The sequence below is a fragment of the Canis lupus genome, chromosome 17, assembly GCF_003254725.2.
Source record: "Canis lupus dingo isolate Sandy chromosome 17, ASM325472v2, whole genome shotgun sequence".
NCBI lineage: Eukaryota > Metazoa > Chordata > Mammalia > Carnivora > Canidae > Canis > Canis lupus.
Genome location: NC_064259.1, coordinates 34353287 through 34414234, shown reverse-complemented (window position 1 = coordinate 34414234; position 60948 = coordinate 34353287). Strand labels below are relative to the sequence as shown.

Here is a 60948-nt window from a genome sequence, read left to right as displayed (position 1 = left end):
CCCCAAGCAGGGGTCATGGCCCCTCGTTGGAATGCTTCCTAGCTGCCAGTCTCTGTCCTTGCGACATCTATGGACATTGGCCGCAGTGGGCAGGCTTCCTGCCCCAAGTGTTTCTGCGACCCCACAGAACTTTGACCGAAGGACTTGCTAGATTGGGTTGGGAGGCTTCTTTAGCTCCCACCCACCACCTCTACTTCTGTGTGGGTCTGGGTAGAAGTTGGAAAATGTCCATGACCTAGTTCAAGTCCAAGTCAGAAGCATTTTGCTCACCCCACTCAGCCCCAGGGCCCTACCGACGAGCAAGGAGAAACTTTCCAAGCCTAGTTTTGCCCCCTGAGGCACAGGCAGCAGTGACTCCCGGGCGGGGGGGCGGGGGGGTCCTGCCTCAGCCCTTGTGGGCGAAGAACCTACTACAGCTGGTACCTAGGTCTCTAAGTCCGGGGATGCGGAAAGCGCACTACAACTCCCAGAAGCCCCCGGGCTCAGGGGGCGGCCTCCGCCCCGCGCGGAAGGATCGGACCCACCAACCCGGGCCCGGAGCGGGGCGGGGGCGGGGGCGGGGGCGGGGCGGGGCGGGGCCCGGGCGGGGCGGGGCGGGGCGGGGCTGCGGGGAGGCGGCAGGCTCGCGGCGCCGCGGGCCAGTTGCGCGGAGAGCGCGGGGTCGGACAGCTGGGCGCGCGGAGGGCTTCGGGCGGGCGCCGCGGGACCTTGCCGGGCCATGGGTAAGCGGCTCCGTGGCATGTCCCGGGACGGGGCTGGCGACCCCGCGGGGGGGGCCAGGTTGCCCTGCCGGGTCCCCCCCGGGCCCTCGTGGCCGTCGGGGCCGCCGGGAGGGGCGGAGCGGGGCCGGGGGGGACTCCGGGCGAAGGCGCCGACGACCCGGCCCGGCCTGGGGGCGCCCTGCGCCCTGCGCCCCGCGCGGGAGGGGTGAGGCTGGGTGGCGGCGCGCACTCTTCGAAAAAAGCCGAGACGAAAAGTTTTGGCGGCCAGGGGCTTCCCGGACGTTTATCTCGAAACTCTTTTCGTCGTCTTCTGGCTGAAATTTACCAAGTCCTGTTCGGTTCTGTCATCCCACTTCCTGCTGTGGTTTCAATCTCGAGCTGGTCTCAGCTAATTTGTTGTGACAGGCCGTCCGCAGCCGTCTCCGCGCCCAGCCCCCGCCGCCCCCCGCCCCCCGGCCCCCGCCCCCCCGCCCGGCACAGCCCGCGGTTCTCAGAACTGCCGGCGCCGCCGAGAAGAGGCACCGGGGTCCCTGGGCGCGCGGCGCTTTCCACTGCGGCCGCCGTTTCCTGAAAGTGACTCTGCGCGGGTTTTGAAGAACTTGCTCAATGCACTTTGAAGAATCCGCGGTTCCTCTTTCAGCAGAGGGGCGTTCTGATGCGTCGGCGGCTGCCGGCCCCCCGCCCCTACCCTTTCTCTTTCTCTTTCCTCTTCCCTTTTCTTTTTTCCTCTCCGTGTTCTCTCTCACTCTGGTCTCCCGTGCATCGTCTCCTGCCCCCCGGCAGGAAGGACAGACGCTCCCCTCTTCGCTGTCGCCTTATTTCTTGTGTTTTTCTTCCCTTTCCTCGAGTCTCCGGGAGGGACCGGGCGGCGGCCCCGGAGCGCCGGGGGGGGGGGGGCGGGGGGGCGCCGGGAGGGACTCCGGGCTTCGCGCTCGGCCGGAGCTCGGGGCGGCCGCGTCTCGGGCGCTGCGCAGGGTCGCGGGGGCGCCCTCGGCCGGGGTCCACGTACCCACGCCCGCCCCCCAGCGCCGCCGACGTGGAGGGGGCGCCGGGGCTCTCCACGCGCCGCACCGCGGGGGCTCAGGGTGCGGGTCCCGGGGCTCGGCTCGGCGCGGGCCTTTGTGTGCGGGCGGCCCGCCGGCCGGGAGGAGCCCGCGGGGCCACGGGGAGGGTAGCAGGTGCCCCTCGCCCCCTCCGCAGGGCCGCTGTTGGGCCGTCAGCGTTTCTGCGCCTACATGCCGGCGGGGCAAAAGAGGGGTGAGAGCCGGTGCCTAGAGGTCAGGCCCCCGGAGTGGAGTCCCAGACTCCCCCAGAGCCCTGGGGACCCGCCCGCGACCAGAACGTGGCCTGGCAGAGGTGGAAAGGACCGCAGAGCTTCAGGCCCTCGTTTTTGATAAACAGTCAGAGAAACTGAGGCTTAGAGTGAGGTCCGGCGGTGAAGGAGAGGCCGGCCGCCAACGCCTCTCCCCTCCCCCTTGCTTTTCTGTTACCTGGTGGTGAACTGGCCAGGTAACTGCCCACACTCCCTGTTAGGCCCCTGGAGTCTCCGGGTGGGGGTGGGGGGTGGGAGGGGGGTGGAAAAGCAGCAGGCCCCGGAGCGCCCCAGGCAGGGGTTAGGCAACCTTCCTCCCATCCGGGCTGAGTCTCTACTCGGGGGCCACGTCTTAGACAAGCCCCGGAGCCTGGTTTCTCCCTGGGCGGATTGGGAACTTGAAAGGTAGTTAGTTCATGGGGACATAGGAAACCGTCCACTGGTGGAACTGTTACTGTTTTCAGATACCACCCAGACTTGCAGAGGCAGGACAGTGGGATTGAGCCTAGTTCTGGAATAGGGTCTTTAGGACACATCAGAGCTGGCTAAGGAGGGACAGACTTCCCGTGGGGTTAGGAGTTGGAGCCCCCATGCCACCTACCTCTTGGTCTTTCTCTCAAGACTCTCATCTTGGCCCCAGCTACTCTCAAACCCTGTTTTCCCCCAGGCCCCAGCTGAGAAACTGAGGCAGGGCTGTGGCAGTCGTTCCCCCACACACCCTCCCCCCGACCCCCGTGCCTCCAGGGGTCCCATGTCCAGCTCGTCTGCCCTCAGCGCGGGCGGGAGCACAGCCCTTGGCAGGCCCTCCCTCCCCAGATTGCCCACTGGAGAGAGCTCCACACCGACACTTTGCCAGGCAGCCGGCTCCTGGGCCACAGAGTGGACTGGCCGCCTCAAAGGCTGTCTTTGTTTCAGCTCCAGCTCAAACTAAGAGAAACTTAAGCCAACAACCTCGGGCGAGGTGGGGCCGTTCCTGCTGCTTGTTATTGAGACGGCTGTTACCATTATTGTCGTAATTGACGCAGGGCTCCCAGTGGGTGACTTTTCATGAAAGGAAGTGTTGCTTCCTTCCCATCACACCAAGGGTGAATGGGGCGGGGCTGGCCGTGGGAGGAGGGGGGAGGAGAGAGGGAGGGACGGAGGGAGAGGGAATAGGAGGGAGAGAGAGAGAGAGTGGAGAGAGCAAGAGTAGAGAGAGAGCGAGAGCACGAAGGAGATAGATACAGGCGGTGCAGTCTGGCACTAGGTCTCTGACAGGCTCTATGGCCTTGAACTAGTAACAGCCCAAGCCCCTCAAGTGGCTCATACTGCATCCCTGCGGCTGTTTATGGAGCACCTGTTCCCAGCCCCACAGCACCGTGAGACCCCGAGGGGAGTGAGCAGGACTAGCAGACCTCAGATCTCACCATGAGGACTGTGTGTGCACACACTTGGCTGTGGCCCACGTGGGAAGACTTGTTTCTCACTTTGTTCTGCTTAGAACATTGGACCCATGGGGGTCTAGCACCCCCACCTGTGGATGGGGAAGCAGTGGCTGACTTGATGAAACATGCACCTCTTTGGAGTCAGAGCCGATTCCCATCTCTCCTGCCCGGCTCTTACCTGATTCCAGCTCATCAGTGGAGGCAGACTCTTTTTCGCAGATGAACAGGAGTGGTGTGATGGGAGACTGCAGACCCACTGGGGCAAGAAGCAAGCCCACACCCTTTGAGCAGATATGGAGCTTGGGGTCTCCCTGCTTCCATGAAAAACCCTAGATCTCAGGGTTCAGAGTCTTGGGACAGGCAGACTGCTTTGGTTCTGAATCCCAGCTTTGCCAGTAGGAGGCTGAGTGACCTCAGGACACTTACTTAAAGCTCTGGGATCTTCAGGGATTGTATCTGTGAAAAGGGGGAGATAGCATCCACTGGGGAGCTGGGAAGGTTCAGTGAAGCAGAGTCCAAAAATGCCTAGTCCTGGGCCCACCAGAACACTGACTGGAGTTGGAGTGTATAGTATGGAGAGGGAAGTAGGGAATGGCTTGAGAACAAGTAGCCTTCAGGGAGCATCATCTTTTGGAGTTAGTGACTGGTACTGACCTCTTCACTGCTGTGGTTTTCAGGACCTTGGGGCTATGGGGTTAAGCAGACTCGGGTTGCTAGCACCAGATGGGCCTTGGACAGTCCTCCCACCCAGCACTCTGCCACCCCCTCCTCACTGCCCAGTGAGGCACTTGGTCACGAGGGTCCAGGGGCTCATATCCTGGCCCAACCAGCAGCCCCCTGTCCTCTTTCTACAGCGGCAGGAGGAGACAGCAGCAACTGTGGAGCGAAATCCTACCCAAGGTTACCAAAGCTTTTCTCACACTGTTATCTAGCTGCGCAAAACCTGAGGAATGAGCTTAACAGGAAACACACGGGACTTGTAAGAAGGAGCATCTGGGGCCAGCAGAGGGAGAACTGAATGTTGGAGACAGTGTGGTCCTGAAAAAGGCAGATGCCCTATCGGAAAGGTGTTACTTCTCCTCAAAGTAATTTCTAAATTTAAATGCAATTCAACCCAAACCCCAGTAGTTTGTTTTCTTTTTTAAGGGAATGTGATAAAATTATCCTGAAGTTCAGATAAAATTATTTTAAAAGACTAATGATGGGGGACTTGCCCTCCGGAGAGTAAGTCGTTTCACAATTAAGACAGTGGGCCCCAGTGCTGGCATTCCACAGTGAAGGAAACTGAGTAGAAAAGTCCAGAAATAGTTTCAAATGTGTTCCTTATAAGCTTTTGGATTGTGAGGAGAGTAGCATTTCAGATCATTGGGGGAAGGGTATCACTCAGACAATACTGGGACCACCTAACCATTGGGGGGATTAGATCTCTACTTCATACCTTAGAGATTCCAGATGTGTTCAGAGTAAACAATTAAATAATAATCACCATTATTGTCATTATTGCTTCCTGGATGGAAAGACCCATGTCTGGATGATGTTCCTTTGGCAAGGAGAGGTTTTCTTTTTGAAAAATGGATCCACCTCCCCATTACAATAGGCCACCTGAGGCTTTGTGGCCAAAGCAGGACAGTAAGTAACTCAGTAGCTCCTGGGCAGCAGTCAGGAAGGGTCCCAGCAAGTGGGACTCCTGCTTCTGCCGCCTGGATGTGGCTGGGAGATTGGGATCACTGGTCCCCAAGCCCCTTCCCTCCCTTTGCAGAGCCAGGAGGGTGGCCCAGTCCTGTGTCAGCTGCATTGGAAGGTATGGGAGCTGGGAGCCTGGCAGGCAGGGGGACCCGTCTGTCACCTGTGGCAGGGGTTTCAGACTTAGTTTTCCTAGCAGACCCCTTCTCCAAATGAAGATTATCTGGAACCTGATCTACAAATGACTGGGGAAGGGAGAGCTTAGGGGATCCAGGGATAGGACAGAGGGCACCCTGTAGAAAGAGGGGGCTCTCCTTCAGCTAAGGCTGTGGAAGTGGGGGTCCAGGAGGCCCTGCCAGGGCAGAGAGGCTGCTAGCCTGGCTGGGAGAGAATGGAGGGTGAGTTCATTTGGGGACTCAGCTGGACGCAAAGATAAAGAGAGTGTTTCCCTTTGTGGCTCTAGGCAAGAGCTCTGATCCTTTTCCTGTCTGGGGTTAAACAGCTCAGATTGGTGACCTCCTTTCCAGGTAACCCGAGTGCCTGACTCCAGGAGGTTTTCCCTCAGTGTGGCAGAGCTTACCAACTCTGGAACCAAGCAGACGGGATAGAGGTCCTCTGGCCCAGTGGCTCTCAAACTGGCTACCCTTTGAGATCCACTTGGGAGCTTTAAACTCTGACGCCCTTGCAGAACTTTAAATCAAACTGGGGCTGGGGAACATGGTCATCACTACCTTTAGAATGCTCCCTGGTGATCCTAATGGGCCCTGCTCCTATCACCTATTCTTCTGAGGCCGAGGCCAAGGGCAGCAACTTGCCAGAGACACATAGCAAGTGTGCAGGAAGGCTCCAGTGAGAAGGCCCAGTAACACCACAGGGAGGGACTCAGAGTAGAGAGTCCTTTGAGGCTGAAAAGCCAAGCCTGCAGGAAAGAAGGCAGAGAGGAAGTGAAAACAGGTGGAGAGGGCAGGGGGGGCAAACAGAAGAGCTGGTGGAAGCGGGTGCGCCCCAGAGACCTGGAAGACTTCACGAATTCGGAGACAGTGAGCAAAGGATTCAAGGGTCTTTCACTCCCATTTCACAGAAGGGAAGACTGAGGTACAGAGTCACCCAAGAACTCAGTAGGAAAGGCATCAGCCTGCTGGGCTGGGTAGGGCAGTCAGTTGTTAACACCTAGTTATTTCTGGAAATGGACCATGTCTTGATTGGTGAGAAACCAGCCTGAGAGGAAGGCCCCCGTGTCTTTCTTTTTGACAAGGCTTAACATTGGTTTCTCTTCCAGGCTTATTTGGACTCTTCGTCAAGGCTTGCAAATGATGTTGGTAACACCAGCAGCCATAGTGGCGGTGAGGCCGGGCCTCTTGGGCTGGTGGTTTGATAGACCTGGTCTCCTAGGGAGACAACCATCCTAGGTTCTCTGGCTTCAGTTTCCCCCTCTTTAAAATGAGATCCCTTCTGGGACTAAATAGGAGAACATACATGGAAGAGCCAGGGACCCACACAGCAGGAGTGAGTAGACACAAGCCCAGTGCTTGCTGCGGTAATGGTAATGCTTGCGAGCAACTGCTGAAGGAGACACTAGCCTGAGGCCTCATGGGTCATGCTGGGATGGGTTTATCATTGCTATGGAGATTCTTTTTCTCTCTAGGAGAATCTCAGAGGTGCCCCGCAGTAAGGATTTCCTGAGTTGGAAAGAACCAAGAAAATGGGACAGTTCATCCTAGACTAACAAAAAAGAAAGGCAGGTTAGACAGAAAGAAAGGGTGATCAAAAGACATGGGCTCCTGAGCTCAGATGCCCTGCCAGCCTGTGAGGGGGTCTGAGGCATGTTCTGATGTTCTAGTCGTTTTTGCAGGGATATGGATGTTATGTTTTTGCAACCATCCACTCATGGCTGCCTTTCGTAAAATCCAGCCCATGGCTCCTCCCTCCCCAAGCAGGTTGTTGTGACTCTCTCCCTTTCCCTGAAATCTGGCATCTACTGTGTGGGGTGCTGGAGGCCTCACTGAACCTTCAGGAAGCCTCATGTGCAGTGAGCAGTTGAGTCTGGGTGGCTGGGAGTAGCTCAGGGTGACAAGAGAAGCAGAGTGCTGTGCTTGGCTGGGGACTGAGAAAGGCCACCCAGAGGAAGTGGCTTGTCAGGTGAGACCTGAAGCGTCTGCAGACCCTTGCAGGTGACAGGAGCCAGTGACCTCATTAGGGCCAGTTAGAACTCTGCAGGTGCTCAGAGAAAGGTCAGATATTTCAGAAGCAGGAGCTTATAGTCTTCTCGATTATTTCTAGAGCATCCAAGCACCCTCTGTGGTGCTCTTGGACTCACAAACATAGGAACCTCGGCAGCTTTCCCAGTTAGGCTGAGATGCTGTGAAAACTTTATGCCTGAATGTGGGGCAGGTTTTGGAGACAGGATTTCCCTGAGCACCACAGCCCCAACCTTATCCTCCTCTGACTTGACTCCGGGGTTGTTTAGGGTTTCCTTCAAAGGTGTGGGAAGCTGACTGGAACAGAGAAAGGAACAGTAGCGGGCGTGGGGTCCATCTGGGGGTGAGCCTGGCAGAGAGGAGGGAGAACAGAGTTGGCCACCAGGGTGCATCCATAGGTGCGTGTGGAGGGCCAGCCTGCATGCAGTCAGGGACCAGGGGGCAGAAGACGCAGCGCGGAAGGAAGAACTCACTTCCCACCTGGCAGGTTCAGATGGGGGTAGGAGGATCTGCTGCTGCTCCCTGCTCCTGGAGGACCTCTCCTCACTGCCTGTTCTTCAGGCCTGCATCTCAAGTGCTCTCTTTCTCTCTCTCTCCTTCCTCTTCCCCTCTCCCCTCCGCTTTGTTCCTCTCCTTGCAGCACCCCCTATCAAAGGGAAAAGGAAGCAGTCAGAGGAGGGTGATCCCCTAGACCCATCTGTGTCCCCTCAACCTGATGGTGAGCAGAGCAGGAGCCAGAGCCCCATCCATCTGGAGGTGAGTAACCCCCGGGGGCCTCTACCCTGTCCCTCCCCCCTCCCCTGTGCACAGTTTCCCAGGTAAACTTGGGGACTCCCCAAGCTCTCCAGAGGGTGTATTCCCTGCCCTCCAGCCTGCAGAGCCAGGAGAGGGGCCCAACCCTACAGTCTCGCGCCTGTATCCAGGGAGGTGTGGGAGCTGGGAGCCAGGGACCAGAGGACCCGCCCGTCACCTGTGGCAGGGGTTTCAGGCTTAGTTTTTCTTTCTTTCTTTTTTTTTTTTTTTTTTAAAGATTTTATTTATTTATTCATAGAGACCGAGAGAGAGGGGGGCGGGGGCAGAGACACAGGCAGAGGGAGAAGCAGGCACCATACAGAGAGCCTGACGTGGGACTTGATCCAGGGTCTCCAGGATCACGCCCTGGGCTGCAGGCGGCGCTAAACCGCTGCGCCACTGGGGCTGCCCTTCAGGCTTAGTTTTTCTTTTTTTAATTTTTTTTTTTTTTTTTTTTTATGATAGTCACACAGAGAGAGAGAGAGAGAGAGGCAGAGACACAGGCAGAGGGAGAAGCAGGCTCCATGCACCGGGAGCCCGACGTGGGATTCGATCCTGGGTCTCCAGGATCGCGCCCTGGGCCAAAGGCAGGCGCCAAACCGCTGCGCCACCCAGGGATCCCCAGGCTTAGTTTTTCTAGCAGAACCCTTTTATCAAGTGATTTGCCCAGAGCCCTGATGAATAAAACAGACAAAAGCACTATTTTAGGATGTAAACTACATGTACATCCACACATCCCTCCCAGGTTTACAGGGATGCCAGAGTCACTCAGTGAGATCACTGAGGCCATTGGTGAGTGTAGACTGAGAGGGAGCCATGGGTGACATTGTGGAGCATTGGCCTCAACACCCACTCCTTTTGGTCATTTGCTTTGGTGGCACAGTCTGGAGTGAAAATCCCAACTCACGTAGAAGAGTAGTTGGAAATGGTGACAGTTTTTTAACAGCTTGTGTGGAAGAGCACATTCACTCCAAGGCCTTGAGAGCACCTTCACCCGGGGCCTGCATGAGAACAGCTGCCTCGGGCCCGGGTATGTCACAGTTTCTTAGGTGATGTGTTAGTTCGTGTGCCATTTGTTATCAACGGTCTTATTCAGTGTCAGAAAATTGTACTCGAATCGAATATTTTGGGTGCACAGCTCTCTTTACTGTTCTTAGATCAGTTGGTTTCCATCCTTGGTGTTTGGGGCCTCCTCATCCAGGACCTGAGCCCCGAGCTCCAGCTCAGCCACACTCTTCCACCCTGAGCCACCAACCAAATGCATAGCACCAGCAGAAACGGTCCCTCTGGAAGCAGAAACCAAAAGTCCTGAGCATCTGACAGAAATGAGTCAGGAACCCAGGATAGGGCTTCAGCACCCTGAATTCAGCATGCAGACTGGCGGCTCTGAACTTGGTGGACACAGGACCCTGACGTACCAGAAAACACCAAGCACCTTTGTTTCCTTGGCTTTCGCCACAGGGGTCCCTAGGAGGCCTAGGGATGCTGAGCCCGCCACCAAGAGCTCACAGTCTAGTAGATGAGCTGAGATGCAGACATAACAAATCTAGAGCAAGACAGAGAAGTGATCTGTGCCTGGAGAGAGGCCTGGAGAAGCCGCAGGGCTGCTCCTATGGCCGTCTCTGGAGCCATTTCCATGGACCCTGAGCTGGCGTCCTGGGCACTAACAGCTGACAACTACCTCTCTGGTGCCAGAAACAGTCACTCCAGCCCAGAGCTGTCAACTGGGTGCTGGGGGCCTGCTCCCTCCCACGGGAGCCTGGGGTCGGGGACCACATACCTCCTTCCCCAGCAGGCAGTGGTTCCGTCTGTCCCCAGCCACCCACCAACTGGGGGCTCATCCCAATGCCTCCTGTTCTTTCCCCAGGACTCCCCCGAGGCAGGCGGGGAGCGGGAGGAGGACCAGGAGCGGGAGGAGGAGCAGGCCTTCCTGGTCAGCCTCTACAAGTTCATGAAGGAGCGACACACGCCCATCGAGAGGGTGCCCCATCTCGGCTTCAAGCAGAGTGCGTCCCTGGGTTGCAGGCAGGGAGGGGGAGCCCGGCAGGGGATTCCATCCAGGCAGGGTGTCATGCAGGCACCTCCACTCTGGGCAACCCTGGGCGATGCCAGCCCACAGGGCTTGCACACAGAAAGGGCACCCCCCACCCCAGGCACAGGGCTGCAGTGGGTGGGGCCGGACTTCTGTCCTCACTGGCCACTGGGCCCCCAGTGCTTAGGGCCTGGCCTAGCCACCCGTTGCCATGGCCCTGTCTGGGTGTGTGTTGGTTCTGTGCCTGCCTGACAGGTCCACGGGGATGGGCTGCTGGCTGCCCCTTCCTTCCGCAGAGACTGATGGGGGCCCTGCCCTCTCTCTTCTCTAGTTAACCTGTGGAAAATCTACAAAGCAGTGGAGAAGCTGGGGGCCTATGAGATGGTAAGGAGGGTATCTCAGTCCTCAGCATGTTGCATCCTGCAGCCCGTCCCCACTACCCTGTGGGGACCTGGGGAGGAAGAGCCTTGTCTGGGGACAGCGCTGTCCTCACTACCAGACAGGAGGAAGAGGCAGGGTCCCAGAGCCTGCCGCTTCCCCAGCTCTCCTGCATGCTGTGGGGAGGAGGGCCTGCCTGGCCCACTGGTACTTTGCTGCTTCAAGCAGGTTTTCCTGTCTTCCCATCTGTTCTGTCTTCCCCATGCTCCCCAAGCTGGGAACACTGCCCGGGCCAGCAGTCAGGCAGTGGCCCCTGGGGCCGGAGGACTGGCTAGTGGCCAGGGAGCCCCCTCCAGTCTCCCCACTGCTGCTGCCAGAGAGGCAGGTGCCAAACTGCGGTCCTTGCCCCCAGCCTTGCCAAGTGGGGACCTGGAGTGGCAGGGACCCCACCACCTGGGCGGCGTGTGCCTACCATGCACTCACGTGGTGCCCTTGCAGGTGACCGGCCGCCGCCTCTGGAAGAACGTGTATGACGAGCTGGGGGGCAGCCCGGGCAGCACCAGCGCAGCCACCTGCACACGCCGCCACTACGAGAGGTACGGCCGGGGTGAGACCTCAGGGTGGGGCACAGCCGCAGTGGGGCCAGGAGTGGGGTGCCCGAGGGGTGCGCTGTGCTCCTCACCACCCAGAGCCCTGTGGGGTGGCTGGCCTGCTGCAGGCCTCCTGGATGACGTGGGGAAGGGCGCGGCCCTGGTGGCAAGTGGGCCAGGCCGGCCTCCCGGTGGACACGCTCTGCTCCTCCTCAGGCTGGTGCTCCCATATGTGCGGCACCTGAAGGGGGAGGACGACAAGCCACTGCCCCCTTCCAAGCCCAGGAAGCAATACAAGATGGCTAAGGAGCCTCGGGGGGATGATGGGACCACTGAGAAGCCGAAGAAGGCCAAGGAAGAGAAGCGGTTGGATCAGGTGAGCTCTGTGCCTGCCTGGGGCCACCAGCTGACCCTGGGCCTTCCTCCCCCTGCCCTTGCCAAGGCACAGAACTCCTTGCCCAGAATACCGAGAACACGCTCTGAGGGGCAGACCTGGGGTGGCAGGGGAGGGGGCTTTCCGGGGTAATGGTTGTGTAGGGTCAAATGAGGGGCCATGTCAGGTCTAAACTCCAGTCTGCCCCACAGTCACCAGGCCCCATGTCCTGGTACCAGGCTGCGTCCATTCAGAGGACGGGATACCTTTGGAAAACCTTCCACAAAGGCGCTGGAAGGGCTAGCAGAGGCTCTTGGGAATACCTCTGTGCCCCTGCTGCCATGGGGTCCCTAGGTCAGGATACACAGCTCGCACATCCAGCCCTGAGGCATGGCCTTTTCTCCTTCCAGATGGTGCCAGGAAAGATGAAAACAGATGCTGCCCCTGACCTGGCACGGCTTCCCAACCAGGAGGCCCCCAGGGAGGGCCCAGAACAGCCAGGCCCGGCCCTGGGGCCCTCTCCACCCTTTGGGGGTGCCAGCGGCTGCCCTGAGGCCTACAAGCGGCTCCTGTCCAGCTTCTACTGCAAAGGAACACATGGCATCATGTCACCACTGGCCAAAAAGAAGCTCCTGGCCCAAGTGAGCAAGGCAGAGGCCTTGCAGTGCCAGGAGGAGGGCTGTCGCCACGGGGTAGGCAGCCCTAATGGGGACCCCCAGGCATCCCCTGCCATTCTCCTGTCGGAAAGTCCTCAGAGCCCAGGAAAGCCAGCTGAGAACTCCAGGCACCGGCTAACCCCTCCGGAGGGGTTACAGGCCCCTGGTGGCAGCCTCAGGGAGGAGGCTCAAGTGGGTCCCCGCCTACCAGCCCCCATCTTCACTGGCTGTTTCCACGCATACCCCACTGAGGTGCTGAAGCCCGTCAGCCAGCACCCCCGGGACTTCTTCCCCAATTTTAAAGATGGGGTGCTATTGGGGCCCCCTGGCAAAGAGGAAGGCCTGGCAGTCAAAGAGCCCCAGCTGGTGTGGGGCGGGGATGCCAACCGCCCGTCTGCATTCCATAAAGGCAGCTCTAGAAAAGGCAGCCCCTACCCCAAGCCCAAAGCCTGCTGGGTGTCCCCGATGGCCAAGGCCCCTGCTGAGAGCCCTGTTCCCCTGTCTACCTTCCCTAGCAGCCCCGGCCTGGGTACCAAGCGCAGCCTGGAAGAAGAGGGCTTTGCCCATGGTGGCAAAAAACTGCGGGCAGTGTCTCCCTTTCTTAAGGAGGTGGACGCCAAGGAGTGTGGGGCCAAATCTATGGGGTCTGGTGTGGCCGTGTCCTGCCTGCTGGGCCCAGCGCTGGGGCCTGCCCTCCCTGAGGCCTACAGGGGCACCATGCTGCGGTGCCCACTGAACTTTGCTGGCACCCCGGACCACTTAAAGGGCCAGGCCACTCTCCCCTTCAGCCCCCTGGTCATCCCTGCCTTCCCGGCCCACTTCCTGGCCACTACAGGGCCCTCACCCATGGCCACAGGTCTGATGCACTTCCCCCCGTCATCCTTTGACAGTGCCCTTCGCCACAGACTTTGCCCAGCCTCGTCTGCATGGCATGTGCCACCTGCCACAACCTATGCAGCACCCCACTTTTTCCACCTCAACACCAAGCTTTAGGTTGGAGCTTGCAGTGCTGTGCTGTGCTATGCTGTGCGGGGTCTGAAGTGGCCTGAGATGAGTAGGCACTGCCAGGGGTCTGGGCTGGAGCCTGTTCCCCAGGAGAGCTTGGCTGTCCCCAATGCAGGAACGTGCCCCTGTCTGGGCAGCCTGGCATAAAGAGGGAGGCAGTGGGAAAACTGGGTTTGTCTCAAGGAAGCAACCCAAGCCTGGAGCCCCAGTTGTGGCAGGGCCTTGGGAGAAGACGGTGCCTGGCTGGCAGCTCCCAGCTAGGTCCCCAGAGCAGAAGCCAGGAACGTGCCGAAGGGCTGAGGAGCTGGTTAGCAGCTTGAGGTGTCCAGGCTGCCCATGGAAAATCCAATAAAAGACCAATGTGAATCCACTCAGCCCTGAGGTGTGTGTGGTGTGGACCTTCACGGGCAGGTGAGGCTGGGGTGTGCTCTCAGGTGGGGCACCAGTGGCATGGGTGGGGGAGCCAAAGGGAGACCTACCTTGCATCCAGTCAGATCTGAAATGCCCCCACTCCCACTGAAGAGCAGGACTCAAAGCAGAACTCAGCCTCTTGTTCATATGTCAGCGGACTGTGACACTTGTCCTGTGCCTTCTACTTTCGTAGTCTCAGGTCTGTGGACCAAGTAGTTACCCGTTACCTTGCTCTTTACATAGGTGGGGGTCTGAGGCCTGGTGACTTGCCCTGGTTCCCCCAGCAAATCAGCAGCAGAGCAGTTAGGTAGGCACTTGGGTGTAACTCCAGTATTCAGAGCTAAGCCACAGGATCCCAAATTGAACAGTAGGATGAGCCCTGCGACTGTTAGCAGCCCCCCTGGGGGCAGAGGGTATAAGCAGGGAACCTGAATTGGTCTGTCCTGGTGATGGACTTACAGGGTTTGCTGCTGAAGCCCCCATCCCACTGCCCCTGGCCTGCTGCACAGGGGTGGGCCAGGAGGTTCCGGACGGGGGTAGGCACCCAGAGTGAGGGGAGTAAAGTGGCCGGGATCTTGGTCTGGGCATCTGTGTTCTCAGACATGGTTTTGCTCTGAGGGCTTGCTCAAACCCTTGCAGCCTAACACCCTCCTTCCTAAAGGCTCCTAAAGGGGAGCAATGAGGGCCATCTGTCTTGTAGGAAGGAGGGGGGGGGCCTTTTAGAGGCCTCCCTCCCCTTCCCAGGCTGCCTGTTCTCTGACCCCAGGTATGGTGGCCTGCAGAGCTTCACACTTGTTACTACAACAGCAGTGCTGCTTTTGGATGCAGGGTAGTAGGGTGGGGCCAGGCCCCCAACTTCCAGCCTTGGATTGGTCAACAGTGGCCTTGGACCTCCACCACTGGAACTTGCCCTGCCTTCTGGGATACTCAGGAGCTCAGGCTGTGGGACGGGCAATCTAGTGTGATGACACCCCCCTCTCCCCACTTAGTTAATAGATGAGTAGGCTGAGGCCAGGGCTGGGTTCTGTTTGCCCAGTGCCACCACTGAGTGTGATGACCCTAGACCAGGGCACACATAACATCTCTGGCACCAGGGGATGGGCTACCCAGGCTAAAGGCATCCTTTCCAGCCTCCTCTTGCCTCCAGCCTCCAATTCTAGAAGCTGCCTGTGGAGGGGGAGCTCAGATGGGCACAGGCCAGATAGCTGCCCTCCAAGCTGGGACCAGCGATGGGGTAGCCAGAGGGTGGTGGTCCTCACTCTTGGCTCTGCAGGGGGTCTCCCAATTCCCCACCTCCGTCCTGGGCAATGTCAGATACCAGCCTGAGTAGCTGCCTGACCTCCAGAGGCCCTACTTCACATATGCACCCACACGCTGCCTCTCTCTCCAGGCTTCTGGAGTCGCAGTGGTGGACAAGGAGGGGTGAAGGGTTGAATTCTGCTACCCTCCCTGCAAGTGCCCTGGGGGCTGGGCTGCAGGCTGTGGGGTCAGATTCCCCTGGGTTAAGGGGAGGCGAAGGCTACTGGTTGTGTGCAGGGTCCTGCCTGAGATGGGACCGCGTCGCTGGGATCCGCGAAGCCACAGAGACCTGGCTCTGGCACAGCAGTGGGAGGTGCGAGGCTGGCGCCAGAACTTGAGCACAGAAGGTTCAGAGCTGTGATGTGGTGCCCTCTGGAGGCTGCTCTGGGGACTACACCTTTCCTTGTGGGACGGCTGCTTCCTGAGTTGGTCCCTGAGCAGGAGGCTGTGGCCCTTGCTTGGGTGTCAGCAGATCCCCAGGGCTTAATATGGGCATGCTTCCTGGAAAAGCTCTGTGCCCTGCATTTCCCGTGAGCCACTGTATATGATTTTTCTCACTCGCCCCTCCCAATTCCCAGGGAAGGTACTGTCCTGGTTTACAAATGAGGAAACAGCTCTGAGGGCTCTGTTAGCTTCAGACATGGCTCACAGGACTGTCTGACTCCTTGCAAGGGCATCCTGCACGTGCTTCTGGGGGCACTGACAGTCCCTGACTCTGCCTTGGGGACCCACAGGCCAGAAGGACTGGCCAGAACCAATGTGTGGGGCATAAACCCTGTTTCAGGACCATTTTGAAGATCCCTTTCAAACTGGCCTTCAGGCTGTTGAGGATGGCGGCGAGTGCTTGCTTTAGTAGCATGTATACTAAAATAGGAATGACGGTGGCAGTGAGTGGAGGTGACCCTAAAAGGGATATCCCTACAATCCCAGCCCCTTTTCCTGGTGACCGTTTAAGTAGAAGGCCATGTGTCAGGCATTTGACAGACACTGAGTGTCTATTCCTGGTTGGTGCCAGGCACTGTTTTAGGTGTTGGGATGGACACATCAGTGGATAAAGCATTCAGGCCCCTGCCTTCATGGAGCTGACATTCTACAAGGGGAATATAATGAATAAAATACAGAGGAGTTAAGTGCAGGGAGGAAAATAGGGCTGGGAGTGGAGTGTACAGTTTGTTTTTGTGGTAAAATATAACAGTATAACGTTTACCATTTTAGCCATCTGTAAGCATACAGTTCTGTGGCATTGAGTACATTCACAACGTTGGGCTGCCATCACGACCATCCATGTCTGGGGTGCACAGCTGTAAACAGAGTGGTCAGGAGGTCTCAGTAGAAAGTGGCATCTGACCAGTGGCTGGAGGAAGTGACAGAGCGATGCAGCTCCTGGGGGGAGAGCAGAGGGAACTGGGAGGATCACAGCCTTGGGTGGGAGTGGGCACGTGTGTCTGAGGAACTAGAAGACCTCTGGGGTTGAAGCAGAGTGAGCTGGGGGAGAGATGGGGTCCAACAGGTGGCTGAGGCTGGATGTATAGAAGATTCTGGGTCTCAGAGCGAGCTGGAGCAGAGAAGGGTCCTGGTCTCTGGCTCTCACAAGAGGCCTGTGGTTTCTGAGTGGGACAAGGTGCTAGGGGGTGGGGGTGGTAGGGAGCCCACCTACAGAGACAGGCAGCATGCTGGGGCACAGATCTGGAGTGGGTGGAGGCTGTGGACACCTCTGGCGTGTGCTTTCGTTCTCCTAGGGAGCACGGGCACTGGGGAAGGGGGGTGGTGTTGGAGGTCTGAGGAGGGAGACTGGCAACTAGAGATCTCCAAGGAGGTGGCAAGGCTACACAGGGCAGGGCCATGGGGCTTCTGGAAAGCCCCAGGTTCCCACCCAAAAGAGGCTAGTGGCAGGAGTGTCTGTGGAACTAGCAGCAGTGAGGTGGCCTCCCTGTCACCTGGGGGGACTGGCTGCGGAGGTGGGAGTTGGAGTGGGGGGGGAGGCTGGGTCCCATGTGAGTGAGAGCCACACCCAGAGTCCGCTGAGCAAGAGTGATCAGGATGGAGGGGCCACAGAGCAGAAGTCAGGGAAAGGGGGAGTGAGGGACCTAGGACAGGTGGGACCAATGGATCATAGATCCTGGTGGCCTCTGAGGGAGGATGAGGAGGCAGCTAAAACTAACATGTCCAGGTGAGCTGATGGGATGGCAACATGTACTGAGGGAGGGGACGAGGCCAGGGTGTAGGAAGCTTTGAAATCAGCACAAGCGCACAGCAGTAGTTTGGGGCAAGGGCAAGGCCTACCTCTGAGTCTTCAAGATCAAGAATTGAGGACAGGGAGGAAAGACTGCAGCCAGGACCCGAGTCAGGGGCTCCTTCTCAGCAGGGAGCCACAGGGTCTGGAAGCAGGGGTTCGCTCAGGACTCCCAGGGGAGTGTCAAGTGTCCCACACTGGAGGAGCAGCATCTCTGGGTGGGCACAGCACTGGCAGGGGAAGCCCCCCAGGGAAGAGATATCCATTTAAGTTCAAGATCAGAGGCTGCAGATAGCAGCCTGAAGATGTGTTTGGTTTGCTTGACCCCTATCATTTAAAAAAAAAAAAAGTTTTTGTAACTAGTTCCCAGCGTTTAAAAATCAAGAGATTTCACTTGATTTTGATTTCACTTGATTTCAAGAAAATTTTGGATATGGGTCTCTTTAAAAATCAGAATTTCTGGGCAGCCCCAGTGGCTCAGCGGTTTAGTGCCGCCTTCAGCCCAGGGCCTGATCCTGGAGTCACAGGTCGAGTCCCATGTCCTCGGGCTCCCTGCATGGAGCCTGCTTCTCCCTCTGCCTGCCTGTCTCTCTCTCTCTCTCTCTGTCTCTGTCTCTCTGTGTCTCTAATAAATAAAATCTTAAAAAAAAAAAATCAGAATTTCTGGCCTTGTGAGGCCATTTCCTGGAGCTCGGTAGTGGCTACTGCTGCCCTGTGGACGATCTACTTGCTCCTTCACTACAGCACCCACCCCCCAGGCCCGCTTGTCCTCAACCCCAAGGGACCCAGCTCCAGCCAGGCCACCGGGTCTCCACCCCGTCCCCCTCTGCTGACTCCACCCCACAGCATTCCCACCATTCAAGCCAAAGTGCTGCCACTGCACGGCCACTAGGCGGCAGCTTTCGTTCTTTGTTACCTCAAGATCAGTTTCCTAAGCAAAGGACTCCAAGAACGTTGCTGCTGGGAAACTCAACAGGGCTTTCAGACAGGAGGGCAAGGCAGAGTCAGGTTGTGGCGACTGTCCCCTGATGCACGGGCCAGCAGGGGCAGGCCGTGGTGCGCTGGACAGGGCACGGGCGTGGGTCCCCATCCTGCCAGACCCCTGAGCCTCTGCCTCTCCCTGGACCACACCTGTGCATCTGTGAAATGAGTACGGTCACTTCCAGCTCTGTTCTGTGACCCAGAATGAGATGCAGAGAGGGTCTGGTCTGTTGACCGATGAAAGGCAGGTGACCGCCCCCCGAACACACTCCTGGGGCTGAGAGGACATTCCCCGCTCCTTCGGGCCCCTGGCTATTCCTGGAAAGCCAGTTCTCATCTGCGCACAGCAAGTGGCAGCCCCTGCCCAGCCTGGTTATGAGGCCCCCACAGGAAGGGAAGGGGCTCCGGGCAAGGGTCTTAGAAGGGTGGCTGCACCACCAGTCCCACCCTCAAGCCCTCCCTGGGAGGCTTCCAACCATCTCCAGGGTCCCTGCTTGGCACCCCTTGAAGGAGCAGCAGGGTGGGGAGGAAAAGTCAAGGAACTGGAAGCCAGAAACACAAGGCCTGTGCCAGGCGCCCCCACAGGTTCAGTGAGGGTTTTTAGGCTCTTTATTCTTGCAAGCAACAACAAGAAACTCCCACCCAGGCAGGAAAGAGCCTGTGGGGCTCACAGACCCCAGGGAGAGCTGAACAACCACACATGGGGGCAGCAGCCATGCAGCCCTCCCTCTCAGGGGCACTGCCATCCAGGAGCTGGAGCTGCCTCCTCCTGGCTCCTCTCTTTCCAATTCCAAATTCAACGACGCCACTCTGGCAGCTTGAAGTAGGCCAAAATGAGAGTATTCACATCCCTTCAGGAATCAGCAAATGCTCCTGGCCCCTTTCTCATCACTCAGGACCCCTGACCATCTGGCTCAGCTTCAGATGCTATCCCTCCTAGTGGGCCTCACCTCAAAGAATAATTTTGAGGAAAATCTGATCTTCTATCTTGTGCTTAACTATGTCCCTGAGGCACCAGTTCAGAGGAAGTGTGTCCTCCAGGTAGACCAGAACAGCAGCTGCCAATGGTGACATCAGGCAAATACGTGTCACTGGGCCTCTATTTCCTCATCTGTATTACGGAAGTGAGTAATTACCTCAAGAGTTGTGGGCATTTAGTGAAAGTGCTTTGTAAAGTTCTGGATGCATGTGAATCATCGCCTCCTTCTCTGCAGTTCTGCTTGGCTAGCCTGACCACTCCCTGACCTGCCCTTTACCTCAGGGCTTTTGAAATTCTAGCTTGCATGCTTACTGCCTGCTCTCCTGCCTGGCTTCTGACTCAGAGCCACCCAGACCTTTGGATCCCCTCCAGGCCTGGGTCAAGAATAATAAATCAGCCACCCCCCCCCCCCCCCCCCCCCCCCCCGCCCACCACCACCACCAATTCTCACTGCTCCCAGTTGCCTCAGCTTTGGGTTGACTCTGTGAAAGTGATGCAGTTGATTAGTAATGTCTGCCAAGGACCTAGGAAGTAGAAGACGCTCACCTTTCACAGAGTTGCCATTCTCATCTTTCTCTCTCTATGCCTGATTATGGGCTAATTTAGTGTCACATCTCAGCTGCAGGCCCTAGGCACATGAGCAAGGAGCATGGGGCAAAAGGCCTTGGGCCAGGGAGCCCAATCCGAGAAGCCTGCTTTCGATGTCACTTGCACATAAGCTACTGAGTTGAATGCCTGGGTAGTTGTTACTATCCAGGGAAGCAGCTTCTTGGGAAAAATCCGAGTAGGCTGCTTTACCCTACCCGGTGGAGAGGGGCCGTGTAGCCGTGTGGAGAGAGATGATGAACTCCAAGTGTAAAGTAGAGGAGAGCAATTCTAGTGTCATTTGTGGAGTAACTGCAGGGCTTTGGAGGTAGAGCCTATGGCCTTGGGTAAGGCAGAAATCAGTAGATGATCCATAAAAGAATCATTCCAAATTCCAACTCTGGTCAGCTCATCCCTTGCATAAACTTGCCTGTGGCCCTCTTCTGCCCTCAGAATAAACCCTGAATGTCTAGCCTCTGGGCTAAGCCCTGAGGTACCACCTGGGCTCCCAGCATGTGTGGCCCTCCCTCAGCTCTGAAAGCACAGAAAACATCTACCTGAAGAAATTCTCTACACTGTTCCCACTGTTCTAGACTCATCCAGAAGTTATCCTCCCAGAGCCTTACTGGCTCAGATGCCCATCCCATGTGCCCCCATAGCACCCATAGCTTCTCCTATCCTGCCACTGCTGGACCTATTAGAGTCTGCGCCCTACCCCCCACCCTATAGGCTCCCTAAAGGCAGTCACTGTGTTCTCCTCACTACCAATCCCCAGTTCTACCTAGCCCATAGGACAGGTGTCCTAGACTCACCTTATATTTTACCCCAATTATTATCAGAAACACCCTCCTTCAAAATGTTCCTCAGCTGCCTCTTACTGGTTCCCAAAGGACTTACTCAGGAGCCATTCCCAGATTATTTCTAGAGAACTGTTCCTCACCTCATCAGCCCCAAATGCTGGTGGCCCTGGAGAGAAAGAAATAGCTCTTCCCAAATGACCTTGGCCAGTTCCTTTCCTGGCTTTGGAGAAGGGAGAGAACCCACCCTTGACAAGAAGGTATTTGCAAATGCCTCATCAGATAAAGGGCTAGTATCCACGATCTATAAAGAACTTATCAAACTCAATACCCAAAGAACAAATAATCCAATCAAGAAGTGGGCAGAAGACATGGACATTTTTCCAAGAAGACATAAAAGTGGCCAAAAGACACATGAAGAATATGCTCAACATCACTTGGCATCAGGGAAATAGAAATCAAAACCACAATGAGATACCACCTCACACCGATCAGATTGGCTAAAATTAACAAGTCAGGAAAGGACAGGTGTTGGTGAGGATATGGAGAAAGGGAAACCCTTTTACACTGTTGATGGGAATGCAAGCTGGTGCAGCCACTCTGGAAAACAGTATGGAAGTTCCTTAGAAAGTTGAAAATAGAGCTTCCCTATGACCCAGTAATTGCACTACTAGGGATTTACTCCAAAGATACAAACGTAGTGATCCAAAGGGGCACCTGCACCTCAATGTTTATATCAGCAATGTCCAGAATATCCAAAATATGGAAAGAGCCAAGATGTCCATTGACAGATGAATGGATAAAGAAGAAGTGGTATAGGGGCACCTACGTGACTGAATGGTTGAGTGTCTGCCTTTGGCTCAGGTCGTCATCCCAGGGTTCTGGGATCAAGTCCTATGACAGGCTCCCTTTGGGGAGCCTGCTTCTCCCTCTGCTTATGTCTCTGCTTCTCTCTCTATATCTCTCATAAATAAATAAAACCTTAAAAAAAAAGATGTGGTACACGTATACAATGGAATGCTACTCAGCCATCAAAAAGATGAAATCTTCCAATGCAACGACATGGGTGGAACTAGAGGATATTATGCTAAGTGAAATAAGTCAGTCAGAAAGAGACAATTACCATATGATCTCACTCATGTGGAATTTAAGAAACAAAACAGAGGATCATAGGGGAAGGGAGGAAAAAATAAAACAAGACAAAACCAGAGAGGGAGACAAACCATTAGAGACTCTTAATCATAGGAAACAAACTGAGGGTTGCTGGAGGGGAGGAGGGTTGGGGGATGGGGTAACTGGGTGATGGGCATTAAGGAGGGCATATGATGGGAGTGCCTGAGCGGCTTCATGGTTGAGTGTTTGCCTTCAGCTCAGGTCATGATCCTGGGGTCTTAGGATCAAGTCCCGCATCGGGTTCCCCACAGGGAGCCTGCTTCTCCCTTGCCTATGTCTCTACCTCTCTCTCTCTCATGAATAAATAAATAAAATCTTAAAAAAAATTTTTTTTTTCAGGGATCCCTGGGTGGCGCAGCGGTTTGGCGCCTGCCTTTGGCCCAGGGCGCGATCCTGGAGACCCGGGATCGAATCCCACGTCAGGCTCCCGGTGCATGGAGCCTGCTTCTCCCTCTGCCTGTGTCTCTGCCTCTCTCTCTCTCTCTCTCTCTCTGTGTGACTATCATAAATAAATAAAATTAAAAAAAAATAAAATAAAAAAGAACCCACCTTTAACTATTGCTTCAGAAATATGGGCCAAACCCCTTCTCATCCCCCCTTTACACATACATACACATGCACACATACACACACACACACGCGCGACTAGGCAGGAATAGTAGTAAGATTTTATTAAAGTTTCAGGAAAAATAGAAGGGAGGCACAACCCATAACTGCTTTTTGAAGTTGCTACTCAACCTAACCCACATTGTGCCACACCCAGTTCCAAAGGCACCCTGAATAGGAACCTTATAAATATATCTATCCATTACTCTTAACATTTCATCACAAGGGATCTACCCATAAAACTCATCAATTACCACAACATTTTGCCCACTATAACCATCTCCTTTACCTCTACGCTTGTAATACACATACTCCAACCACTAGGGGTACATTACCAGCAACAAAAAGGGACTTCCCCATCATTCCCCCACCCCCTTCACTGGGGAGCTAAAACAACCGTGAGGTAAGTCATAAAATCTCCGTCCTTGAAAATTCCAGCTCCTGTCATTGCACTCCTTGGACGGTCCTGACCTGGGTCTATGTGTCAGAAGCCAGACCTCCAGCACCCCGGGGCAGCGCCACACCTTAGAATTTAGCCAGACTCACTCCCTGCCTCAGAGAAAGGAGGAAGTTTGGTTGGGCTTCACCTACTTCTGAAGTTTTTCTCTCTAAAATCCTCATTTCCTGCCCCGGAATCAACCTCTGCTCCTGGACCAATGGTTAAAACTTTTGAAGCTGGAGGGAGCAGGGACTGTGAGTCAAGGATAAAATAAGAATAAAACAAGAAGCCACAGGGAGATTTTAAGGCTGACCTGGCCACACTGAAGCCTTCTCTGTTCCTCCAGTCTCCATTTGTTGGCAGGATTTGCCACTTTCTGTCTACCTTCAGTCCCTTATTCTACGACTTGAGGGACTCCACGAGGGAACTGCTATGGTCTGAATGCTGAAAAAATTCCTATGTTGAAAATCGAATGTACCATACAATGGTGTTGAGATGGGACCCTTGGGAGGTGATTAGGTCATGTGTGCAGAGACCCCTTGCTTATACAAGAGGCCCAGGAAAGCTCCCTTGCCCCTTTCCCATGTGAGGAAACAGCAAAAAGCCAGCCTGGGAAGCAAGCTCTCATCAAACACTGAATCGCTGGCACTGGAATCTTGGATTTCTCAGACTGCAGAACTGTGCGAAATAAATTTTTGCTGTTTACAAGGCACCCAGTTTGTGGTATTTTGTTTGTTTGTTTCATGGGACATGATTAATGTAACCCAATCATAACAGTTTGGTTTCCCCATTTCCCAGCCTCCTGGCAGCTGGAGCCATCATCCAGCTCTGGCCATTGAGATCTGGCACGGACTCAACTGTGTTCCCTCCAAATTCATGTTAAAGCTTGAACTCCTAATATGATTGTATTTGGAGGTAGGGCCTTTAAGGAGGTAATTAAAGTTAAATGAGGTCATAAGGGTCATAGTCCAATATGAGTGCTGTCCTTATAAGAAGAGACATAAGAGAGCTCCAACTGCCCTCTTATAAGGGCCTTTTGAGGATTTAGGAAAAAAACAGCCATCTGTATACCAGGAAGAGAGGCTTCATCAGAAACAAACCCTACTAGACCTTGATCTTGGACTTTGCTTCTTTTGGTGGCTGGCATTTGTGTAGTTGTAAATGACAGCCCATAGCCATCTCCAGAATGGTCCAACACTATCTATCCCCCTGCCAGGGCCAGACACTGTCTAATTGGACTAATGGAGCTGAGTCAGGGTCATGGCTATGTTCCAGGGATGACCTGCATGTCTTGGGGGATCCCAAATCTTTCTTGGAGTCTGAGGGAATTCCCAGAATCCTCCCCATAAATCCCTCTTTGGTTATAAACCTTACAGAAGCAATTTCTGCTACCTGCCACTTGACCACCACCAGCATTCAGGTGTCCTTTATGGTGAATGTCCAGAGACTGTAGCCACAGGTCCCAGGCAGCAGACCCACATCAATGGAGTTGGGCTGAGTCTCGTCTCCCTGCCAAGTCAGTAATAACTGAGAGGACTCCCTGGGCCTTGTGTTGAGCTGGGCCACCTAACAGGTTAGCCTAACAAGGAAATGGCCAAGACAAGGAAATTGGTCTTTCGTGGCCATCACTTTTGCCAAAACACACCCTGAAGGTAAGGAGCTCAAAGTTCCTGGGCTTCCATTTCACAGATAAGTGAAGGACTCTGTCCAGTAAGTTAGGCCTCTTTGATTTGTACTAAGTGGAGGAAGTCTTGCCAAGTAGTGGAGAATCTGAATCACTCCAGAGTTTTCCGTAATATGCTTAGTGTTGAGCTACATTCAAGAACTGGGACCAAAGGGTACTCTGGTGACTCAGTTGGCTAAGCATTGGACTCTTGATTTTTGGCTCACATCACAATCTTGGGTCTATGCTGGGCATGGAGCCTCCTTAAGATTCTCTTGCTCCCATGCTCAAGTGTGTGCCGCTCTTTCTCATTTGCTCTAATAAAAAAGAACTGGGACCAAGGAGACCTGACTACTCTTCTCTAGGAAAAGCCTAGTCATCAATCATATGCAAACAACACCTAGAATTTATAAGGTAGTCTTTGTAGGCTTTTTTGCCCCAATCTTGGACCTTGTCAAATCTTGCTTAGGGCAGCTGGGTGGTGTGGTAAGTTAAGCATCTGACTCTTGGTTTCAGCTCAGGTTGTGATCTCAGGGTCCTGGGATTGGCCCTGCGTTGGGCTCCACACTCAGTGTGGAGTCTGCTTAGGATTCTCTCTGTGCCCCTCCCGCTTGCACTCTCTTTCCCTCTCTAAAATAAATCTTTAAAAAACAAACACACAAACCTGTGCTTGTATAGAAAGCAAAGCAAAGCCAAATCAGACACAGTGGAATTTGGAATCTAAACCAGAGAGAGAAAAAGAAAGAGGGAGAAAAGGGGAGGGGAAGAAAAAGAGAGAGGGGGGGAAGGAGAGGGTACTGAGGAAGAGAAAGAGGGATGGAGGGAGGGAAGGAGATAGATATAAGATGGGTCCTCCCTAGGACAGCAGATTTCCATTGACCTGCAGGAGGGACGAGGGAAGGTGATGATAAATGATATAATGGTTTATAGAGGTCTGAGTTAAATACACAAACAGAAGGTTAATAAATAAACTTTTAAAAAAGTGTGGTAGCCAAGTATTATTTTTTAATAATCCATGATCCTACCTTAAATGCTCAAAATTCCTGACAGAAGCTGTCGATATTTTGTCTTCCCCAAATCAAATCCTCTCTTAAACACACATTTCTAAGTGAAAGAATCACCGGTCTGAAAAGGCTATATACTATATGAGTCCAACTAACTAACATTCTAGAAAAGGTCAAACTATGGAGACAGTAAAAAGTTCAGTGGTTGCCTGGGAACGGGGGAGGGTGCCAGGGCTGGAGAGTGAGGGAATGAACAGGAAGACCACAGAAGATTTTTAGGGCAGTGAAAATACTCTGTGTAATACCATAATAATGGATACATGTCATTTCTTTTATAAATAAAATCTTAATGAAAAAAGAATCAAATCCTAGAGAGTATCTTTCACACCTAAAATTGTCTTTGAGATTTCCCAGAGGGTCCCTAGAAAGTCACTTTTTGTTTAACTTTGTAAAAAGAGGGGTATTACAAGTAATTACGTTTATCTGATACATTACCATTAATGAGCAGCACAGGAAGTTTGGTTAGATCAAGATATGCTTTCATTTGGCTAAAATGTTAACATAAAATTTTCAGAAATTGTATACTACATAGGAAGTTCTAGAGAATTGTCATTGCCCTAGCTGTCCATAATATGTTTCTGCTGATCAGAGTCCTGGTGCTGCTTTGCCTAATATTAGACAAAAACAAGAAAGTGTTATCAATCATAATTTGTTGTTTTTAAAATGTTAACTTAGTTGCAACTTTACTTCTTTGATTTGAATCTAGCACCTTTGTGGCCAATGGTTTTTGGGTTTTTTTGTTTTGTTTTTTTTGTTTTTTGTTTTTTTTTGCCAATGGTTTTTGAATTAGAGATTCATATCACTTATTCATGGGGTTTTATTAATACACAGGCATTTACCACCTAATCCAAATTTACAGAATCTCTTTCCTTGATATTTGATGTAGTTTTGGAATATAGGTGAGGTTTGGTGGGGTGAGGTCGAGAGCCAATGACCAGGAAAAAATTCTTGAGACATCTTTGGTGCAAATGGTGGTTTTATTAAAGCATGGGGACAGGACCGGTGGGCAGGAAGAGCTGCTGTCCCTGGCTTGTGAGGGTGGCTGATTATTTACTTGTGAGCGGGGGGGGGGGGGGGGGGGGGGGGGGGGGGGGGGGGGGGGGGGGGAAGAAGGAGAAGGGAGGCTTCAAAAGGATTTTTGTATGTTAAAGAAGACTTACAGGATATTAGAGGCCTTGTCATTGTCAAGTTAAGGTTGTTTTTTTTTCCCCTCTAACAAGGCATTAACACTAAGACAGTTGGGAACTTCCTAGAGGAATGTCACAGATATCCCATCCAGGAGTGTGTGGGGGGTGGTTTGCAGGGTGTGAGCTTGTGCTTTGTGCTCAGCTAACTAACACCTTCTATTCCCCATCAATGTTCTTAACATATTCTTGGTGTCAAATAAAAGATCAAATCCAGATTTAGTAAGGAAAGATTTTATTTGAAGGATTCTACAGGGTGGGGGAGGAGTGGAGGAGGGACAATTGCAAGGAGGGATGAGGGACAGCATACGTGACTACTCTAACAGAGAATCCCTAAGATCTGTATGTGTCACATGGGTTAAGCAAAAAGAGTTTTTCTTTTATATTTTTTATTATTTATTATTTTTTTATTTATTTTATTTTTATTTTTATTTCTTTTTTAGTTTTTAAATTTTATTTATTTATTTATTTATTTATTTATTTATTTATTTATTTATTTTTGAGTTTTTCTTTTATAGAAAAGAATGGGTGTGAGGAAGTGGGATGAAAGGATGGCATGATAGAATAGTAAATTAGAGTTTTACCCTGAAGCCTATTCTCCAGAGGGTTTGTGTGCTGGCTCAGGCTGAGGGTGGGCCAAAGTTGAGGGGTCTGTAGGAAGGAGGGAATCTTACCCAAAGTTTGGTTTAAAGAGTATTTTGGGGACACCTGGGTGGCTCAGAGGTTGAGCATCTGCCTTTGGCTCAGGGCATGATCCTAGGGTCCAGGATCAAGGCCCGCATTGGGCTCCTTGTGGGGAGTCTGCTTCTCCCTCTACCTGTGTCTTTGCCTCTCTCTCTCTGTCTCTCATGAATAAATAAAATCTAAAAAAAAAAAAAAAAAAAAGGAAAAGAAAAGCATTTTGTTGCCAGTGATCAGTGGGGACAAAACAATTCAGGTAATCCTTTATGAGGCAAAGCTCAATGAACTCCAAAAAAGATAAAATCAAAGAAACCCACACTGAGACATATTAGAAGCAAACTTTCAAAAGACATAGGACAAAGAGAGCATCTTAAAAGCCACAACAAAGAAGTGAATCATCACATACAGGGTGCCCTCAATAAGATAGCATATTTCTCATCAAACACTTTGGAGGGCAGCAGGCAGTGGACCAGTATATCCCAAGTGCTAAAAGAAAACTCTGTCAATCAAGAACTTTGTATACAGTAACTGTCCTTCAAAGGTGAGGGAGGAATTAAGACATTCCCAGTTAAACAAAAACTGAGAGGGAGTTTGTGACCACAAGACCTGCCTGGCAAGACATGATGAAGGGAATTCCACAAGTTGAAATCAAAGGACAGTAACTAAGCTCCATGCTCAGTGTGGAGTCTGCTTGTCCCACTCTCTCTACTCCTCCCCTATTTGTGCTTGCTCTCTCTCTCTCTCCTCTCAAATAAATACACAAAATCTTAAAAAAAAAAAAAAAAAAAAAACCAAAGGACAGTAACTTGAAACTACATGTAAAGATTTTGATAAAGGTAAATACATGGGTACTTATTTAAGGTAGTATTATTGTAATAATGGTTTGTAACTGTACTTTTGTTTGCTTTCTATGTGATTGCAGAGACCAATACATTGAAAGAAAAACAATTATTAAAAGAATTAAAAGAAAGTATAAAAGAATATTACTATAACTTTGGTTTCTAACTCCAAATCTTTTTTTACATAATTTAGGAGACTAATGCACTTAAAAGAATCATGAGTTTATGTTTTGGAGCACACAATATATAAAAATATAATTTTGTGACATCAACAACCAAAAGGGGTAGGGACAGAGCTATAAAGAAACAAACTTTTTTGTATGTTATTGAAGTTAAGCTGGTATAAATTCAAATTAGAGTTATAACTTTAGCATGCTAACTGCAATCCCCATGGTAACCACAAAGAAAATAGCTATAGAATATACACAAACAGAAATTAAACACTTCACTACCAAAAAATCAACTAAACACAAGACAGTAATATAGGAATAAGAAACATATAAAAGTTATAGTACATGTAGAAAACAAATAGAAGTCTCCCCACTTATCAGTAATTACTTTAAATGTAAGTGGATTAAATTCACCAATCAAAAGACAGACATTGGCAGAATGGATAAAAACATCTGATCCAACTCTATGCTATCTACAAGAGACACACTTGAGATCCAGAGACACAAACGGGTTCACAATGAAAGGAGGGGGGCAGCCCGGGTGGCTCAGCGGTTTAGTGCTGCCTTCAGCCCGGGGCATGATCCTGGAGGCCCCAGGATCGAGTCCCACGTCGGGCTCCCTGCATGGAGCCTGCTTCTCCCTCTGCCTGTGTCTCTGCCCCTCCCTCTCTCCCTCTCTCCCTCTCTCTCTCTCTCTTTCGAATAAATAAATAAAATCTTAAAAAAAAAAATGAAAGGAGGGAAAAAGATATTCCATACTAATAGTGACCAAGAGAGCAGGGGTGACTATACTTAATATCAGATAAAATAAAAAAGGTTTACAAAGAATAATATTATATATTGATAAAAGATTCTGTACCACAAGATGATGTAACAACTGTGATCATTCATGTACTTAATGACAGACCATCACAATATATAAAGCAAAATCTGACAGAATTGAAGAGAGAGATAGTTCTACAACAGCAAAGACTTCGCCACTCCACTCTTGATAATGGATAGAACAACCACACAGAGACAAGTAAGGAAACAGAGGACTTAAACAACACAATAAACCAACTAGATCTAGCCAATGTGTACAGAACACTCCACCCACAGCAACAGAATACACATTCTTTTCAAGTGTACATGGAACATTTTCCGGGATAGATATTTTAGACCATAAATTAAGTCTCAATAGGTCTAAAAAGATAGATATCATACACAGTATCTTCATCCACAACAGGATGAGATTAGAAATCAGTAACAGGGATCCCTGGGTGGCGCAGCGGTTTGGCGCCTGCCTTTGGCCCAGGGCGCGATTCTGGAGACCGGGATCGATTCCCACGTCGGCTCCCGGTGCATGGAGCCTGCTTCTCTCTGCCTGTGTCTCTGCCTCTCTTTCTCTCTCTGTGACTATCATAAATAAATAAAAATTAAAAAAAAAAAAAAAAAAGAAATCAGTAACAAAAGCAAAACTGGAAAATTCATAAAACTGTAAAAATGAAACAATACAGTTTTAAACAACCAATGGATCAAAGAAGAAATCATGAGATAAATAAGAAAATACTTAGAGATGAATGAAAATGAAAACAATTAAAAATAAAGATAGAGCTACCATATAATCCAGCAATTCTACTTCTGGATATTTACCCAAAGGAAATAAAATTACTGTCTCAAAAAAAAAAAAAAATCTGCACCCCCATGTTTGCTGCAGCATTATTTACAATATCCAAGATGGAAACAACCTAAGTGTCCACTGAGAGATGAATGGATAAAGAAAATGTGGAGTGTATGTGCACACATGCATGCACACGTACACAGAGGAATATTATTCAGCCATAAAAAGAAGGAAATCTTGCAATTTGTGAGAACATGGATGGACCTTGAGGCATTATACTAGAAATAATTCAGAGAAAGACAAATACTGTACAATCTTACCTACATGTGGAATCTGAAACAACCACCACCAAACTCATAGATATGGAGAACAGATTAGTTGTTGCCAGAGGTGAGAGGTAGGGAATGAGAGAATAGGTTAAGTTGGTCAAAGGTACAAACTTCCAGTCATAAGAGAAACAAGTCCTGGGGATGTTATTTATAGCTTGGTGACTATACTTCAATACTGTATTGTATATTTGAAAGTTACTAAGAGAGTAAGTCTTAACATTTCCCATAAGAAGGGCCTCTGGGTGGCTCAGTCAGTTAAGCATCTGCCTTTGGCTCAGGTGGTGATCCCGAAACTGAACCCCACATCAAACTCCCTACTCAGCAGGGGAGCCTGTTAATCCCTCTCCCTCTGCCTCTGCTTGCGTGCTGTGCTCTCTCACTTGCTCACTGTCTCAAATAAATAAAAGCTTTTAAGATTTTATTTATATATTCATTTATTCATGAGAGACACACACACACACACAGAGGCAGAGACACAGGCAGAGGGAGAGGAGAAGCAGGCTCCATGTAGGAAGCACGATGTGGGACTCGATCCTGGGACTCTGGGATCACGCCCTGAGCCAAAGGCAGACGCTCAACCGCTGAGCCATCCAGGCATCCCAAATAAAAGCTTTTTTAAAAAGTTCCTATAAAGAAAAAAAACTTGCATGGCTATTAACTAAATTTATTGTGGTAATCACTTTGCAGTGTACATATATCATATGATTATTTTGTACACCTAAAACTAATACAATGTTTTATATCAATTATGTCTCAATTTAAAAAAGAAAAAGTTAAGAAAACTTAGCAAAGAAAACAAAACACCTAGCAGTAAGGAGGAGCCTCTCCTGGAGTCCCTAAATGCACAGTGGGGATTCCAGACTTACATCTCATCTAGCAGTAACAAAGCAGCTCCTCCTTTATCCTGCCTGAGAGTCTCACACAAGGCTTGCTAAAACAGAATATTTAAATAACATCTAGAGTTTCACAGATAATGCTCAAGATGTCCAGGTTTCAATCAAAAGCACTCAACGAAAGTACCAAGAACCATCAGATTCTTGGCTTGAATGAGAAAAGACAATCAACAGATTGTCAACATTGTGATGTCACAGACATTAGAATTGTCTAACAAGGATTTTTTTAAAAGATTTTATTTATTTATTCATGACAGACACACAGAGAGAGGCAGAGACACTGGCAGAGGGAGAAGCAGGCTCCATGAAGGGAGCCTGATGTGGGACTCCATCCCGGGACTCCAGGATCACCACCTGGGCTGAAGGCAGGCGCTAAACCGCTGAGCCACCCAGGGATCCCCTTTAACAAGGATTTTAAAGAAGTCTTCAGAAAAATGCTTCAGTGAGCAATTATGAACACACTTGTGACAAAAAAAAAAAAAAAAAAAAAAATCTCAGCAAGGCTGCTGTGTTTCATGCATCCTGAGGGGTCCTCCTACTTCCACAAAACCTTTCCTGACCAGGAGTCCTGCCTTACTGAGCCCTCTATCTCAGAATTCCTGCAAGAACAGACATAGCCTTCATTATAAGGCTTCTGGTCTCTGGTAATCTTGTGTGTGTATGTCTTGCTTCTCTAGTGAAAACTCTGGAAGGAAACTCAGTGTCTCTCTCTCTTTTTATTTTATTTATTTTTTGACAGAGTGCACATGAGTGGGGGAGGGATGGAGCAGAGGGAGAGAGAGAATCTCAAGCAGCCTCCACTCCCAGGATGGAGCCGGATGTGGGGCTCAACCCCATGACCCTGAGATCCTGATCAGTGTTGAAATCAAGAACTGGATGCCCAACCAAGTGAGGCACCCAGGTGCACCCCCCTTTTCTCTTTTTAAAAAAATCTCTCACAAATCCCATCAAACAAGGATCACAAACAGGTGTAGTTCACAGACTTGGGCTGAAGGGGTCCCAAGTGGATTTACAATGGCTCTAGCACAGCACTTGAGGCAGAGTCTACATTGCAGTCAAACAGGTTTGAAGCAACAAAATACCCAACTAAGAATAATTTCTACCAAGCAGGTTTCAATGCTCAGGGCAATCCAGAAACAGTGGAGAATGCTAGGCATTCAGATTGGGCTCCCTCCACCTTTAAGAAAACCCAGACATTTCTTTTCTACTTACGGGCCTGAGAAGAAGGTGTTGGGCTTTCATCTATGTGGTATGCAGCTCCTGGGTCCCTTCACCTGCTCTGTAGCCTTTCTCTCACATGAGGGCCCAGCATACAATGCTGGGCACAGCAGGGCCAGAGTTGTTGATGGGGAAAGGTTACTCCTCCTACCTCCAGGCTGAGGGCATACAAGGGTTCATGGCCACCTCCTGGAGTGACCTAGCTTCATGAAACCTCCATGCCCTCAGGATGTGGCTTTATGAGGCAGTAGGAGAAAATGCAGACCCTGGGAAAAGTTCCCTGAGAGTCTCAGTGTGGCTGGGGAAAATCAGCCTAACCAGCCTGGTCTGTGAGTTCTGCAGGGAGACAGGGAACCCAAGACAAGGGGCATCTGATGCTGAGGGCTGGGGCGAGCATGCACCGAGCCTTACAGCTGAGCCACCATCCCAGGAAAGCATAGCATAAAACCAGACATGATCTCCAGAAATTTATTGGAAACACAATACAAATTGATTAGTAGATGGGATCTACTTACAGACATTCCACACTAATATGATGCTCAGAATGAATTATCCTGCGGAAACACTCATGACCACTTATGTATGGTCTGGGCCAGTGTTCTCTGGCAGGGCAAGTCAGAACTTGGGGGCCAAGGGATGAAAGGGAAACTGGGACATGGCTTTCTTGAAGGGAACAGTGAGGTGCGGTGGCTAAATGGGTAAATTCCCCCAAAGGAAAACAGGGACAACTGTTAAGAATAAAGGCTTTACCCCCTCCCTTCCAAATACATTTTCCTCTTTAGGTGAGTGAGTCTACAAAGCCCCCTACCCCGGGGGGAGGCAGCTCCTCCGTCTACCCTCCCCGGAGTCTTAGGATAGCACGGGGTACAAACACTGGGCTGGACATGACATGGGGAAAACCCAGGCCACGCATGTCCCAGCCTGCCTTCCCCACTCTGCTCTGAAAGGTGGGGGCTGAATGCTGCCATGTGCCTGTGCCAGGACCCCAGGTCAGCTGGCCTCCAGCTGGGCTTCCCTAACCAGAGGTACCTGAAGAACCTGTAGGGCAGGAGAAAAGGAGAAGCCAAGCTATTCCTCTCCACACCTGCCCGGGGGGATTGTTTCCAGCAGGGACCCTGCTTCCTCGAGGCCCCAGCTCCCACCAGATAGGCCTTCCATGGTCCCCAGTTCCTCCCAGTGGCCCCAGTCCCCCTGCTCTGGTAACATGGTTTCTCCCCTGTGTCCCACCAGCCCCTGGTGGTGGCAGTTCCCCACCTCTGGGTTGCCGCTTGTTCTCCTGCATGGCCTCTCAGCTCTTCTGGTGTCTGTGTTCAATGAGTCTCTGGATAAAAGCCCCTGTTTTCAATATTTGGAGTGGCCTCTGTTTCCCTGGTTGGATGCTGACTGACAAACCAGGCTGTGGGCAAAGTGGAGCTGTGAGAGGTGGGCTAACACCCAGTCTGTCTTCCTCTGTGCCACCATCTCTAGGGGTGGGCAGGTGGTGATGGCAGAGTGGGAAGATGGCTTGTGAGCTTCCGTGTCCTCATCCAAGGGAGCACAGATCAGGCTCAGCACAGCGCCACCAGGCACATCTGATGTGGGCTGTGCAGACACACCCGCATATCTAGCCTACAAGTTCACTGCACAATGCTGACATACCCTTAACACACACAGCAGAAACACTGTGGCCCTAGAAAGGGCTGGGTGGCTGGGAAACGTTCTCAGCACCAACTGCTCAGAATGGCCAAGGCAAATGTTAGAGCCTCCTTGGTGTCATTTCTTTATTCCCTTGAGTGTTCAATCAGAATGCTGGGGAACTTTCCAGGGATGAAGTGAGAACATAAAGATCTTAGTCAACATCCTCTTTGTAGGAGGATGGGGCTGCAGAACCAGGAGCTCTTACTACAAGGTGAAGGAACAGCTTTCCTCACACATGTGGCTCAAAAGGAGCAGCGCTTTCTCCAAAGCTAAAAGTAAACTACAACCAGGGTGGGGGCACTCCCTGTACTTCCTGCACACTGGCCTTGGCCCTGGTCTCCAACTTTCCTGGGCCTGGGTGAGGAGGGCCTCTCCCAAAAGGCAGAGTGAAGGCTGGCAGCAGAGTCACAGAAGGACTTTTCTCATCTCAACAGTCACATTTTACACACGGGTCAGGAGAGGCGTGTGAAAGGGCCAGGGAGCCATTGCACACCCTGTGTCCATGTGCGACAATAAATCCAGGGCAGGACACAGAGACAGCTTTCCCATGTCTTTCTTTAGAGAGAACATACCACATGGCATGTGATGCAGAGTGCCATTTGCTTCCCCTCCGTGGGTCTTTGCAGAGGGGGCTTCTCTCTGGAGAACCCTGAGGGCAATTCCTGTCACCTCTGCCCTACTCACTGGGTACCTCTAACATGGGCCCATACTAGGGGCCCTGAGCCAAGACCCAGAACAGCTCCAAGAGTTAGCAGTGGTGAGAACATCCCCAGGTCACCCTTGCAAAAGCCAAAGATGAGAAGCAACTCCTTAGAAGGGAAGCCACGCGGGCTGCAAAACTGGAGATTGAGCTCTGGGCATCGCCTTCGGCCAGATGTCATCCATCACATTCTCTTTTCTGAGCTGAACCCAGCCTCCGAGGATCTGGGCACCGTCATTTTAGTGATACCTCACTCTGCTTGGGGGCTGGCGGGGCGGGGGGGGGGGGGAAGGGGAGTGTCAACTCAATTGTAGTCATTCTATCCTGCAACCACCTGGCTGTTTGGCCATCCAGTGGCAGACCCCAGGGACAGCTGGAAGGCCAGACTCCAGTTTTCTTTCACAGTGCTGTGAGCCTGTGGCCTGTGGCTGCAAATGGAGGACAGGGAAGCAGCCAGATTCTTATATGCTCGGGGAGTTGTGGGGCACTAAGTTATTCCTACCCCTGCAGCTGTGTGCACAGAGCTGCAGAATGGCCAGCCAGTGGTGCCAGCAAAGGCTGGTGCTGAGGGCAGACAGGAAGGACCCAAGCCAGTGAAAACTGGGTCACAGGCACATGTCCCAGGGCCTAGGCGCATGTGTTCACAGCAATGTCTGAGCTGGAATGGAGAGGGGAGCTCGTGGTGTCATATATACACACTCACCTGCAAACACACTTCTCTTGTTTCACCCTCCTAGGCCAAACAGATTCCATCTTCTTAAAATAAACCTGGGTGATTTGTGACTCGTTGAAGGACTGACCTGGCTGCAGTAGTTCGGCGGCTGGCTTGGCTGTCAGGAAATAGGGCAGTACACGGATGGCTTGCGACAGTGATATACACGCTTAGCTTGGTTTAAACATCTGCTTTTGCTGGAGCTGTCTGGGGCCAGCAGAATCAAGTAGAACACCAGCTTCTCTCCAACAATAAAATACAGATGATATGAAGAGTTCAGAGGCTTATGGAAGAATGATTTTCTTATTTTTTTTTCAGAATCTCATAATTCTGTACCTAGGAGGGGTCAAGGGGGTGGGGCGAATATAGGATACAGGGGTAAGAGCAAAACTTTCCCATTAAAAAAATAAATAAATAAAGATGAAACCTATTGAGAAAAAGCCAAGTGACAGTAACGGCGAGGATGAGGGGCAGGTATCATGAAGTGCATAAACACTGGCACTTTTCTTAAGAAAAATCCATTCAGAAAGCTGCCATGTCCCTCCATTAGAGCATCAGAGCACCAACAGGGCTGAGCTGACACATGCAGGGCAGCAGCAGCTCTGAGCTCTCCTCTGCCTGGGGAGCTGCGGTGCCTAGGAGCAGAGTGCTGGACAAGGAGGAGGCTGAGGGGCTCTCTTCACTCCTCAATTTTCAGGCAGGTCCCGCCGTGGGACAGTTAGGTCTCTGAGAGGAAAGCGAGGTGACATTGATTCACACGTGGAGACGCAGCTCTGGGGATGTGCACTCCTACAGTTTCCTCCCCTGCCTCACTGAGTCTCTAGGAGGCACCGCAGGTCTCCCACTGAAATGTGCTGGAAATAGGACTGCCTCCTTCCCAGAAACAACTGTGAACATCAGCGGGACAGTGTAGCGAGTCTTGGCTTATAGGATGAATAGGGGTAGCTCAGTCCGACACGCAGCATGTGAGTTCTGGGGAAGGAGAGAAATGGGGCTCAATGTTAATGCAGTTCTGACCATGGCGGCAAGGTGAATGCAAGGACCGAGCCATCCCTCCCACCAACAATGTCACAAATGTCAAGGAAAGGCAGTCATACATTAATTTAAACAAAAGCTTACAGGGTAGTTTAAGGTTGGACTAAAAGGAAGTCTAACTGAGGCTAAGAAAATACATGAATGACAGTGACGTATCCTCATTAAAAGCTGGGTTTTGGAGGGGCAGGTGTAGTGGTTACTGCCAAGGCAGACAGCATACCAGCAGGTCCCGATATGCTTATCAAACCCATATCATGGGCTGTCTCTGACCAGATACTAAGGAATGGGGAGCATGACTGGCCTGGGGGAGACACAACGTGATCTGAAGTAATCATAATTAATGGTAGTGATGTGGGCACTCAGAGGCTAGGAACACATTTTCCTGTAGGGGGCTACCGAATCTCAAATACCCACAGTGTCATAGTGGCCCTTATTCCCACCTCCCCCATCCCCTCACCCCAAACCTTCAACTCTCCTTCCCCAGAGCTGGTCATCTAGAGACGCTCAAGAGAAACAAGTAAATGAAAAGCAGAAGTGGCCTGCAAACTGTATCATTACTATCTGCTGTTACTAAGTTGTGAAACCTTTTGCATGGTTATTAGGAAAGCAGCTAAGAGGGAAGTGGGGTTTGTTTGCTGAAATGGGACCAGGTGCCCCAGCCCAGGGAGTGCTAGAACATTCTCTCCCATCACACTCTGCAACCAGGAGAGGACACAGGGATGCTCACCTTCACAGCCTCCCGCCATCCTGAGGAAGGTCTGCAGGATGGAACAGAGCTGGGCCTTCACTTCATGAGCCTTTCTAGAATAGGGAGATATATGTACACAGCCTGGTATTTGATAGGGCTCAGCAAATACGTGTTAAATAAAAACCCAGATGATTCCGTTTCGGACTTAAGCCAACCTTTGCTTTATTGAACCTGTTATGGTTTTTATAATTGCATGATTTAACTTTCACTAGAACCTGGTGAGCATCAGAAAGGTTAGGAACTTGCTCAAGGTCACACAAGCGAGTAAGTGGAGGTTTTGAAGCCAGATCTTCCTGATTCAGGTCAAGATCTCTCACTACACCAAGCTGCCACATTCTCCATCCATCCCATTAAAAGCATACTGCCCTCTTCAGCATCTAAGTGAAGGGTTATGTATGTGTCAGGACCTCCAGGATTTCCTAGAAGGTGCTCTCTCTCTCTCTTTTGTTTTTTGCAGGGGTTGGAGGATGATGCTCTGTTTTTGTCCAACCTCTGTGGAATGAAACCATCTGCAAGAAGAGCCACTTGTAAGAGTTTCCCAGGTTTCTGATCTGCCTTGGTAAATTGTGCTTCCTTTTATTTCTGTTAAATTTACCTGCTTCAGTTTCTAAAGCAATGCTCTAGCGTCAGAGTTGACACCGGCTTTCATACTGGCCGTGGTTTTAAGTTAAAACATGTGAAGTCTCTGCACTCCTGGCTGGAGAATCACAGTGCTTACGATCTGCCCTTGTAAGGCTATCACTTCGCTGCCCCCTGCTGGGAGCTTCCTCAGTCCCACTGCATTTCCTTGAAGCAAGGATCAAGCAGGATCCAGGTGTGGAGGCCCCAAAACAGCAGACAGCCTCAGGAGAAGCCCTCAGATCTCCTTCCTAGATTATGTAGCCCAAAACATTTCCCTTTTTTGCTTATAAATAAATTCTCAAAAGCATTAATCTACACTTGCTACTTTTGTCTATACTAACCCTGATTCATAAGCGCTTGTTTTTTTGTGTTTTTTTTTGTTTGTTTGTTTTGTTTTGTTTTTACAGAATTTTCCCTCTTGGTTTAACTGTTCAGAGATACTTCAGGTCCATGGACTTGGAGATTCTGCACTCTAGCTTAACCAATGCAATGAAAGCAACCTTCTGGGAGGTTTCCAGTTGCTGGATTCTGAGTTCATTTCTCTCCCTTCTGAAACCCAGAGGAGAAACCATCATCAGAATTTTGTAGGTTGGAAAGCAGATACACAAGTGATAACAGACGATGCACTCAAGAAAGCCAAACCTGAAGTTGGCAGTGTGGTAAGTCAAGAACCCAATTTTCCAGAGGGTCCTCAAATGGTTTAGGAATTAACACCAGAGACCATAAGCAGTGGAGGAAGGAGACTGAAGCATGGAGATTAGTTGAAGGCTGTTTGAGAAACAGCTAGACCCCTAGAAGCCCTCCTAATGCCATGCTCTTAGGCAATTGCCTGCCTCCCATAAGTCTGAATGTGTGTCCTCTGAAGAGGACCCACCAGAGGGACTCAGTCCTAGGAGACATCAGGCAACAAGCACATTTGAGGGCAGGACTGGCTACTCCAAAACTGAGGAATCAAGTGAACATATGTCTACTAGATGGTGAGACCTCCAGCATTATTCCCATTTAGCTCCCAGAAAGCATGCAGCTAAACCTAAACTCTGGGAGAAGAGACTATTCTATGATCTGGTGTTTGTCCCCCCACAAAATTCCTATCTTAAAATCCTCATGCCCAATGTGATAGTATTGGGGGGGTAGTCTTTGGGAGGTACTTAGGTCACGAGGGTGTAAAGAGACCTCACAGAGTTTCCTAGCTCCTTCTACCATGTGAGGACACAGAGAGAAGTCAGCAGTCTGAAACCTGGAAGAGGGCTTTCATCAGAACCCAACCATGCCATACCCTGGTCTTGGACTTCTCAGCCTCTGGAACTGTGGGAGATAAATTTCTGTTGTTTATAAGCAATCCATCTGCAGCATGTGTTATTACAGCCTGAGTTGATGAAAATAGATGGGAAGAATCTTCTCTGGGAAATGTGACCAGCCTATGAGAGCAGACCTCTAAATAGTAGCATATGAGCCAGCCAACAAACAGCCCAACCTGATCACCATACCATGAAGTGTACTATAGGGCACAGATCTTTCAATCTGATTTTAGTATCCTACTCTTAAGCTTTAGTAAACAACCACAGGTCACTAGGGAAAAACCTCCAACAGAAATGTCAGAGACCAAAACAAAGAACAAAGAGAAGAATTAAAATTGAAGGAAATAGACTATTCATGAAGAAAACTTAAAAAACAGAAAACACCATCATTAATATCCTCAGGGGAGTAAGAAAAGATACAGCATCCATGAAACACAAACAGTATGCTACTTAAAAAAAAATTGAGGTGCACCTGGCTGGCTCAGTTGGAGGAGCATATGACTCTTGATCATGGGGTCATGAGTTCAAGCCCCATTTTGGGTATAGAGATTACATAAATAAATAAAAACAAACTTAAATAATTAAAAAAATTTTTAATTGCGAGAACCAAAGGGAGTTGGCAGAGAGCCTAATATCTAGAGTGGTGGGCTAATTTATACTGGGCTAATCTTCCAGCCAATAGCAGTAATAAATTCTGGAAAAAAAATTTTTTTTAAATGCCTGAAGGTTCTGGAGAGCAACTAAAAATCAGGCAAAAAATGGAGGAAATATGACCCTTGGGGAAAAAGTGAGATTAGGTGAGATCCACTTTTTCCTATGGGCACTTCCACACAGTACAAAAGGAATATGGCTCAAGCAGAAAACTGCAGTATAATTGTGTTGAGGAATCAGGGAGGATCCAGAGTTTGAGGCTGCCAATACAGCTGGAAATACAGGAGGAGATCCTAGAAAGGAAGAGGACAGGGAAAGGGAAGCCATCAAGTCTATATACACACTCCACTCAAATCACTGGCTGACTCTGGAACTATGTATTCATGAGGTGGGACTCCTCATGAAAGTGGGAAAGATCAGCTGGAAGGCTAAAAAAGGCTGAGCAGCAACTTCAGCAGCTATCTACTGCTGGAAAGACAAATGTTGGAGTTCAAGTTCTGTCAAGTTGAAGGCACCAGGCAAACAACTTGGTCTTTCCATTGAAATCTCAATGGATTAAGAGCTAAACTGAAATAGATCAGACCTATTGAAGCTTTAAACCAAGCCTCCACACAATCAAGGTGACCCGCCAATTTAATTGCTTGCTAGAACAAAATGCAACACTCTGCAGAGGGAGATAACAGAACCCAGGGTCTCTACAATTGATCATCCACACTGATTAGTATCCAATAAAAATGAACAGACTGAGGGCCACACTGGATCTCAGCTCAGATTTTGATCTCAGGGTTGTGAGTTTAAGCACTGCATTAGAATCCACACTGGGCATAGAGTGTACTTTGAAAAAACAAAAAACAAAAAAACAGACTGAGCAACTCCTCCAAAGAAAAAAGTTGGTAGAAAAAGACTAGTGAATGATTCAGATGTTAGAATTAGCAGATTTGCATATAAAATATTCACTATAAGTTTATTAAAGAATCTATAAAAAAGATGAATATAATGGGTAACAAGATGGTATATTTTAGGAGAAATAGAAAATAACTAAATGGAAATTCTAAAACTGAAAAATACAAAATCTGAAATGAACAATTTGTTAGATGGGATTAACAGCAAATTCAATACTGCAGAAGAGGGACCTTAGCTGGCTCAGTCAGTAAAGCATGCAACTTTTGATCTTGGGGTCATGAGTTCCAGCTTCATTTTGGGAATAGAGTTTACTTACTTAAAAAAAAAAAAAAACAAAAAAAAAACTGAAGAAGAAAGAATCAATGAACTTGAAGATCTCTAAAAATTATTCAAAATGACAAATAAAGCACACATACTATATGACTCCATTTATATAAAATTCTAGAAAATGTAAACTAATCTCTGGTGACACAAAGCAGATCAATGGTCACCTGAGATGATGTAGGGGAAATGGGATAGGTAGGAGGTTAGATTATAAAAGTGTACAAGAAAATTTCTGAGGGGATGGATAAATTTATTAAGTGGATATAACCACCCAAGTGATTATGGTGGTTTTATGGTACATACATAATGTTATACTTATCAAGTTGCATATTTTATTTTTTATTTATTTATTTATTTTTTTAAATTTTTATTTATTTATGATAGTCACAGAGAGAGAGAGAGAGAGAGAGAGAGAGAGAGAGAGGCAGAGGGAGAAGCAGGCTCCATGCACCGGGAGCCTGACGTGGGATTTGATCCCGGGTCTCCAGGATCGCGCCCTGGGCCAAAGGCAGGCGCTAAACCGCTGCGCCACCCAGGGATCCCTGTAATTATTCAAGTTGCATATTTTAAATATATGCAAGTGAGGGGTGCCTGGGTGGCTCAGTCGGTTAACTGTTTAACTTATGACTTTGGCTCAGGTCATGATTTCATGGATCATGAGATCGAGCCCCATCTCAGGCCTCTGCACTCAGCAGGGAGTCTGCTTTGGATTCTCTGACTTTCCTTCTCTCTGCCCCTCCCCTCACTCATGCATGCATGTGCACTCTCTCTCTCCTCCTTAAATAAAATCTTTTTTAAAATACTAAATATATATAGTTGAATATCAATTCTGTTTCAATAAAGCTACTTAAGAAATGATAATAGAAAATAGCTTTATATGTTTTTTTTTAAGATTTTTTTTTTTTTTTTTTGAGAGAGAGAGAGAGAGAGAGAGAGAGACAGAGCACAAGCAGGGTGGAGAGGCAGAAGGAGAGGGAGAAGCAGACTCCCTGCTCAGCAGGGAGCTGGATACAAGGCTCTTTCCAGGACCCTGGGATCATGATGTGAGCTGAAGGCAGATAAGCTTAACCAACTGAGCCACACAGGTGCCCCTGTTTGGGTTTTAAAAATCTGCTAGAATAACATGTGTTGGCTTTAGAGATACTATAAGAATCATTCTGAGTTTAATAAAACTAGAAAAAAATCATTGAAAAATAACCCTAAAAAGAACAGAAGAAAAAGAAAACTGGTGTGATCATGTTAATATCAGACAAAATAGACTTCAAGACAAGGAGTATTAACAGAGCTAAAAAGAATCATTTCACAGTGATAAAAAAAGGTAAAAAAGACATAAAATTCTAATTATATATATTACCAATAAAAGAACTTCAAAATACTGAGGCAAAAATTGACAAAATAAAGGGAGAAATAGACAAATCTGGCTGGAATATAAAGTTGAGAAAGTCTCCCAGAAAACAGAGCAAAAGACACAGAGGAAGAAAACTGGAGAGAAAAAAGAAAATTGGAGGACCAGTGCAGGAGGCCCAATGTCCAATATTTTGACCCTTTCTTCTGCTGACTAGTTCTAGATGCCTTAAATGCGGTCAGCCCTGCTTCCCCAAAGACTCACGCTTGATCTTCCTCACTGGCAACCCTGGGAAGGGGCTCCTGTAGGCGAAGCTGCAATCAGACTGTCATGGAAACAGTCTTCTCAGATTATCTTCTTCTAGGCACCTCCATTTAACAAAGTTGCCTTCAAGCTCACTCCTCAGTTTTACATTAATTACTTTTTGCCTTCATTTATATGTACATAATTGTTGATAAAAATAAATATTTGGTTGAGGGAAGAAAATGCATAGATTATAACTCAGATGTTTTCTGAGCTTAAAGAGTACTCAGTCATCTGGAAGGAAAAACAGGAAACAGGAAAAGAGAATAATAATGAGCATCGTTGGGAAGCTTAAAATAAACCCAGTGGGGGGGTCCCCAAATCAACTAAACTGTGACAAACAAATCTTTCTATTTCCATTGCCCTGAGGGACCTGCAGATTCAGAACACTTCTCCTCACTTCCATCCTGGGACCCAAAGACACTGCTCAGGAGGATACCTAAATCAGTTGGTTTTTGGAGTTGGTCTTTACCTCCCTGGGGCATTAAGATCTAATACTGATGTCCCAATGGCTCTCTCAGACATATGTACCTGATCTTTAGATGGATGGGTCACACTTCTATGGAAGAGTTGTTTCTCAGGGACTTAATCCCCTTTTTCTGCTGTCTTCCTCACTCTCCTTTCCCAAGCATCTACTCTTCTCCACAAAAAGCCCAGGACCTAGCTCTCAAGTTAGAGGTTCACTTTCTTTCTGAGATTTTCCCTCCACATGACACTGAGAATGGAAATACATTGGGAGAAGTTGGCTAAAAATGTTTCCTATAATGTCCCTTGCAGGTATAATCAAAGACACTTTATTAAGGAGACCAGAGCTGGTCCTGAGAGTTGAGGATCCCTGAGCAACTACCATAGACTTCTGTCACTCTTCTAAGATCTCCATAATACTCAGAGGATGTCAACTCTAGACCTCTTAGAGGCTCACACACTAGTATATTCCTCAGGAACACTAGTACTTTCCTCAGGAAAGTATTCTCTGGGAGCAACTGATATTAGTAAACCCAGGAATGGTCCCAGGGGCGGCTGATCTGGCATCCTTCTAGAATACTCCAAAACACTAAGTTGTTAATTACTCATGCCCAATGCAGTTGAGTCTGTCTTTCTCTACAACATCACCCCTATGGCTTCACAGTATGAGAGAACATCCACTGCCCTCACATAATGCTTCAATACTCCCAAAACTCTCTAGATATACTAGATATTCTGTCATAATTACTTCACATTCAATAAACCCTGGGGTTATAATGATCCATTAGAAAATACTGGAGAAAAAAATTCAAAGGCACTTTTATCTATTTTTAAATTTTTTTCCCACTTTCATCTATCAAACGAGGTTGTAACATTACAACGTCAGACAAGGAGATCAGAGGCAAGTCCAGGGGCACCTGATGTTCTTCCACAAACAATATTTTGGAAGATTAAAAAAAAAAACAACAAAAACTGTAGTCTTTTGAAAGGATATAAATATGTTGACAGAAGGCGTCCTGTGCCCAAGCATGCCTAGGAATGCCATCAGCTGTTGCTGGCAGTCTATTTTTATTGGGATTTGTGAAGACAGCAGATGCATTCCCAGAGCTCTCTCACTGGTACAATGGACCTCATCACCACCCATTTCCCAGAGTTGGGATGCAAACAGTTGGAGCTGATTCAGAAACAAGTCATCCAAAGGACAGTCTTCACACCCCAGATCATAATATTGTACTTAGAGCCATCCACACTGGATACCCTCTTTATAGGGGACTCAGAAAAATGATATTACTCAATGCGGAAAACAAATAAGGAAAAAAATTAGATCTACAGTGTTATTCACATACCCCTGGGGAAATAAGCCAGAAGAGAGCAGATTAAAAAGCAGTTTATTGTACAATTCATCAATTTCCTTGGCTCAGATGCCCTGACTCTGTCCCACTGAAAACTCACCTCTCTTCTGAGCCTGTTGCTTTGGTTTTCCTGACACACTGAATCTTGCTTCAGTAGTACCCTGGGACAAAAGCCTTTATCATCTCAGATGAAAAGAGCACAACTCTAATTGATGTCCCCTCGTTGTATCACTACAAAACAGAAGTTGTTCTCCAGGGACCCCATTTGATAAAGACAGAGACACAGCAGGTGATCACCCTGTCCCTTTGCACCCAAGCAGAAGAACTGACAATCTGCTGACTGGAGCAGAGAGGACCAGGGCCTCTTCATAAGGGTTCAGGAGAGGATGAGAGATGTCTGAACAGCCCATCAGCCCCTCTACTCTCCAGACTTTTTCTGACTCAGCCTTCACTCTGAAAAATGTGAAGGAGGATTATACTCCATTCCCTCTGCTGTAGAGTCTCTAATTGCAGAAGCCTACAGGGAGCTAAATGAGCCCTCTTTATCAAATGAATTTCCTGTCTTCAATACTCCTTCAAAACTTAATCAAAGGCAATTTCTCTTTATAGATACTGGGCCCTTCTACTGTGCAAATATGCTTTGGAACATACCCATTTACTTTCAAGCAAACCTATGAGTCATTTTTTGAAAATCATATTTTTAGGTAAGAAATAAATGTAGTTATAAGAAAAGTGTTGACATTTTGTTTACATATAATCCACATATGACTACAAAAACTTTGGTTGATAACAATTTTCAAAACAAAACGTTAGTGATAGCTCTACTTTATAGAAGGTGTGGGAAGATAGAGACACCTGGGTGGCTCTGTTGGTTGGGTGTCTGCCTTCTGCTCAGGTCATGGTCCCAGAGTCCTGGGATCAAGCCCCACATTGGGCTTTTTGCTCAGTGGGGAATCTGCTTCTTCCTCTGCTCTTTCCCTACCACTTGTGTTCTCTCTCTCTCTCAAATAAATAAATAAATAAACAAACTTTTTAAAAAAGTGTGTGTGTGGGGATAGTATCTTAGCACTTAATGAATAGCTACTATGAGTCAGAGTCAATGCTGGGTATACTATAGAATTTAATTTAAACACATTTCAGGGGATCCCTGGGTGGCGCAGCGGTTTTGCACCTGCCTTTGGCCCAGGGCGGATCCTGGAGTCCCGGGATCGAGTCCCGCGTCGGGCTCCCGGCATGGAGCCTGCTTCTCCCTCTGCCTGTGTCTCTGCCTCTCTCTCTCTCTGTCTATCATAAATAAAAATAAATCTTTAAAAAAATAAAATAAACACATTTCACCATTAGGTGATTCTGTGAATTTTCTTTTCTCTTATTTCTTTTTTCTCCCCTCTCTTGGACATTAATATAGTTCTTATGTTCTACATTCCAGAAAAAGTAGGGATAGGGGGTATAATATAGGCAGAAGAGTTTCACAGAGGCAATGGTGGCTTACAACTCACAGGCTAAGCACAGAAAAATACCTACTATGTTCCTTTCTATAATTCCAAACACATACCCATCTCCCATACATAGAAACATAAACATTTCCCAGATACTTGCTGCACTCAGCATATGAATCACATAAATCTGGGACCTTATTTACCTGTTGGAAACAACCCTGGACTGGAGCATTTTAAATCTCATCTCTGCTGTTTGTTAGCAGTGTGGCTTTAGGCAAATCCCTTAACCTCTTTGAGCTGGGTTTTTTCATTATTAAAATGCAGGTTTATATCACCTGCCTCATAGAGAGTTTCGGAGATCAAGTTGTATAAAGCAGGTGAAATATTTTTAACCATTATCACAACTCCATTAAGGCAAATGAAATTTGTACTTTACAGAGGAGAAAACAGGTTTAAAGAAACTAAGTGATTCACCCACGGCCACACAGGAAGTAATCAGAGAAGTCAGCAGTTAATCCCACCTGATTCCAAACACTCAGAGGTACTTTCCCCCCTCCATGGCAAAGATAAATTCCATTTCCCCTACTGCCCTCTCTTTTGGGCAGCCAGACATGGAAAGGCTTTCCTGTAAATACTCTTTATCTCCACTTATCTCATGGCTTCTTTATTCACAGCCACATGGAAGTAACCAGGTCGGCCAAATGTGGTAGGTACTTGGTTTGCTGGCAATAAAAATGTCATCAAAGCATCTGTGAGTCAGAAGAGGAGACAGGATTTGGAAAGCACATGACAGCATGTGGCATACCACTGGACTAAAAGCCTGATGGGAAAGACCGAAGCGTATGGGGCTGGTAAGAGACCAGGTAGGTCTATGTTTTGAAATTTCATTCTTCCTGTCATTACTAACCCCAAATAATGAGGCCTCTTTGTATATGCAGATTGTATTTTCACCCTTGGAGTTTAAGTTCCAGTAGGGTTGTCACAGAGGGGTATGTGTGGCCTGGTGATGTGGGTGATGCTTAATAGAGGACCCAGAGGGCTGACTCCCAACCCCCAGGGCCATTAAGGGGCCAGGGCTAGACGAGAGACAGTGACTTTCAGGAAGATGATATGAAGCTGTCCATCATTTTTTTTTTTTAAATATCAGGTAAAATCCTTTCTACCAGCAGGACTCCAGAGCCTCTTTTCCCATCATCATGAACCTCCAACTGAACGTGGAGGCTGAGTGAAGGGGGCAAGCCACCGAGAAGGGGAGGAGAAGCCCTAAAAAGCTGAGAGGCCTGGGTATTTCCGTACAATCAGGTTTTGTTTCCAGTTTTCTTAGTTCTGTCCATAAACATTCTGTATGGTGTGCTTGTCTATCTGACATGATGATAATTAAGTAGCAACGCTAATTGATTTTATGATTGGATCACACAGGGCGAGGCTTTTCCATGAATTTGTATTCATCAATTCCAGTAAATGATGGTATTGACTATCCCATGAAAACTCACTATTAGCCTAATATTTTTTTCTAGTACTTTGAGTTCACCTTGGAAACTCAGGTTTAGTCTGTATCCTATATCCCAAGAAAATAAGAAACAGACCCTTTGTCCCAAGGAAAAGCTTCACTGGGAATACAAAAGTGGGGACATGTTCTGCAATGTGTGTGTCCATTGCACTTGTCTCTCATTCCCCACATCCATCCAAGCAGCAAGATGTTGCTGGGACTGGGATCCTGCAAACATACCTCTCCTCTGCCATCCGGGTCCCTGATGCACCAGCAGGGGGTGCTAGAGGGAGCAAGCAAAGCAGGAGGCCGGAGAAGGCACTTGTCACCACCTGTGTCCTGGTCCAGTCAGCCTCATGGCACCTGAGGTTTGTTCAGTTCCCGCTTTCCCTCATGCTCCCAGAACCAGCCTCGTCACACCTGAGAGAACCCAGTACCAGCAGAACAGTGCCTTCCCTCAGGGGCCTCAGTTCTCACTCTGTGGACCTCCTTGAGCCTCCAGCAAAAGGAAGAACCCCATCTTCTTTCTTTTGCTCTCCCAACCTTAGGGATGGCAGCTGCTTCCTGTGCCCCCCATTGTGTTCCTGCTCACCTATTCTGTCCTCCAATACCTGTCATATTGACTTCTTACATTAAATTTGCTAAAATAACTTAGGCACTTTCTCCTTTACTGACTCATACAGCGTATTTGAGAGACAACTTTTATAACCGTGGTTAAGGGAGCAAACTCTATAATCAGCCACACCCTGAATGGGAATCCCAGTCCATTTATACTTGATAACTTTGGAAAATTTAATTTTCCTCTCTAGGTCTTATTTTTTCTCAATCATTCATTTATTCAATTAACATTTATTAAACACCTACTAAGTTCCAGGGAGTAGAAATACAATATGCTAGGCAGTAGGAATACAATGTTATGCAAAGCAGTTAAATTCCTTGACCTTCTAAAACCTTCTGTCCTGTGAATCAAATGAGATAACACAGGCAAGGTACATGTTATCCATACCAAGCTGCAAGAGCAAACCAAAGACAAAAGGGTTTGAAAAAAAAAAAAAAAAAAGGTGTTTCAACAGCTAAGTCTCATCAGAAGATGAGATGGGTGTCTTTTCCTCAACAAGGTTGAAGGTCTCTCTTAACGTAACCCTAGGGATTCACTGTATGCCCTGTCCATTTCACCTGTTCACAGCAGAGAAGCAATCACCTTGCTGTAACAATCTCCAGAGGAAAATGGGACAAATAGCCCCAGAGAGGGAACACTATAAGGTGGAATTTTTTATAAATTCTAAGGAAACCGGTACCTATGATAAAAGGAAAGAGCAATGCGAGAGCTAGGATTGGGGCCCAGAGTGACTGGGACCATAGGATACAAGTGGAAAAAGATAGCAGAGAGCTGCTTTTCCACCTGTAGTCACCATAAGAGTCTTCTTACCATGAAGTGTATATTGTACTTATATGTGTATATGTATGAACCAGAACTTAATTTCTGCTTCCTGCAGAAGGACTAAACACACCTATAGAGGCCATGGAGGTGATAACATGGAAAAGGAAGATTCCTGAATTCCACTTAAGTCTGAATCTAAAAGCCTCAGGCCGTAGGCAAGGAAAGAAAGAAATCCAATTTCCACATTTTGACACAATTCGTCCTTAGTCTTCTGCTGTCTAGATAGTGGGTGTATTGTGGCAAGGATGGCCAATGTCCTTGTTAGCAAATAATTATTTCTGCAAAACTACTGTGTAGCTAAATTCCTGAAAGCTGTATCTATAACATACCGATATCCTATAAATGCAAACTAATCTCCTCAGTCTCAATTTTTTATTCATTTTGATATCACTACGACCATGAAAAGTCATACTAAAGGAAACCAACCATGGGAAACTATTACTAGAAGGTCTATTTCACATCCTTGCTCTAGGGCCTCATTATAACTAATTTACTGTCACTGAAGGAATTTAGAGGTCCCGGAGACATGGAAAGCCTGGAGAGAGTTTCACTCGTAAATAAATGCCAACATTTAAACCATCAAGACAGCTTCAAATTCTAGGACTATTGAAATGGACAATATATACTGCTGGGATGATTTATTATGTTTGTGTTTGTAGTCCGAATGGGAAGATAATTCAATTCCACCTGAGGAGTCATTCTGTGGCCAAACCCCAAGGGAGGTACTTTGGATAAGAGGTGATATTTCTTAGCTTTTCCATTTCAAACAAATTATTATTTCTGTATTGAAGACGTCACCCAGGCAATTCCCTTCATGACTTGTAGCACTCTTGAGCAATTAAAAAAATTTTATAAGGTGAAAGAAGTAGCTGACAAGTGCCAAATCCAAAATGAACCACAGAACACCCAAGAACCCCCAGAGATCACAGTTGCCTCTGACTTAAGGTGAAATCAACACTTCTGCTCAAGAAAATGTAAAGGAGCAGTGAGCATGCATCCCAGCAAGAACATTATCACCCACCAGAGTCAACCTGATAAATACAGACTTCCTCTCCAAACAAGCATCCTCACAGGGAATGTGAACAAAAGGGTCCCTTCTGAGGAGATAGAGAAATATCACTCAGCTAAATGTCTTCACTGTGGCACACAGCAGCCTTCCCTCTTACCCCTTTACCACACATTCAGTTTAATTAGAGGGTAGGTAGACGAACCCATTTGCAACACATCTTGGATTTGGCAGAGGATATGCTTAGAGCAGACAAGGGCAGAGAGGCCCTGGCCTATGAGCTCAGCCCCCAGAATTCCTGGGCTTACATACCATCCAGGCCATTGTGATGACTGTAGTTCCTTTTCCCCAAAATGCTCAGAGATGTGTGATTCGGGGTGGTTAGCATCCGCTTGGTAGTGGGGGTTTGCAGGCTTGGTGTAGATCGAATTACATTAGGTTTCTTCGAAGGATGGATCTCTGGCAGGGGGAGAAAAGGTTTCTCAACTCAGGACATGGTAATAAAAATCTCTGTGTGCACTTACATCGCCTAATAGGCACACATCTTACTTCTTAATGAGGTGAGAGTCCGTTCCTTACGAGCCAGTCTGTTTTCCCAAGGACTTGCATAATGAATCAGCTTCAAGTGCTGTTACCATGGCTTTACTTATCAAAAGTGAGCTTGCTTCTCCCTCTGCTAGCTGGAGCTCTGAGCTTCATGTTGGGAGTACAAGCAACAACAACAAAACAACAAAAACACCACTTCCACTTCAGAAGATCACTTAAGCACAGATATACTAAGGGAATTAGGCAACTAACTCTTCAAAGTTTTAGAAATTTAAAGGTTATCTGGAGAAATGGCCTCAGAGAAAGCTAACTCTATGCTCTATCAAACCAGAAACGCAGCATGCAGCATGTCTAGGGTGTGAGAGATTTCTGGAAAACAGGATTCCTTCTCTGACTCTACAAGGAGAGTACAGGACCAAGGTTAATTACTACTAGTCCAGAATATCTTGATATAGATGAAACATGCCACCAAACTCCAAATTCTAGACTCAAGATGTAGTAGAAGAAAAGCTTTGATGGAGGGTATATCACAAAACTGTGATGTGCATGTGGGATATGTGTGTTTACATGAAGTATGTTGTTGTCAGTCATATAGCCCAGAATTACTTGTACTTTTTTGGATAAAGCAGACGGACAGAAATTACAGTCTGTAGGAATTGGACTTAAGGATCTCAGTCTGTTACTCTTACTGGGCAATGTCTTTTCCAAAATTAAACCTGCTCTCTGATTCTAAACCACTCTCTCTTCTCAGGGAGGGCCAGGCAATCAGCCTTATTTATCGAAATTTAAGAAAGGCTGTTAGGATTGTTAGAATTACTATATCTTGGTCTGGTCAAAATTCTACCCTTATCAAAATTTAGGAATGGATCAAGTGCTAACCAACATATAGTGCTGATTTTTTTTTTTTTTTTCCAACACGGCACTGAAACTTTGTTAACCCCATTTTTCATTACAGCCTCCACACTATTCATCCAAACCAGACCACCCACCTTTGGACTCACTGAAGCCTTTGTGCATCAAATTCTTTAGGCCTCATAAAGGGAAAAATATTCTTTTTTCCTGTTTTTCTATTTAAATACTACTTATTGTTCAAGGTTGAGATCAAACACTGCTTTCTCCACGTAGGCTGCCCTAAATCTCATCAGAAATAACTATTCCTTCTTCCAAGTGTCCAATGAATATTACCTGTAATTCTTTCATAGGAGCTAATCCTTTGCTTAATTGTCCTTACCTGTGTGCTTTCCCCACTAGAATAAAACTTTTGAGGACAAAGTCTTACTCATCTTGATGTTCCCCCAAATCACTCAGCATAGTGTCTTATACATAGTAAACACTCAGAAATATGTGAGGTAGAGGTGTGGTTCAGCTAGTAAGTAAAGCATAGCTTTGGGCCTCCCAGGTAGGTACAGAGACCAATTTGCCCGCAGGAGGAACACAAAATTACCCACAGAAAGACTGGCTAATATGTAATGTTATATTCTATTTCTTATGATCAGAGACTTGTCCATGCATGGAGGGAAGGGGCTTCTAGGATTAGGCTCTTCAAGGGAATAGATAGCAAAATTCAAGGACTTGGTCACCATGACCTAGGTCCTGCCTATGATGATGAGGTGATATTCTCGGGACTACTGAAACAACTCTTCAGGCTCTGAGAAATAAAACAAGAAATAAAGTGACCAAGTAAAATCAAAGAGGGAGCTATGAGCTTCTGACTTTTGGATGCTCTGATGAGGAGTAGATAATATACCAATTTAAGGCTACACTTTGACTTTTAAGTGTTTCTAGAGTCTGAACGCTTCATAACTGTACATCTTTCTGACAGAGCAATAAGCTTCAATGCAACTTTGAGTACACCTTTCACTCTGAGAAAATGAAAATGCAAGGATATTAGAAGCACTAAAAACATGCTATTATAGTTTCTAGGGATATTAGGAACCATTTTAGAAATAATTATTTTGTAAATTAACTTAAAACTTTGCAAAACAGAACAAAACAAAAAGGGTTATTACCTATTGATTTTTAAAAATACTATTTCTTAATTGTGATATTTCAACACAAATATGGAGCCAACATCTTTGACTAGTTCTAAGTTAAATAACATGGTAAAAATCAGAAAGCAATACAAATGCTTCCCTTTCAAAGTAACTTTAATTGGTACATCAAACCTATAAATATTTTTTTAAAGGTAGGTTAGAGCCAGTTTGATCTCATTAAAAAAAATAAGCCAAGTGGAAGGATCTAAATTGAAACATTAAGAATATTCATCCTCAAAAAAAAAAAAAAAAGAATATTCATCCTCTAATAATTTAGTGATTCTTTCCTCTTTTTGCTTAGTTTCTATTTATATCCACAAATGTTATATTTTTATTTAATGATTTTTTTTGGAAAAAGTAAACATATCCATAACTCTGTATACATGTTGTGTGTATATGTTTTGTAATAACAAATAAAAGCTTTTGGAAAAAAAACCCAAAAGCTTCTGAAACAAAATAAATGGACTATACATGTGAAAGTATCCAATTTCAGCTACTTGAAAGGCTTGGATTTAGTTTAGGTATGACAATTTAGAATAGCCAAATACTTATAAGGTACAGAAATTGTTTTTTGAAATTTTCCTTCTGTAAGAAAATACCCACCTAAATACCCAATGATACATGCCAAAGGTTTCCTAGTGCTTTTGCTTTTCAGTGGACTTCCAGATAGTTCGGCATGTCTGTCTGCATCTGAGGAGAGAAGGAAACATGGAGACAACCAATGAGGCTGATTTCTCTACCTATTCTATACACACTGCAGAAAAAAAGGTGCCAGTGGAAGACAGTGCAAAATATCCACCAGATTCCTGCATAATTTCCTGTAGGGTTGGAGGAAACTGTTTCTAGCTCTGGTTCCAAATTACTGAATGAAGGATGTACCTGGAGAACACTCACTTAAAGCCTCATCTGAGTGCTGCTAACACACGTCTTACACGTATGTGCTTTCTTTCTGTGTGACCCCATTTGAAAAAGTGGAAGTATGCTTCCTTTCTAGGCATGGCATTATTTCCTCAAAGTAGAAAAAATGTCCATGCAGGATGAGGTGAAAACAGACCTAATTTAAGATTAATCTGGCATAGAACACAAAAATGACAAAGCTGACAAAGGCAACACACTTGGCCACCCCTGACCTAGAGGAAGTAAGTCTCCACTGAGAAGTCTTAATCTATCTTGATTAAACTCAATTCCATTAAATGAGAGCCTCACAGGGCTAAAAATGGGTCATTGGTTTTATTGCTAGTTTTCCATCTTTCACACCCTACTATGATGTCAGCAGTGCTGAGTTTTAAGAGGTTGCCTGTACAGACAGGGTGCCTCATCTGTTAGAACAGGAAGATACTGTGGGAATGGTTATTAGTGTTCATTTATCAAGCTCACCTCATACCCTACTATATGAGACACTTTGGACAGAGAAAAATAAAGCATACAACACACACTCTCTCTGCATTTTAATTAGCTGCCATTAGGATGGGTGAATAGATGTGGAACAAGGCTGCTTTCACACTGAGAAGCTAAGTTACAAAAACAGAGTTTGAGGGGACCACACACAAAAAATATTGAACTGTTTTTTAAATTTGCATAAAATTTAACAGAGTAGTTTTAACAGATATTATTTTGCTACGCGTATGCCTTTTTCCCCACCTTCCAATACTTGACAAAAATGTCCTAAAGGCTTTCTATGGCTGAGACCACATTTCTAGGCACACAGGAAATTTCCTTTGACATCCACAGGACTTCTCTGCATTATCAGTGTCAAAATGTACAATTCACTGTGGAACTGCAAATCATTTAAAATTAAAAATTAACTTTTTCATAAGCTCTTGCCCTCTCTTTCACCAAGCAAACTATTTTACTATTAAACAGAAAGAGAAAAAAAAAAATAAAAATAAAAAATAAACAGAAAGAGGTGGGGAAATAGCATTTTAAAAATCTAAAATAAACAAAGCACATACTGCAGAGAGTCTCTGATAATAGGAATTTGAATATGTATCCCAAGCACTGGCTAGTTATTAGACAACCATGGATGATTATAAATGATCTGATTTCTTTTCCTCCTTACTCAGCTGATTTCCTTTGGGGGAAAAATTTATTGATATATGAAGTTTTTCACCTGTTGTTGAATAGCAATGAAGATAAAGGACTAAGTATACTAAGCATATTTTGGAGGAGTAATCTAAATAAACATTAAAAAGCAACACAAAGCTTGCAGAGATCAAATCACTGTGAGTGAATACTAGAGACTTCCGTCCTCATATTACTAAGTTCACCTAAAATTCAAGTTCTACTTGGGATGCTGATAAGAAAAAATTTTATCCTATTAGTGAAAGAAAGCTTGAATGAATCAGCTCATCCGTACCAGAACATTTCCTCAATGTTCTGGACAATGGCAACCATTACTAGTAATAAGATTAACTTCACACTTTATTCCAGTTGATAAGGCCCAAAGGAAACTATCATTGTGGACTCTCATAGGACTATTGCCTGTACAAGAATCAACAAAATGAACAGCCTATCAAAGGGGCCACCAACACAATACCTAAAGATGTTTCATCTTAAAACTACACTAAACCGCTTTTGAATTTTCATCAAATCAGTAGCATTAATTATGTGATGTTCCAGGTACAATTTAAAGAGCACCTGAGTGGGAGATAAAAGCTCTTTATGAGCATCGTTAATCCGCATTACACTTTAAAGTAGCTGGTAGCAAGAATTAGTAGTCTCCGCTATGAGGAAATTAGGACAGAAAGTGCTAAGCCTACTAGTCACTGTTTCATATGAATATTCAACCTATTCAATGACATACACTGGATACACATGGGAAAAATACCTTCTGCCCTGGGGGAATGATCATAGACATAGGATTATCAGGTCCACACTTGAGTTGGTTAAACAGAATCTTGGTCTGCACTCAAGAACAGGCCAGTGGTGCCTCTTGTCAGTTAGTCCTGGTTCTTAAATTATTCACCTGACTCTATTTAAACAGAGACAATTCACTAGTATGCATTAGATGTGCACAGATAAGGCAAGCAACCTGAGAGATGCCACAGAACACATAAGGAATCAAAATCTGCCCAGAAAGAGTGAGAACGTGTGCATCTCACCCAAGTCAGTTGACTGCACACAGGCGCACTTCTTTGGCTTCCTAGAGTACAACTCCTTGAGGTAAACCTGGAAAAACACTGTTTCTTTTATTGCAACTCACAGCCATTTTCCTAAAGTGTTTTGGAAATATGTGTATGTGGGAATAAAACAGAAAAACTGCAAAAAGTACACACTGAATTAAAATTCACAAAAACATTCACACGGGCTTCCAAGATTGCTGTCAAAATAGAACCATCCGTACAATTTTCTTATAGGAATTGCAAAGACATTTCTAAAGAAGACACAAAACCCAGGTGCCGTAAAAAAAAAAAAAAAAAAAAAAAAAAAAAAAAAAATCACAGGAGCGCTTGAGTGGCTCAGTCGGTTAAGCATCCGACTCTTGGTTTCAGCTCAGGTCATGATCTCAGGGTCCTGGGATCCAGCCCTGTGTTGGGTTCCATGCTCAGCAGGGAGTCTCCTTGAGATTCTCTCTCCCTCTCTCTAAAATAAACAAATCTTTCAAAAAACTGACAAATTCAACTATGTTTTAAAAAAATCTGCTTGACAAATACATCATAAAGTCAAAGGCAAAATAGGGGAAATATTTGCACCATGTATCACACAGATCAAAAGCTAATTTCCTTAAAATATTAAAAGTTCTCAGAAGTAAGACTTCTAATAGAAAACAGGCCAGGGACAAAAACAGCTGACAGAAAGGGAAAAACAAATTGTTTTCAAATATATGCAAAGATTTCTATCTCATTCAAAACGAGAAATGCAAACTAGTATAACTTATATGTTACCTGTCAACTAGTCAAGGTTTCAAAGATGGTAACACTGCTGCCAAGGTTCTAGAGAAACAGGCATTCTCTGGACGTTGTGGACGGGAGCACAAATTGAGGTTTTCATTTTCTTTTTTTTTAAATTGTGGTTTTCTAAAGGTAATAGGTAATGACTATTAAATTTCCAAATGCATGTTCCTTGACTCAGATGCTTTACTTTTAGTGGTCTGTCCTGTGACCTACCCACACATTTCACACATCGTAAGAAAGGCTATCTGTACAAGGATATTTGTTGCAATATTACTTATAATAGGAAAGATTGGAAATAACCAAAAAAAATCTGTTTAATCTGTACAAAACAGATTATTATGCAGCTGATAAGAAAAGGTGGTAGCTCTTAATGTACTGGTATGGAATGGCCTCCAAAATGTTAAGAAAGCAAGTGGCAGACAAATGTGGACATTAACATCTGAATTAAAACGAAAAAAATACACCCACCTAGACTGCTACACACACACAGAATATCTCTGGATTCTTTAGACACAATGACAATGGTTACCTCTGAAGATGATACAAATGGGAATGGCAATAAGATTTGTAACCACTTTTGTATCTTTAGAAAAATTTAAAGTATCCTTTCAAAAATGAATTATTAAAAAATATCCAAAATACCAAAACAAACCAAAACTGTTCTCACCTAATATTACAACTTAAAATTTCATACAACTTTATACAATTATTATAGTTAACTTTTGCTGAGAAATCTCTAGAAAAACTATTTTAAGGCTTCTGAATGCAGGCCCTTGGGATACTTGCAAAACTGAATTAGCATCTTCAAACAGAAAAAAGTGGCTCCAGGTGCCTCTTGAGGAACTTCATTCTAGGGAATGGTGGTCATTCAAATCTGATGTTATCAACTGAGAAACCACCGAGTCACCCATGCAAGCTACAAAGGTGGCAGGTCAGTCACTTGAATCCACTTCTCCAAGTACTTTAGCTTCATCTATGAAATGCTGCTAATATACCACTTCTACTTCACCTCAGTTTCTGAGGATTCTGAATCTCAAATAGTAACCCTTTGCTCATCAGGTGTTGGGTAATCTTACAGGTGTTTGAAAAAGTCATCAGGTAGCTCAGTGGTCATGTCTGACGGCAATAACAAAGGAAGAACAGCATTATCACACCGTGGCTTTTTTACTTGAGGGCAGAGGTGTCAAGAAAAAGAGACGTGCTGTCTGAAACTTGACCACCCATGCTGTTGGTCTGCAAACTTTGTCAAGGACACAATACCTTTCTTTCTGCAATGTTTTGGTTATTGGTTTATCAATCCATGTTTTTAATATGCACTACCTACGTGATAGAACTGGCTCGGCATTGTACTAATGTTAGTAATTTTTGTTGTGGATTTATATATTTACATATAAAGGCCTATTATTAAAGCAAGTAGACATTTGGGGAACTTTGGTTTTAAAAAATCACCATATATGTATCTTAAATACATATATTTAAATACATATTTTTAAAACACATTGGTCATACTATATACTTAAGTTTTTTAAATTATTTTTTAAAATAGGAAATGTATTCTCATAACTCAAAATCTTAAGTTTAAAACCAGGTGGAGGGGGATCCCTGGGTGGCTCAGCGCTTCGGCGCCTGCCCTTTGGCCCAGGGCACGATCCTGGAGTCCCAGGATCGAGTCCCGCGTCGGGCTCCCAGCATGGAGCCTGCTTCTCCCTCTGCCTGTGTCTCTGCCTCTCTCTCTCTCTATCATGAATGGATAAATAAAATCTTAAAAAAAATAAAAACAGGTGGAAGTCTCCTTCCCATCCCTTTGCTTTAGCCTTCCAGTTTCCCTTCCCATAGACATTATTAGTTCTATTTTCTCTGTAATACTTTATGGATATACAAAGATTCCCCCTTTTCACTCTACTGTTTCAATACCATTTTCTTAATGAAAATAAAATAAAATAAAGGTCAGAGAGTGCTGTTGTAACAAACCCCAAAATATGTCCTCTGAAAGGATCGACTTCTAAGCCAAGCCCTCATAGTCACCATTATGCTCTGCACCATCTGAGACTTTTATCTCCTTAGTTCTTCCCCTTGCTCTCAGGCAGTCTGTCACCCCATGAGCTCTGGTTAGCACACTGGTTGTGATGGTGCTGCCAATGCCAGAAGTCATGGAAGGGGTCAGTTTCTATAGTGCTTAGAACTCCCAAGTTCACAGGGAAAACTATTTACCTTTCTGAATATTATGAAGAATTATTCTAAAATGCATCAATTAAAGCTCTTGATCCATCAGTTTCTTTGGAATTACAGACTTTCATCTGATCTGAAATTACATTCATACTGCATCATAGGGATAAACTTTTTTGAGGGATGGGGGTCACCACTGCCCTTGAGAAACCAAGGAAAGCTTACAAAAAAAAATACACCTATACATTCCCACTGGACCATAGACATGGTTGCCTACAGACATCAAGTTATTAACAACTCATCTTCTCCATAACAAGCCAAGATCAAGGGATCTGATGAAGAGATTGTAACAAAGTACATATAAGAAGGGAGATGATGTAAGAATCAATTAGATGCTAGAAGAGTTCATTAGTTGCTTATCTGGAAAAAAAAAACAGACAAACCAGTAGATGGTTGCTGAAACTTTGTAATTTTTTTTTTAAGATTTTATTTATTTATTCATGAGAGACACAGAGAGAGAGGCAGAGACACAGGCAGAGGGAGAAGCAGGCTCCATGCAGGGAGCCCGACATGGGACTCAATTCCGGTCTCCAGGATCATGCCCTGGGCTGAAGGTGGTGCTAAACCGCTGAGCCACCGGGCTGCCCTGAAACTTTGTTTGTTTTGAAACTTTGTAATTTTAAATTTTGAGGTAAAATTATTTTGAGAATTTGATTCTAGGGACGCCTGGGTGGCTCAGTGGTAGAGCGTTTGCCTTTGGCCCAGGGCGTGATCCTGGAGTCCCGGGATCAAGTCCTACATTGGGCTCCCTGCATGGAGCTTACTTCTCTCTCTGCCTGTCTCTCTCATGAATATATATATATATATATATATATATATAAAATCTTAAAAAAAAAAAAAAGAAATTGATTCTATTATGTAACTTGACCAAAGAAGCGAAATGCAAAGTAAAATATGCTTCTTGAATCTTACAACAAATGAGTCTTTTTATTATCATAGCTATATGTTTATAGAAATAAAACACATGTAATTTAACTTTGACCTCCCTTGCTTATTTTTAGCAGCATGACCTTTCAATTGAGGAATAATACATAAAATGGTAACATAAAAATATACTTCATTGAAGAATAATAAAAATAAAGGCAATTTGCATATTAACTGAGAAACTAACAGAAGAGCTATGGGAAACAGAAGCTTCCTCAGCTGCCAATTTAGTTGGTGATGATTTTTTTTCCATTCATAGGAACAAAGATGATATTGGATCCTGGCCAATTTCAATGGAAGAATTTCTTTCATTCTCTTTCTCATGTGTTTTATTATCCTGTTTAGTTAATAAACTATATAAATGTGTTTTAAATTGGCTAAGCAGTTTAGATGAATGCAAATATTTTCCAGTTCCTTAAAATGGTTAAGAAAATGATAAGAGCATAAATCCATGAACTCAGAAGCGTTAGCATGAAATAATCAGTATCAGCCTAAGTTCCAAATACACATGAATCTAATGGAGTCCCTCCTCCGTGAGACTCAGAAAGTACTGCCATTTTGCACTCTCTCTCTACAAAGCACTTTTCTTCTCCTTATAAAGCTTTTACCTGTAAGTTGTAAAGCCTTTCAAGCCGTTTTGCTGAAATTATCTTTAGGAACAAAAAGTTTTCAATCATCACTCCTTATAGAGATACCCTTCTTAAATCAAAATGGAACATCTCATAACGCAAAATTTCTTTTCTCACAAAGAAAAAACATCTACTAAATGTCTATAAGATTTCCTCTCTGTTAAGCCAGACAGCAAGTTTTCTCCTTTAGGGGAGAAAGTTGCATGGCTCTAACATGGCAGTCAGGGATGTGACTAAACGTAGCAAGACTAGAATCAGAGCTGGCACACAAAGTATGGACACATTTTAGGGGTACATGGTAATAACAGAACAACCCACAATTCACTGATACATATGACCTTTGTTCTAACAACAACAAAAAAATGAAACATAAGCCAAGACTGAACATGTTGAAAATGAGAGTAATAATTATGTATATGTTATGCGGTAATATATGTATGATAATGAAATGGAAACCAAATTAGACAAATAGAAAGAATGCTCAACCATAAATTTGGTCATTAGCCTGTAAGAACTAAATATGTATTTTCAGAAAATTCACCCAAAGACACTAAAATCCATTTATAATTTGCTCCATTTTCCAGTTACTGTAGTGTTTGTTATGAAGCACTCTGAATTTCCATAATATTGTAGAATTATAAAAGGTTCATGGGAAAATGAGAGGTTTACAAAGACATGCAATTTCTAATTAGTGTAAATTGGCAAATTTTATTCAAACCTAATGAAGGCACGTAAGAGCAGATTGAATGTCTCATCTATGGGGCTTCACTGTGACACCATCCTTAGGGGTTACATCTCGGCATGACCTTACAGGTGAAAGTGCCTTCCCATAAGGGTTCTCGGGCAGTCCCATCACAAGACCTCTCTGAATAAGGGCGCCTC

The 60948-nt window shown here is 46.9% G+C and overlaps 2 protein-coding genes and 1 long non-coding RNA gene across 17 annotated transcripts in view; 1 reads left to right on the top strand and 2 right to left on the bottom strand.

The window, feature by feature from the left end:
- Nucleotides 1-612: 612 nt before the first annotated feature.
- ARID5A (AT-rich interaction domain 5A) lies at nucleotides 613-13535 on the top strand. Of its 5 annotated transcripts, none has more exons than XM_025454042.3 (7): nucleotides 613-722; nucleotides 7980-8095; nucleotides 9999-10137; nucleotides 10495-10547; nucleotides 11040-11137; nucleotides 11348-11507; nucleotides 11915-13535. In XM_025454042.3, the coding sequence occupies exons 1-7, from the start codon at nucleotides 719-721 to the stop codon at nucleotides 13151-13153; spliced, it is 1809 nt and encodes a 602-aa protein (XP_025309827.1). In that variant the 5' UTR covers nucleotides 613-718; the 3' UTR covers nucleotides 13154-13535. The 5 variants fall into 5 exon arrangements, with proteins under 5 accessions (XP_025309827.1, XP_025309830.1, XP_025309826.1 ...); XM_025454041.3 differs by lacking the exon at nucleotides 613-722 and adding an exon at nucleotides 3218-4543; XM_025454045.3 differs by lacking the exons at nucleotides 9999-10137; nucleotides 10495-10547.
- Nucleotides 8093-25514, bottom strand: LOC112664454 (uncharacterized). Its single transcript, XR_003139721.3, has 4 exons — nucleotides 25357-25514; nucleotides 16083-16258; nucleotides 13645-13777; nucleotides 8093-9417 (listed from the first exon to the last, which is right to left on the bottom strand). It is a non-coding gene; the product is annotated as an uncharacterized LOC112664454 (long non-coding RNA).
- A 7249-nt stretch (nucleotides 25515-32763) lies between these two features.
- Nucleotides 32764-60948, bottom strand: part of MTA3 (metastasis associated 1 family member 3) — a 220144-nt gene continuing 191959 nt past the window's right edge. For 8 of the 11 annotated variants that reach the window (XM_049096186.1, XM_049096187.1, XM_049096188.1 and 5 more), the window contains 5 exons: nucleotides 52998-53084; nucleotides 50128-50274; nucleotides 45615-45727; nucleotides 37161-37230; nucleotides 32764-36370 (listed from right to left, as the gene is read on the bottom strand). In XM_049096186.1, the coding sequence (XP_048952143.1) occupies nucleotides 36345-36370; nucleotides 37161-37230; nucleotides 45615-45727; nucleotides 50128-50274; nucleotides 52998-53084 (443 nt within the window). In that variant the 3' untranslated portion in view covers nucleotides 32764-36344. Of the gene's footprint in view, nucleotides 36371-37160; nucleotides 37235-45614; nucleotides 45728-50127; nucleotides 50275-52997; nucleotides 53085-60948 lie in introns of all 11 variants that reach the window. The other 3 variants (XR_003139724.3, XR_007403361.1, XM_025454047.3) reach the window with 3 other exon arrangements.

Bases quoted from the DNA above. Each gene is read 5' to 3' on its own strand.
- ARID5A (XM_025454041.3), top strand. From the start codon at position 4,510: ATGCCCTATCGGAAAGGTGTTACTTCTCCTCAAA. The intron at 8,096-9,998 runs GTGAGTAACCCC...TTCTTTCCCCAG, and splicing joins AGAGCCCCATCCATCTGGAG to GACTCCCCCGAGGCAGGCGG. The intron at 11,508-11,914 runs GTGAGCTCTGTG...TTCTCCTTCCAG, and splicing joins AAGAGAAGCGGTTGGATCAG to ATGGTGCCAGGAAAGATGAA.